This window comes from Primulina huaijiensis, chromosome 6 (assembly GCF_012295235.1).
Source record: "Primulina huaijiensis isolate GDHJ02 chromosome 6, ASM1229523v2, whole genome shotgun sequence".
NCBI lineage: Eukaryota > Viridiplantae > Streptophyta > Magnoliopsida > Lamiales > Gesneriaceae > Primulina > Primulina huaijiensis.
In genome coordinates this window covers 7,501-62,258 of record NC_133311.1, presented here as the reverse complement: position 1 = coordinate 62,258, position 54,758 = coordinate 7,501, and the positions used below count along the sequence as shown (strand labels likewise).

Sequence of the window (54,758 nt, the reverse complement as noted above, 5' to 3'; positions counted from 1 at the left end):
TTTTTTTTTTTTTTTTTTTTAAGACGATAGCAAGTGGTATGTAGTTCGTGCAAGTTTCTCATGATTTAGTGGACGAATTATTTTTCACGGGCTTGGCGTACACCATTATTTTCTTTATTTAATTTTTTATTTTAAATATTAAAGTAAATAATATATATTTTGTATACTTTATTTTTCCACCCCAAAGTGCGAAACGACGAATATCCATGCAGATGTCTACACTGTGAAAAACTAAATAATTATCTTTCAGTCCTGTTATTATCTTTTAAATAAAATTAAATTCTTTTTATATGTATTTTTTTTTCTATATTATTGCAGACACATTGTATGCTCAAGTACTAGTTATTATATTAAGATTATTGCTAAGAATTGAATATAATCAACATTTGGGTCTAATATATGATGTGAATTTCTGATTTTAAATATGTTGATTAATATTTGTCTTCATCATTTTGATATATCTCGAACGAAGGGGACAAACATTGATATTAAAATGTATATCTCTACTTTACACAATGTAATTTTTTTAATGAATTCGGTAATTAATTTAATTTATAATTTTTTTTATTAGAAGGTACTAAACATTAATCATCTACCTTTTACGAAGTAAGATTTATCAATTTGAAGTAAATTATTGGGTTCCGCTGTATTTTTTGTGAATGAGAACCCATATATATATATAAATTGGTACATATGAAAAACTAATTTTTCTTGTAATCCGTAAATTTGAATATAATGAATATTAAAATCTAGCGTATTGTGATTTTCCAATAATTATTAACTAATGCATTTCAGGTGCATTTTACTGACACCTTATTCGATATTGAACTAAAAATTATTATTATTATTATTACTATATATTTTTATTTTCATATAATAAAAAAAACTAAGAGAAAAAGAAGAGATTATTCATACCTTAAAAAAAATTAAAACATACCGTTGAATCACAAGTTTAGCATCACATGAATTTTCTTTTCTTACTCTTGAATTTTGGCCAATTAATTTGAGATAAGAATGGATCTGGTTCATGACTAAATCATTGCAGTAAATCAATAAGTTCACCTTCACTTGTAGCAGAAACTAATATTCTTCGCGAAACTAATGAAATAAATCCCTGTTCCACAACATTATCAAGAAACGATAACAGTTTATCATAATAATTGTTAACATTTAACAAACCAATTGGCTTATTGTGGATATTTAATGGTGTCCAACAAACAGTATGAAATATTTCCTTCAAAGTACCGAAACCTCCTTGCAAAGCAATGAAAGCATCTGAATGTTCGATCATTTGAGTAATTCGTTCATACATGTTGTCCACTTTCATTTCTTTTCCTACTGTTGGTCTAGTACGACTGGGTAAGGTAATCGGAATAATGCCTAAGACTTCACTTCCACCTGCATGCGCAGCTTTTGCAACTTTTCCCATGAGGCCAACTTCACCACCACCATATACCAAATAAATCTTTTTTTAACAAGTGTTATTCCAAGCTTTTCTGCTACTTCTTCATAAATTGAATCTTTTCCTGCACTAGATCCACAAAATACACAAATATTTTTGATTTTACTTACCGTGGACGTTGACATGTTGAGAAATATGTTTTCTATAATTGTTAGATCACAGCATATGAATTTATAAGCGTAACATGTCAAAAGTCAATATTTGAACAGAAAATTATTATTATTAAAAGAAAATTAAAATGACAAAATTAAAACACATATATACAGCGTAGTTGTGATTGTGGCTTTCATCTTCCTCTGATTTTACGTTCAGTAACAACTTCAACGCCTTCTATGAGTCGCGGGTATGCTTCCCATCCAATTTTCTTATAAATTGGCAAACATGGTCTTTTAACGTCAGATTCCTAAGACGAAATTGTATACATATTTACTTATCTAAACAGATATACGTTACTACAGTATGATCTTTGTAAGGCTGATTCCACCGTCCATATTGATATTCCTCATGTTGAAATTGCCACCATAGTTTAAGAAGTTCATTTTGCACGTACTCACTAGAATGCGTATCAAGAACCTCTAGAAAATTATCCAAAGGCTCTTTACTCAGGCCATTCTTAATGAATAAAATTTTATCTTCTCTATTCATTGATGTCATTCCAACATTTTTGCATTTCTCCTTACAAGTCCACCTTGCACATTTATGACATCCACCTATACGTTTAGCTCTTCGCTTTTTGGCAAATGTGCTTTTACCAAATCCTGGCATATGTCTTATTATTAATTCACTTGCTTCCCCAACCAATCGGACTTTTGCTTCAATTATCAAACGAACATCATTCGGCATGCCATATAACATCATCAACCTTAGTCGCTCATATCTAGCTTTATAAATTTTTTTCAACGCATTATTAGGTAAACAAGCAAAATATTTACGAAGATTCACAATATAAGCATCCATATTATTATTATTACTATTACTATTATTATTATTATTATTATTATTATTATTATTATTATTTCAATTATTTTGGAAAAACTGAAGAAACCGACTTAAACAGTCACGGAGTACCGTTATCCGCCACTTAACCGGAAAATGAACTAGAATCTGCAAAAACAAAATGAAAATATCAAACAACTATTGTGGATCATATAAAGGCATAAACTCATCATTAAGAATTTTATTTTCTATAAAATGCTTAAGTCTTTGCCCATTAACTTTAAACACATCATTATTTTTAGGATTTTCAATATCAACTGCACTATGAGGATAAACAAATTTAACTATAAATGGTCATGACCATCTCGATATTAGTTTTCCTGGAAATAAATGCAAACGAGAATTATAAAGTAAAATTTTTGTCCAATTTCAAATGACTTTCTCATAATATTTTTTATCATGAAATGCTTTAGTTTTATCTTTATAATCTTTGAATTTTCATATGCATCATTTCTTAATTCTTCAAGTTCATTCAATTGCAATTTTCTTAATTTAGATGCATCATCTAAATTAATATTAAATGCTTTAATTGCCCAATAAGCTTTATATTCAAGTTCAACTAGTAAATGATAATGATTACCAAAAACTAACCTATATGGTGACATCCTTAATGATGTTTTAAATGCAGTTCTATATGCCCATAATGCATCAGTTAATCTTAAAAACCAATCTTTTCGATTTGGATTAACTGTTTTTTCTAAAATTTGTTTTATTTCTCTATTTGCAAGTTCAACTTGACCATTACTTTGAGGATGATATGGGATAGAAATTTTATGTGTAATGCCATATTTTCTTAACAAAGAAGAAAATGATTTCTTTATAAAATGATTTCTCTCATCACTAATTATTGCTCTAGGTATTCCAAATCGACTAAAAATATTTTCTTTTAAAAATTTTATAACAACTTTATGATCATTAGTTCTTTATGCAATTGCTTCAATCCATTTTGAAACATAATCAACAACGACTAAAATCTACGTATATCCAAAAGATAATGGAAATGGACCCGTAAAATCTATCCCCAACTATTAAATATTTCAATAATTATGATTGGATTTAAAGGCATGATGTTTCGTTTTGAAATTGATCCCATCTTTTGACAGTTTTCACAAGATTGCAAAATAAATGCGTATCTTTGAATAAAGACGGCCAATAAAATCCACATTGTAAGATTTTTGTAGCTGTTTTATTGGATGAAAAATGACCTCCACATGCTTCAAAATGACAAAATTTAATAACATTACTTACTTCAATATCGAATATGCATCGTCGAAAAATTTGATCAGGACAATACTTAAACAAGTAAGGATCATCCCAATAAAATTTTTTAACTTCTATCAAGAATTTATTCTTATCCTGTGAATTCCAATGAGAAGGCATTTTATTTGTCACAATAGAATTTACAATGTTAGCAAACCATGACATAATAGTAACATAAAACAACTGATCATCTAGAAAATTTTCATTTATTGGTATTTTATTATGAGATGATTCTGTAGAGGCCTCTAAACTCGTACTTGAAAATTTGCGGAAAAATTTAAAAATTTTCTTTTTCATTAATTAAATTGCCTCATTCATAAATAAACTGATAAAATAAAGTTTGATGTTCAAACTTAGCAGCGGAAGTAAATAATGTTTCAAACGACAGCTTAAAATAATTCATTGTAATAAAATGAGTTTTCGCAAAAATAATAAATAAACTGATAAATGAGGTCCTCGGGTCCCACTACTGCCGACTCGAGCTGACTCACTGGTCCTCGCCCTCGATCCCGACATCATCAGTACCTACAACAATCAAGTCTAGTGAGTCTAAAGACTCAACATGCATATATCGTAAATAACAAGTAAATAGATAATAATAAAATTGCATGCGGAGTGAAAATATCATGTCATGAGGAATTATAGTACTTGCATAACTGAACTGTAAATATCTTATCATGGATAATTATAAATACGTGCATAACTGAACTGAAAATCATAAGTGAACTGTTAGCTCAATAGAGCTCTGTAATAAAATAGCCTGGATGATAATTTTGTTGAGATTATGTTCTACGCAAGTGGCCCCATGAACTGCACTGAACTGAACTGAATTGACCGATAACTGACGACCGGGTGAAATACTAATCGTCTGATCAGACTAATGCCACAGTATACTGGGTGGTACAAAACTGAACTGACCGGTAACTGGCGACCGGGTGAAGTAATAATCCCACAATAACGTAATTGCCACAAGCAATGTCACATAAATATCAAAAATGAATAATTTCTATTTTTATGCACGTAATATAATTAAATAACGTAATTAAATGTCCTGTATTAATTTTACCAAATGGGTTGGATCGTTCCCAGGCTCGCTGCGACTTAAATCTAACATGAAAATTATGCAAATGATTTTCTTGACCAAACTTTGTAATTGGATCCAAAACGAGACAATTACGCCCAACGACTTCGTATTTAATCATGACTCCGTGCCAACCCAAACCAACACCGAACCATCATTTAGTCATGATTAAAATACACCTAAAATGACTAAATAATGCTCCAAAAATGATGCAAGTTGAAATTTTGGTGAATGGAGGCCAAAACATGAAACGATCTTTCGAGAGTCAATTTGGAACATCGCACCGTAAATTCTCGTACGACCTCTAAAATGATCCAAATCACGAACGGCCAAAAACATGACCTTCCCAACTCAATGAAGCACTGTCCAGTTCAAGGTCATAGGCTAAAAGCCAACCAAGAACTCAAACGAGCCACTGAACCGAAGCAACAGGTTGCTGCCCAGAAATTCCAGCAACCGCACTAGTGCTTACATTGCTTCGTTTGCGAGACTATTGGCCATTGGGGCTTGAACCACCGACCAGAGCCTCTTCCCAACATCCTAAGGTGTGGCTTGAACCATGGCTAAGGGCCCTAGGCCAACCACAATCCAATCCAACACCTAGGACAACACCAAGCTTCAACCGAGACACAAAAATCAATACGGTGATGTTTTCTGAAATTTCGTTTTGTTGCTGTCATGCATCATAACAGTGGCCATATGGTTGACCATGGCTTGATCTAGACATCATGGGGTTTGGTATGAATCGTGGCTAAGGGCTAAAAAGCCAACCAAGATCCACAACACAACACGAACTCGACACCCCACCTACTGTAAAATGAAGGGGGCCGACGGGAAAGGGGCTGTTCTTGTTCTTTTGATTTAAAACCGATTCCACCATGGACCAAGCCTCAAAAGGGTGACTTGGTCATGTCTTAGACATAATAAAGAGATGTTCTAACCATGGCTATAGCCCCTAGGGCAGCCAAGATCAGAAACATCAACCTTTGACAGCAACCAAGAAAATCGAATGCAAAAGGGACACGCTTGGGGAGTTGCCGTCATTTCTGAATTTCAGCGTGTATGGGGCTTGAACCGATGGACCAACATGATCCTAATACACCCTAACACATGTCTAGGTGCAGCCTTGGGAGCCTAGGACCGAGCCCAACCCTGCAACAACAGAAACAACAAGAAACGTGAAGTACAAGTGGGAAGAGCCGAAAATTCCTGTGCAGATTTTTCTTTGAAAGTTGCAGTCCAAATTCGGTTTTGCCATGGAAATCATGATCATGTAATGTTTAAAAATGTTAATATGAATTGATTGAAGAGTCAAAGAAAGATATAAACATGCCTTGGATTTTTGTTTTGAAAGAAAACAAACGATTACGACGGCGCGGCGCGGAAGAGACGGAGTGCTTTGCTTTTTGTTTCAACTTTTCTCTCTTGTTTCTCTCGGTGTTTTTTTTTCCTTTTCCTCACGATTTACACTCTGAAAGATGCTCTGAATTTTGAAATAATGGAGAGAAGAAATGAGTCTAGGAGATGGAGGAAAGGTTGCAAGATAAAGGAAGGAAAATATTCTTTCTATCTTCTAGTTTGTGAGATAAGGAATGATGGTGATAATAAAAGATTTGAGGGCAATTCTAGAATGCACTTGGTCGATCTTCTAGTCTAGGAGCAAGGGAGAAATTGCTTAAATAATTTATTGGTTGGAGATTTAAAGGTGGGGAGAATCTCTATTTAAAACAGATTAATGAGATAATAGAGAATGAGTTGTCAACTCATTTAAATCTTTTAAAAGAAAGGAGAGGGGTGATCGATTTTTATTTATTAAAATAGGGTAGGGAATTGTTTAATTAATAATTATTGGAGAATTAAAAAGTGAGAGATTTATCTCCTAAAAACGGATAAGGAAGAAAATCAATTAAATTGTGAGTTGACAAGTTTTAAATCCTACAAAGATAAGAGGGCCGAATTTTGATGATTAAAAGAGGCAAAAATATTGCTTAATGATCAATTATTGAAGATTTAGTGTGGTGGAATTATCTCTCAAGAAAAATAATTAAAAAAATGGATAAGGAATTGAATCAAGGATAAGAGTTGTAAATCAAAAAGACTAAATCTTTTAAAAATGAGAAGGGGTGGCCGAAAATCTTAAGAAAATAAAGGAAAAATATTTCTTAAATATTAAATTTTAAATCGCTAGTGTTTTATCTACCCATTAAATATTTTAAGGAATTAAAGAATTAATTATTGAACTTTATTTATTACTTAACTCAACTTATTTAGATATTCCTTAAACCTTCTTTTACATTAAATTAACTTATTATTTAACTTAAATAAAATCTAGGGATATTTCTTAACATTAAAATTTATCTCTTTAATCCAACTCCAGTCCGGCCTCACTTAATTTACTGAAAGCTAATAATTAAACTACTGCATGAAATAAATAAATTTAAAGAAAAGAGAATTTAAATACTCATGCAATAAAATCATTTTAATTTAAATATTAGGAATTATGCATGACTTATACGTAGTCTAATTTACGGGTTCTACAGATTCAATCATTATTCTAGATAAATGGTTAGCTACGACATTTTCTTTTCCTTTTTTTATCTTTGATTATAAAATCAAATTCTTGTAACAATAAAATCCACCGTATTAATCTTGGCTTAGCATCTTGTTTATTTGATAAATATTTTATGGTAGAATGATCAGTGTAAACAATAGTAGTAGAACCAATTAAATAAGATCGAAACTTATCTAATGCAAATACTACTGAAAGTAATTCTTTTCCAGTAGTTGAATAATTTATTTGGGCACTATTTAAGGTTCTACTAGCATAATAAATTGCGTAAGGTTTTCCTTCTTTTCTTTGTCCTAACACAGCTCCTATAGCATAATCACTTGCATCACACATTAATTCAAATGGTAAAGACCAATATGGATGTTGTAAAATATGTGATGTAATTAAAAGATTAATTATTTTTTTAAAAGCATTTTCACATTTCTGAGTCCATTCAAATTGTGTATCTTTTGTTAAAAGATTTGAAATTGGTTTAGATATTATGCTGAAATTTTTTATAAACCTTCTATAAAATCCTGCATGACCCAAGAATGATCGAACTTCTTTGACCGTTTTTGGTGACGTTAAATTAGCAATAACATCAACTTTGGCTTTATCAACTTCAATTCCTTTTTCAGATATCACATGTCCTAAAACAATTCCAGATTTAACCATATAATGACATTTTTCTCAATTTAAAACAAGATTTTTTTCTTCACAACTTTTTAATACTTCTTCTAGGTTTTAAGACAATTTTCAAATGAATTTCCAAAAACAGTTATATCATCTATAAAAAACTTCAACGAATTCTTCAATCATATCACTGAAAATACTTAACATGCATCTGTGAAAAGTAGCCGGAGCATTACATAAACCAAATGACATTCTTTTAAATGCAAAAGTTCCGAAAGGACAAGTGAAAGTAGTTTTTTCCTGATCTTCTAATGATATAGGTATTTGATAATACCCCGAATACCATCAAGAAAACAGTAATAAGAATTTCCTGCTACTTTTTCTAGAATTTGATCTGAAAATGATAGTGGGGAATAATCTTTTCTAGTTGTATCATTTAATTTTCTAAAATCAATACACATACGCTAACTAGATGGAATCCTAGCTTGTAATAACTCTCCCTTTTCATTTTTTATTACAGTGATGCCTGAATTTTTAGGTACTACTTGTGTTGGACTTACGCATTTACTATCTGAGATTGGATAGATAATTCCAGCGTCTAATAGCTTTAATAATTCATTCTTAACAACTTCTTTCATATGTGGATTTAACATTCTTTGTGGTTGTTGATATGTTTTAGCATTTTCTTCCAAGTGAATTTTATGTGTACAAATTAAAGGATTCATTCCTTTTATATCTTTCAAAGTCCATCCAATTGCATTTTTATATTTTTTAAGTAATTTAATTAAATCTTCTTCTTGATTTGGTAAAATATTGGAAGGAATTACAATATGAAATGTTTTATTTTCACAAAGAAATACATATTTCAATTCTAATGGTAAAACTTTTAATTCAAGTTTTGTATTATCATCTTCTTTTAAATTATTTTCAAACTCAAAACTTTCTATTGAAAAAACTTCAGATTGTTGATTTAAGTTTTCTTCTTGTATATTTTCTTCCACAATTGTTTCAATTTCATTATCATATTCATTTTCATTAATACTTGTGTTGAAAAATTATTATTCCCAAGCATTTTGTTGTATGGTAAAAACTAACAAGCTCGAAATCAGCTGCGGTTCGTTTATAAGATATGCATCAGTTCGACCAATTCAAAGCTCAAAGGAGTTTCAACCGCTTACTTCAAGACCGATAGCAGATTCAACTTGAAACTTAATGTATCTCAGACCGGCCTAATACATTCAAAGTATTACACCGCCTTGGAGTCAACGCATACTTTCATCAGTTCCAAGATTGATCTACATTCAATTATTTTTTCCAGAAAGAGGAAGACCAAGCATAGACATAAAGCTCTGTTGCCCAAAACAGTTTCCTTAAAAGGAACTCCTCAAGAAAAGCGACTCAGAACAATGTTGTGCAAAAAAAACATTAAATGCGTTTATCAAAGATCATTTAATGCTCAACATATCGACAGCAACACGTCTGTACAGAGTATCATGTTAACGTTGTTATGTCCTTTCCGATCGTTAAGGAAATCGTGTATATTAACGGAAGAGTATGCTGGAAGAAACTCTCTCGATTCCCAGCTGCAATATTACAACTCGCTTGCATATTTAAAAAGATCTTAGAGCGCTCTTAAAAGTTCATATACTCCATCGCTCAATCAGCACGCACAGAAAGAGAAATTTATCTGATCCTCTAAGGATCATTTACGTGCTACTAAATCAAAATTATTTATTCATATCATTAACCCTTTGGTTATTTGATTCAACTTTGATATTCGGTGAAATAAGTGTTCTTAAATATCCAGAAGTGTAAAGTGATCACTAAGAGTTCCAAAATAGGCAGTGTGATAAGTCCTGATTGGAGCGGGCTCTTGCAAGAAGTTTGTAAAGCCAAAGTCTTTTGGTGGCATCCTTCTTAAGGAGGAAGAAGGGGTGACGTAGGAGTATTCATTCTCCGAACATCCATAACAAACCTGTGTCACTTTACTTTCCGCAATCATTTATCTGTCTAGTCTCTATTCATTGTTTTAGCTTGATATTGTGTTTTAAGTTGCATTGAATATTGTGAACCGTTTTCCGCACTTAATAGTGGTTCACATTCTCAACCGTTTGAGAAGACGTTTTCAACCGCCTAAAAAACGGTTGAAATCACACTCGTACACGAGAAAATTTGAAAGAGTTCATTCACCCCCCTCTAAACTCTTTCCCGATCCTAACAAGTGGTATTAGAGCGGGGTTTTCTCAAACACTGATATATTTTGAATACATATGGCATCTTTCAATAAAATTCCTATGTTCTCTAAAGAAGATTATGATGATTGGAAAATTCGCATGCAGGCACACTTAGCAGCCCAAGATGACGACATGGTGTATGTCATCACTGACGGGCCAATGAGAATTCTGAAGGTGAATACAGCTGCAACAACAACTGAAGGTGCTCCTCAGATGGTTGAAAAGCACATATCTGAATGGACAGCTGAGGAGAAAAAGAAGGCAAATTTGGATAACGTTGCGAAATGTATCTTCTATAAGATTCTGGACAAGAATATGTTCGCTAAAATCAAGACCTGCACTATTGCGAAGGAAATATAGGAAAAACTTACTCAACTATGCGAAGGCAATGATCAGACTAAGGAAAACAAGTTGACAGTGGCTATCCAGAAGTTTGACAACGCAAAGATTAAGCCAGGAGAAACTCTTGCAGAATTTGACGAACGATCAGCAGTATCATCATCGAACTCACCTCACTCGGAAAAGAATATTCCAACAGAAAAATTGCGTTGAAGGTTATGCGAGCTCTTCCCAGAGAATGGGATGTAAAGACTATAGCAATGCGAGAATCAAAAGATCCTGAACAAACTAGAACTTCATGATCTCTTCGCCGACCTTAAAGCGTATGAGTTCGAGCTAGTAATACGAACTGAAGAGGATCCATCCACATCGCAACAAACAAAGGCACTGCCAGCTACCATAGTGACTCTTCCGGTCGAAGAGTCCTCAAGTAAGAAATCGGCTGAGCAATTAAGTAATGAAGCCATGTCTTTATTCGTTAAAAAATTCAGTAAATTCATGCGTAAGAATCAATCTCAAATGAATAAACCTTACTTCAACAAGGACCATACTGATGATGGTCAAGCTTGCTTTAACTTTGGAAAGAGAGGACACTTTATTGCAGAATGCAACAAGCCAAGAAAAGATGAAAAGAAATCAGGTGACAGAAGACAAGTTAAAGACAACAAAAGATTCATCAAAAAGAAAAGTCAACGAGTCCTAGTTGCAGAAGAAGACTAAGGCAAATGGGCTGAATCAGAATCTGAAAAATCTATTTCCGAAGAATCTTCAAGTGAAAGCGCAGATGAGAAAGTAGAGTGTCTCATGGCCAAAGAAGATCAAGAATCTACTGATGAAATGGTATTTGACTTTAACTCTGATGAATTCACTCGAGTAGATCTTGTCACCGCACTTCACGACATGGTAGATGAGTTTAAGAGGCTATCACAGCAGTTCAATGAAGCCAAAACAGAAAAACAAAACTTGGAAAACAAGTTAACTCTCTCTAGCTGTTCGCAGCAAAAAGAGGTTAATTGTTTGAGAGTAAAGTCAAGTCTGCTAACGGCTGAGAATGATGATCTGCGAAGATTGTTCCATGCTACTTTGAAAGAAAACAAAATGTTGATTAATACAGTCAACACTTGGAACAAGTCCTCTATTTCTCTGAATAGGATGCAGGAAATGCAAAAGCCAGCGGGAGACAGAACCGGGCTAGGTTATAGCATTAATGAATGCAGCACCTCAGGAGCACAAACTCAACCGCTACTAGAAAAAGGCAATTGAAAACCAATTAAATTTGTCAGATCTAATACGGTATATGAACATGATAAACCTGAAGATCAAGGCACTCAGAATGTAAATCTAGAAAATAACAGAAGGCGATGTGGCTTAGGATACGTCGAAATTGAGAATGCTAAAACCAACAGATCATGGCTCAGATGCAGGCCTATTACAACCGCTCATAACGGTTCAAATTGGGCCAGCAGAAAGCCAGGGTCAACTGGAAATCATTCAAAAACTAGACCTAACCATTACCACAACAGTCGACTTGTTCAAAAGAGGTATCAATTGAGTGACAATGAAAAACGGTTGAAACAGCATACTACACAAGGACTGCATACATCACTTGATTATGCACACAACATCAACTACTTTAGGACACATCATGAAAAATCCTTCAGGATAATTCAAGTATGGATCCCTAAAGGACTGATAAACTCAGGACCCAAATAGAAAAGGGTACCAATTTCTATTTTCAATAATGTCAGGTGTCAAAGAAAAGGAACCTGGAAGAATCCATCTGGTTCTTGGATAGTGGATGCTCTAGACACATGACTGGAAACAAAGATCTCTTATCAGAAGTAGTTAACTGCAAATGTCCAATAATCACCTTCGGCGACAATTCTAAAGGTAAAGATGTGGGTAAGGGTAACATTATCCACGACAAAATTATCATTAGAGATGTACTTCTAGTAGAAAATCTTTGTTATAACCTGATAAGTATAAGCAAACTATGTGACAGTGGTTACATCGTAGAATTTCAAAAACTCTTATGCACTGTGAGAATCAAAGCTGGTAATATCATGATAACTGGACATAGAAAGCAAAATACATACAAAGTCAAATGGAATGATGATTGTCTCAGCGTACCTACTTGTTTTGTTGCTTTAAATGGAAATAAAAATTGGCTTTGGCATAAGCGTCTTAATCATCTCAATTTTAAATCCATTGCTACTATCAGTAAACTTAATCTTGTATCTAGATTGCCTAACGTTGATTTTGCCAAAGATAAAGTTTGCAATGCATGTCAATTAGGAAAACAGTTTCGTTCAACATTCAAAAATAAAGGAAGAAACTCATCAACTAGATTCCTGGAATCCTTCATATGGACTTGTTCGGACCAATACCGGTAATAAGCTTAGGGGGAAGGAAATATACTCTTGTCGTAACTGATGACTTCTCCAGATTTACATGGGTGATAATCTTGAGCTCCAAAGATCAAACCGCTGATCAACTAATCAAGCTGCTCAAAAGGCTTCAGAATGAGAAAAGCAAAGCAATTGACAGAATCAGGAGTGACAGAGGAACTGAATTTCTAAACCAATTCCTATCATCCTATCTTGAAGATCATGGCATAAAACATGAACTGTCAGCAGCAAGATCTCCACAACAGAATGGAGTAGCTGAAAGGAGAAACCGCACTTTGAAAGAGGCAGCTAGAACCATGCTAGCTGAATCTGGTATTTCACAAAGGTTATGGGCTGAAGCTATAAACACAACCTGTTACACTCAAAACCGGTCCATGATTAATAAAAATCATGAGAAGACTCCATATGAAATATGGACCGGTAAACATCCTGATGTTGGGTACTTTCGCATATTCGGTTGTAAGTGTTTCATTCATATTAATGGTAAAACACATCTTACTGTCTTTGATGTAAAAGCTGATAATGGTATATTTTTAGGCTATTCAGCAGTAAGCAAAGCATATAGAGCTTACAACCAAAGAACTCTCACTGTCGAAGAATCCATACATATTGTCTTTGATGAATCATCTATATGTCATGACAATAACATTAGCAGCATACATGATTTCATAAATAATTTTGATGCTACTAACTTTGAAGCAAGCAGTGAGGATGAGGTAGATCTGAGAAAAACATGTGGAAGCATACCAAAAGAAAATCCAACCGCTCAAGAACAAACTCAACAAGTGAACGAACCAGAAGACAACCAGCAACCGCAAAATGTACAAAATGAAGAAGGAGCTTTGGATCAAGAAGAAGAAATCATTCAACCAACCGAGCTAAATCCATATGGACCATGTCTTTAGTGGAAAAAAGATCATCCACTTGAGCTGGTCATCGGTAACCCTGCTGCTCCTCTTAGAACTAGAAATCAAATGATAAATGAATTTATGCATGGTGCATTCGTCTCTCATATAGAACCTAAGAAAATAGATGATGCACTACTTGACACAAATTGGATAGAAGCCATGCAAGAAGAACTGAATCAGTTTGAAAGAAGTAAAGTTTGACATCTAGTTCCTCGGCCCAATAACACTCATGTAATTGGAACTAGATGGGTTTTCAGAAACAAGATGGATGAAAATGGCTTGATTATAAGAAACAAGGCTAGGCTAGTAGCTCAGGGCTATAGACAAGAAGAAGGCATAGATTTTGACGAATCGTTTGCCCCTGTAGCCAAGCTAGAGGCCATTATAATATTTTTAGCATTTGCAGCATTTAAAGATTTCAAAGTATATCAAATGGATGTTAAATCTGCTTTCTTGAATGGATTGTTAAATGAGGAAGTTCATGTAAAACAACCACCTGGCTTTGTTAATCACACTTTCCCTGAGTATGTTTACAAACTTTGACAAAGCTCTATATGGACTAAAGCAGGCCCCGAGAGCATGATATGACACATTAACCAAGTTCTTGCTTGAGCATGGTTTTTCAATTGGAACGGTAGATAAAACATTGTTTACGTTCTCAAAAAATGATCATTCATTGTTTGTACAAGTATATGTGGACGATATTATTTTTGGATCAACTAACCCCAAGCTATGTAAGAGATTCTCTAAGATGATGCAGGAGCAATTTGATATGAGCATGATGAGCGAATTAAATATTTATCAATCAAGTCAAATATACTCGAGACATGCTAAAGAAATTCGGCATGGACAATTGCTCTCCAGCTTCCACCCCAATGAGCTCATCAATCAAGTTGGATAAAGGCGAATGGGGAATCTCTGTTGACACAAAAATATACAGAGGGTTAATTGGTTCTCTGCTATATCTGACTGCCAGCCGACCGGACATTATGTTTGCGGTTTGTTTATGTGCACAGTTTCAAGCTAAACCAATGCAATCTCACTTTATTGCAGCTAAACGTATTCTTAAATATCTTAAAGAAACTGCTAATGTAGGTCTTTGGTATCCCAAAGATTCAAGTCTTGGTCTTGTAGGTTACTCAAATGCAGATTATGCGGGGTGCAAATTCGATAGAAAGAGTACAAGCGGTTCGTGTCAATTTTTAGGCGAGCGGTTGATATCATGGCTTAGTAAGAAGCAAACGTCAATTGCTACATCAACCGCTGAAGCAGAATATCTTGCGGTTGGAAGTTGTTGTGCTCAGATGTTGTCGATACAACAACAATTAAAATATTACGGCATCCAAGCCACAGAATCACCTATTTTTTGCGACAATACCAGTGCAATAGCCATCACATATAATCCAGTCATGCACTCTCGGACCAAACATATTGACATTAGACACCATTTCATCCGAGAACACGTCATGAAGAAAGAAATACGGCTCAAATATGTTCATACAGATCAACAAACAGCCGATATCTTCAAAAATCATTGCCATAGGCTAAGTTCTCTCATTTCCGTAATATGCTTGGCTTAATTGATATATCTTGATATGATTAATTCTTGCGGTTTGTTTAGTTTGTATTGCAGGAAATAAACAAAAATGTAAAGATAGAGAAAGTAATTCAAAAATAGAAATATTTTATTGAACAAACAGTCGGCGTTGTACATCCCCAACTTCATCATCAACCGCCATCGACCAGCTGCACAACCAAACTGTCAGCCTACCAGTGGTGGTGCGTAAAAAGTTATCTGAGGAAGCAATCTTCCTCAGAGTCCTCTGCTCTTTTAAGAGCATGAGGAGGTAGACATCATCAGAGAAGACGTACGATGCATCAGCGACATAAAGAAGTCACTGATATTTCTTCAGAAGTGTCATCTCCTCAGCTATAACACCTACTCCTCCATCAATGGAGGACCGAAGCTCTTCGATCGTTGTCCAGACTGCCAGCGTCTTCTCAAAAATGCTATCTTTAAGAGCAGCCTTGCGGGAAGCTAACACCGATTCAATAAATTCTTTCACCAGATCTGGCTCACTTGAACTGCCTGCATTTGCCATCTTGATATATGTTGTTTGCAAAACTAACCCCTCTACTGATATTTATAGATGGAAGGGTCTCTCGCAAATTGACAGACACTAGAAGTCAAAGAGGCTTTCTATCTAAAGCCATCGACGGTTTATCATCCTGGATTAGTATTTAATCCACATGTTTAGGGGGAAAACGGTTCAGTCATTAATCAAATAGACGTCTCAACTGTTTCCTCCTAACTACATTACTGATACGGTTCATTTTACTTGGGCAGAATACCTCCACGTCATTGCGTAATTACTCAAACCTTTCAACTGCTTTTGACTGACGTGACAGCTGTTATTTTTGAAATTACAAAATTACTTATTTTACCGCCGCCCAAGATTTTCAAAATTTTCAAAAATTCTCTCCACTAACAGTCCTCCACGTGGACTGACTAGTGAGTGATTGAACTGCACATACATACTCTACATTTGCAACCGTGCTGAGCTTATTTTGTTTTTGCAACTCGATCGCACTCTCATCTAACTTGCAGGTGTTGAATTCAAACTCTCTCAGTAAATCAAGACAATGGCTGCCTCTATCAATCAGAACACTGTCGAGGTTAACTTCGCAACCATCTTTGCCATGCCCAACAAATCAATGCAAGCAATGTTTCGAGATATAGAACACTCTGGGCTTCGCTCATTTCTGGGCTGCGACTATAAATATTCCGACACACTGCTGAAGGAGATCTTCGAGTCAGCACACATGAAGAACGGCGAAATTATATGTGCCGTACAAAACAAAAAACTTCTGTGCACACAGAAGATGTTTGCTGAATTGTTCAGCCTACCCACTGAAGGAGTGACTGCTTTCTCCACACTGTCAAATGAAAATATTGATATCTGTCGCAGTACCTTCTCAGACACAGACTCTCCAATCTCTCATCCAACTTGTCAAAAGCGGGACTTAAAGATTGAATCCAGACTTCTGGCAGATATCGTTGAAAAAAGATTGCTCGCCAAAGCTGGAGCTTATGATAAAATCACCCTGGAAAAATTTATTGTTATGGCTACTATCTCCTCCAAATTATGAGTAAACTGGTCTGAAGTTTTTTTTAAGATATTGGTGGCCATGATTAACAAAGAAAATCAATCGCAAGGTTTTGCGGTTCAGATATGTCATATGCTGACTGATGCCGGGGTTCAACCGGTTGATATGATAGATGTTGTCAAAACTAAACTCTTCATCTGGGTGTCGGTTGAAAAGTTCATCAAAAAGAATCGGCCGACAGATGAAGTGTTGGTCTCAATCAAGACGGAAGCCGGGGAAGAGTTTGTGAAACAAAAGAAATCAGCAAAAATCGGTTCGACCGCCAAGGCAACTAAAAGGAAGCTGGTTCTAAAGACCAGCTCTGATGAAGAATCCACAAATAACGTTCCAGTTGCTCTGGTCTTTAAGAAAAAGATAACTGCACAACCAGCTAAGATCAAGCTGGTCAAGCATCTTTCGGCACCATTAGTTCATACCCCAATTCCAGCAATCGCAATCACTAAGCTGAAGGGAATTCAAATTGCAGAACCAGAAATTCAGTCATCTTATTCTGGAATTCCAATCATTCTATCCTCAGATAAGGGCAAACATGTCATGTTTGAAAATCCACCGCAAAACAATGCAGTTAATACAGCCATAGTACTCGCAAGCGAGCGTGTAAATGAGGCTGTCCAGAAAAAGATCAAGATGTTTGATAAATGGGTTCAATATCGGACGGCTGTAACTTTTGATTCGCTACTTAAATCCGGAAAAATAAAAGCAGTCGCCAAGCTTGAACGGTCCATTTTGGAATGGGCAGAAACGGCTGATATTCAAACCGCCCTTCGTCGACGAGACTTTCTGGAACTTCAAATGAAGGAAAGCACTCTCCGAATCATTATTCAGCTAAAAAGGCAAAATTTTGATCCTGTAAGTCCTACTGCCATGGATGATTCTGCAGTAATTTCTCAACTTGAGATGGACGCTTTGGGACTTGCTATGTGCGTCGCTCAAATGCGTCAGGATCTCAACCTTCCAGCCACTGCAGAACAGGGCAAGTTTGATTTTCTTATGGAAATTAATGAAGATCTGGATTCAGCACAGCTTCAAAACATCCCTACCAAAAAGGATTCTTCATCTCTTTCTCCTGGTACAAGCACTAAACCTTCTTCACCAGTATTTTCTGTGCCAGCTCAATCAGGTGATGAAGAAACTACTATGCCTCATTCTGAAGAAATCACGCCTGAAGCATTTCCAAATGCTGAAACACAGAGTCATCAGATTGCCACCGATATTCCATCCGAGTCTCCTACGATCTCTGCCATGGAAAAGTCTACTCAACTGCCTCCACTTGATCTTTCAGTAGATCAAACTGTCTCGGTTGATGAGGCAGAAAAGTTTTTATCTGATTTTGATAAAGCTGTGACTTTTCAAGATCAAACAGTCTCTCCACCGGTCTCTCCCACTAACAATGATCCAACAGCTCATTCAGAACAGCTGTTGTCCTCTACCAAGAAAGTACAGGAAACCGAGCCGATCATGTCTTCACTGCTTGCCCACTCTCATCCATCTAGTCTTTCAGCAACAAAACCTGAGGAACAAATTTTAACTGGCACCAAAACCTCTGACTCCACGGATGATATTGATAAAATCATTGCGAGCTTTACCGCTGAACTCCATGAGCCTGATTACTCAAAATATGCTGGTAAGCTCTCCTTCTCTCAATTGGTTACGTTCACAGACAAGTCTTTATCCGAAGAAGGACAACATGCAGAAGAAGTATCTCTAGAAGAGAGTCGTCAACAACAGATTTTGACTCAGTTGATCACCATGGATAAATCCATTTTGGCTTTCACTCAAAAACAATTTGATCTCAAGGAAGATTTTCGATCACTCAAGACTGCTCTCCGAAATGATCTTTCCACCATGGAATCAATTTTTTCTCTCAAGCAAGCAAAATATAATTATGCACATCTTGAACTATGCCTTGGTCTATCAGGGCAAATAGCCCGTCTTCAAACAAATTTTGAACAACGCCGCGATGCTCAAGGTGCTCAGCTTGCAGAAATCATGGAATTTATTGTTCATGGTGATGTCAAAAGGGGGGAAAGAGAGCGTCAAAAGGCAATACAAGAAGCAGAAATATCTGTTATGAAGAAATTACATAAATTAAAAGAAATGGGAGATGAGGCGAAAAGCAGTGGATCAAAGTAAAAGGTTCATAGAAACTTTTCTTGCATATTTTCAAAATACAGCTAGTTACTATGTTCATTGTAATTTCATTCACTTAATGAAATACAATATTTTTTCGATCATTTATATCTTCGTATAGCCATACAGCTAGGTTTTGTCATCACCAAAAAGGGGAAAATTGTTGAAAAATTATTATTCCCAAGAATTTTGGTGTATGGTAAAAACTAACAAGCTCGAAATCAGCTGCGGTTCGTTTATAAGATATGCATCAGTTCGACCGCTTCAAAGCTCAAAGGAGTTTCAACCGCTTAATTCAAGACCGATAGCAGATTCAACTTGAAACTTAATGTATCTCAGACCGGCCTAATACATTCAAAGTATTACACCGCCTTGAAGTCAATGCATACTTTCATCAGTTCCAAGATTGATCTACATTCAATTATTTTTTCCAGAAAGAAGAAGACCGAGCATAGACTTAAAGCTCTGTTGCCCAAAACAGTTTCCTTGAAAGGAAATCCTCAAGAAAAGCAACTCCGAACGGTGTTGTGCAAAAGGAACATTAAATGCGTTTATCAAAGATCATTTAATGCTCAACATATCGACAGAAACACGTCTGTACAAAGTATCAGGTTAACGTTGTTATGTCCTTTCCAACGTTAAGAAAATCGTGTATATTAATGGGAGAGTATGCTGGCAGAAACTCTCTCGATTCTCAGCTGCAATGCTACAACTCGCTTGCACATTCAAAAAGATCTTAGAACGCTCTTAAAAGTTCATATACTCCATCGCTCAATCAGTACGCACAGAAAGAGAAATTTATCTGATCATCTAAGGATCATTTACGTGCTACTGAATCAAAACTATTTATTCATATCATTTACCCTTTGGTTATTTGATTCAACTTTGATATCTGGTGAAATAAGTGTTCTTAAATATCCAGAAATGTAAATTGAACACTAAGAGTTCCAAAATAGGCAGTGCGATAAGTCCTGATTGGAGCGGGCTGTTGCAAGAAGTTTGTAAAGCCAAAGTCTTTTAGTGGAATCTTTTCTAAGGAGGAAGAAGGGGTGACGTAGGAGTATTCATTCTCCGAACATCTATAACAAACCTGTGTCACTTTACTTTCCCCAATCATTTATATGTCTTGTAACGCCCCAAATTCGACGACTGTCCTCACTGTACCAAGACGAGTCTTTCCAGCGTGCTTATGTCCTCATTCACACGCACCCTAAGAAACTTCCCTAGAGGTCACCAATCCCAGAATTTCCCCAAGTCAAGCACGCTTAACTTTAGAGTTCTTATGTGATGAGCTACCGAAAAGAAGATGCACCTTCGTGGTATGAGTAGTACATATCAGATCTTTTTAAACCCTCTTCAACTGTACAGTCCATTACATTGAACAATCTCGGAATCTCTCTCCTTCCGGTGTAAGATCGGTTCATTAATGTTCCCTCCGCCTAGAAGCCTGCCAGGAGCCGCTCATTGTCCGTGCAATCTCATGACACCGACGATCACCCCCTAAATTTAATGGACCTATTTTTATGTTTATTGAGCTTAAACTCTTTTTTCTTTTAAATTTAAAATAAAGTCCCATTAACCTAATTGTTAAATATTTAAATAATTCTTAATTGACCCTACACCCATTATTACTTTCCCCAACAGCCTACACCCCATTCACAATTCATTATCTTCGGTTTCAGCACCTCCATGGCATCCATCCATCGGCCAAGCTCATTTCTCCTTCAAGAAAAATTCCCCAGCTTGATTCCCGACGCTCGTTCTTCGGTTTTCTTGCGAATTAATTACCAGGCACACATTGTATCATTATTTCTGCATCATTCACGTTGTTATATGCTGTCATGTGTGTATTATTTATTCTTGGCTAGTTATTTTCATGACAAATTCTCATGGCTTCAGTTTTCATGATTTAAGCTTGCATCTTCTTGGCATCTCACGTTTTTTTAATGTTTGCAAGGGGACTGCCGATCTGTGGTTTTGTGGCCGATCTTGCTGTGTTTAAGGTGAAATGGTGAAGGAAGTCTATGGAACACTCAGCTATGGGTGAAGGCCGATGGCTTCATGCGTGTGGCTAGGGTCTTGCGTGATTTGTGTGTATGGTTGGGGAGAGATCGGTTGAGCATGGACTGAACCATTCCGTGGCTCGATCCCAGCCAAGGAGCCAACCCTTGTGGATCTGTGACGGGGCTGGGTGAAGGCTGGAAGTTGCTGGTCTTGACCCTTAGGTGGTTCGACGAGGTTAGTGCACGGTTGGACGCGGGCGGTTCGAAGGTGGAGTGGTTTGAGTTGTGGGCACGTCCGTGAGTTTGGGGGTTTAGGGCATGGTTGGGTCGGTCCAAGGGGAGGTCCGTGAGCTGGTCTTGCTCCTAGGATGGTTTAGTTCAAGCTGGTCCATCCCGTAGTCGAGCTAGGAAGGAAATAATCGAGCCTTGTTGGGTTAATGTTGGATGCAAGTGTGCTGGAAATTTCCAGCAACATTTGAGTTTGTTTCCATGGGTCATAAGTGGTCTGGAACGGAGGATTTAGCGGCTGGTCAAGTGGGTTTAAGTCACGATTTAAGTTTGGGAAATTTTGGTTAAGTTTCGAGTCGGTTCGGGTTAAAACCGGGACCTCGGTCCAATATTTAAAAATAATTCGGTTAAGTTATGAAATGGGCTCGAGTTTATGTCTAGGGATGCTTTTAAATATGTTTTTGGACATTTTTAAGAGTTTGGTAAGTTTCGGATCAAAATAATGAGTTTTTGATTTATCTGGGATTTAGTCGCAGCACGAAACGTTAATCAAAGAATTAATTGAAACGCCTAGATTTCAGCTTAATAAAATTATGGAAAATTATAATTAAACTCAAATAATTATTAGAAGTCTAAATTTTTAATTTGGGAATTTTATGCTAAGGTTTTGTTTAATTTGGGATTAAAACGCATTAATATGTTATATTTAAAGATTAATTTAAAAGTCATCGATTTAAGCCAAATAAAAATATGAGAAAATTCATGTAGGGTTAAATAATTATTTGGGGACATGTTAGAGTCAATGGAATTAAGAAAATATCAAAAACGTGAAATTTTACGTCTAGAGATGAAAAGATAATTTTCGGGTTTCCAAGGGCAAAATGGTCATTTTGCACCCTGGGTGAGATTTTGGACCTGGCAGCGCCCTGAGCACAAATTTATGATATTTTAAATATTTGTGCATCATGTTTACGATTTTTACTCTATTACGATAATTATGATGCATGCTTGGTTTAAAGGAAAAATTACGTAGATGCATGCTTTTATTAAGTGATGAATATGATGACACGTTTTGAAGAAAGTGATTTAGTTGTGACTAACACGATGACACGATGATATGATTGGAGATATCGTGAGGGAAAAGGCCCCAGAGAGAGCCCGTTTACGGGAGAAGGCCCCAGAGGGAGCCCGACGATCGTATTTCCATTGACATGATATGATGATATGATAGGCCCGGACTCAGTTGACGGGTGAGAGTGTCACTGATGTCCCCCGCCGTCCGGTACCGTGGTTACACGTAGATGGATCCATTGATAGAGCTGATACGATAGAGCTGATACAAAAGTCACAACTAATGAACTGAATTCAATTAAAAAGAAAATGTATACGTATATGATGACATGCTTTAATACGATATGATTTTACACGACACGTTTACGTATATGATGACATGAGATGACATGCTTTGACACGATATGATTTTACACAACACGTTTACGTTATGCTTTTAAGTTCATGAAAGATATGTTGAGTATGATATTTTTCATTGTTGTGTGCTATGTATATGTACTTGTTATTCCTGGTACAGGTGTGTTGAGTCTTTAAACTCACTAGGCTTGTGTGATGTAGGTGAGTTTGATGCTGAGGAGACTGGAGGTGCTGAACTCTGAGTAGGCAGACCTGGTGCGGTAACACAACCCAAGGACCACATGTTTTCCGCATTGCGATTTATGAGATTGAGAGGAGATGAATATTTTCATACGTTGATGATTTTAAGATTTTTATTAGTTTATGTTTTCGTATGATTATGGATGAGTTTGGTTATTTTTACTGTCAAATATTTAAGGTCAGTCTTAAATGTTATATTTTCTATAGGTAAATGCGAGTTTAAAAAAAAATATTTCCGCACTTTCAAAAATGAGCGAGACATTATAGTTGGTATCAGAACCGACCTCTCTTAGTATGGTGTGGGTTCGGGGACGAACCAAGCCGAAGCTGGTGGGCATGTGAGGCCCGGGGCCGAAGAGGGCGGGGGGTGATCGCCGGTGCCATGAGGTTGCACGGAAATTGAGCGGCTCCTGGCAGGCTTCTAGGCGGAGGGAACATGAATGAACCGATCTTACACCGGAAAGAGAAGGATTTCGAGACTGTTCAATGTAATGGACTGTACAGTTAAAAAAGGTTTAAAAAGATTTGATATGTCAACTCATACCACGAAGGTGCATCTTCTTTTCGGGAGCTCATCACATAAGAACTCCAAAGTTAAGCGTGCTTGACTTGTGGCAATTCTAGGATGGGTGACCTCCTGGGAAGTTTCCTATGGTGCGTGTGAGTGAGGACATAAGCACGCTGGAAAAACTCGTCTTGGTACAGTGAGGACAGTCGTCGAATCTGGGGCGTTACAGTCTACCCCTCTTAAATTGAATTTCGTCCCCGAAATTCGCTTATCCTCGATAATAAAAAAATTTAGATTTTTAATTCTAGTATTCCAGTAATCCAAGCTTCCACCGCGCTACTCTAATAAAGCAATTGTTAAACTGTCCCTATGTCTTCTCAATCCTAATTATTTTGCGTACTGAAATCTTCATTTCCGAATCGCAACTTAAGACGACTCATGGTGAATTAGTTCTATTCCTCTATAACCTGAATTTGACTTATCTCACAATTCCTCATACTAGATATGGATGTCCAAACTTATCGCACCTTAATTTTCTTATACTATACCCGTAATGTTCCTCGACCTATTACGTCAGCATTTATGAAGTTCAACATAATAAATCTTAGCAACAAAGTTACTGATCAACTTCTATCATCGATAAAACACTTAAAAGTTAAACCTTATATCAACCCCATAATATTGTTAGCCTAAGACCCTTGAATCAAATCTTTACCTTATGGCATCAAACTTACGTAACTTAGCTATTTACAAGTACATCCCAAATATAAAATTGTTGCAAATCTTAAATTCAAGTAGTGTTAATCCATAAAACCCAAAATATACATTTTATACTTCTAAAGATCGTAGTAGCCTTCGATTCATTATTCCTTATATGAATTTCTCGAAAATTAATTCAACTAGTAACCACGAACCATCAGTATTTTCTTATAAAATCTACAAGTCCCAAAAGCATTCATAATATTCATGACTAATTTATGACCCAAAGAGTAGAACATCAGTACTTACTAACCAAATTTAAAATAGTCAAATCATTTCCAACCTTTCTTAATGCCCAATAGCAAAATTCTTATTCATGTCCAATTACACCTCAAAGCCAACATGCATGAAAATCATATAATTTCTCATTTCATGTCGTAACATGCATAAAAAATTTTTTTAAAGCATCTAATCTTAAAACATAATGCCCAGATTCGACGACTGTCCTCACTGTACCAAGACGAGTCTTTCCAGCGTGCTTATGTCCTCCCTCACACGCACCTTAGGAAACTTCCCAGGAGGTCACCTATCCCAGGATTGCCCCAAGTCAAGCACGCTTAACTTTGGAGTTCTTATGTGATGAGCTACCGAAAAAAAGATTCACCTTCACGGTATGAGTAGTACATATCAAATCTTTTTAAACCCTCTTCAACTGTACAGTCCATTACATTGAACAGTCTTGGAATCCCTCTCCTTCCGGTGTAAGATCGGTTCATTCATGTTCCCTCCGCCTAGAAGTCTGCCAGGAGCCGCTCATTGTCCGTGCAACCTCATGACACCGGCGATCACCCCCCGCCCTCTTCGGCCCCGGGCCTCACAAATTGTATTAACATCATTCTACTACGAAATCATCATATATATTGATTTGTTGTCTTATTTGTTCTTTTCAATCTATTAATTAATTTTTCGTTGTATATGATGAATTATATACATAAAAAACAATTTTTCCTCTTTTCTACATATTAATTAATTTCTCATTATATTTGATGAATTTATATACATACAAAACTATTTTTCACATTTCAAAACAACAAAATTGTTATTTAATATTACTCACTTACTAAGTTAATTAAGTTATGCTTATTAATTCATTGTGCATTATTATTATGATTGCAACTTAATGGAGCATAGGTGAGGGCATAGAGTTGTCACCCACAACAATTAATATTTGTGTTTAATTTATTATTATTAATTAAAATTACTTTGTGTTTGGTGAAATTAATTGATTAGTGTGCATATATTTTATTTAGAGAAATGATTTCTTAAATGTAAATAACATCCATATCGGATTTGTTAGGTGCAATAATTATCTATGCTATGTAGAACAATTGAAACATGACATTTGAGTTGCTTTACGATTTAAAAGATTTTAGTTAATGTTGCACAATTATCATCGGTTACAACTTTTTGGTAAAATGACAAGTGCATGATCATACAATTGGTATATATCAGAGCCAAAATCATGAGATCAATTCTCATAGATTGCAAGGAATGTAATATTAGGAGTGAGATTGTTGGAGTGCAATAATTGTCCTTGATGGATACATCGATCGAAGCATGACGATTGGGCTACTATACCGTTTAAAATATTAGAGTTACACAGTTATCATCAGCTATAGTTTTGGTAAAGCGACAAAATGTATGGTCTTGCAATTGGTATCATAGCTAATGTCACGAGTTCGATTAATATTGATTGTAAAGAGTGCAATTGTTGTGGTACAATAATTGTTTCTGCTGGGTAGAGCAATCGAAATGTGACGCTTGAGCTATTATACGATTTTAAAGATTTGAGCTAATGTTTAAACATTGTTACCACAAGTTATAACTTTTAGTAAAACGACAAACGTTCTATCTTACAAGATTTATTTCTATCATGATTCAACTAATATTACATTAATTTAAGTAAATAATAAACTTTAGATTTGAAATTTTCCTTAAATTCATTAAGTCAAACAATTGATAGATATTATCCGAGAAAATTTTCATTGACAAAATGTTTCAGTAAACAAAATAAATTATTTAATTTAATTTTTATTTTTTTCAAACCCTAAATCATAAATTCTAAATTATAATTGAAAATATGTAAATATCTCGTCATTTTTCTCTACCAATTCTTAATTATTTTTGTAATATTTGAGATTATTCACTAATAAAATATCTATCTGCATCCTTTACCTAGTGAGAGTTTTTTTATTAATATATTATCTGCTCTTGAATTTTCATGTATTTCTCCTAATTTTTATATCAAATAATTATATCAATAATTTTAAAATTATGATATACATCTATTTTAATCACTCTATTTTGTTCAAATTTTTTCTATTCATTATACTTCAAAATTCAGACGTACATTCTTTCTCGTTAAAAAATAATTCATACACTTAATTATTATTATTATTATTATTATTATTATTATTATTATTNAATTAGCTATAATGATATGATTACTGAATTTAATCGAAGAAAAAGCAGGAAAAATAAAATAAAAAGATGAAAAAGATGCTGAAATATTCGAAAATCATACAAGAAAAAAATTAAAGAAATTAACCATGGTTGTTTAAAATTATAGATAAGCTGTGAAACAATATTTGTTATTGGATAATTTGTGAAAAAATTATGTGTCTACATTCATTTACAAATTTAGGATAAATATTCATAGTATATTTAAGTTCGTTACCTTACCCACGTGCAACGCACGTGCTTTACTACTAGTTAAAAAAAATTATCAACTTGAGCTTGTGTGACTTGTATCACCTAATGTCCAACTAATAAGTATGTGTATTTCTGGGATGTTACATCTTCATGTTTTCAGTGTACATGTGGGGATGTATTAAATTACAAAGCTTTTGAGAAAAAAAATTGATTTTTAACCATGATTACTTGACCACAAAGGCAAACTGCATAGGTTTACGATATTGAGAAAAAAAGGTTCCATTATAACTAAAATATAAAATATAGACAGTTGTATGTGATATTAGCAGTCATATTTACTCGATTACCATGATAACATTACAATAAAGCGAGATACACTAGATGTAGCATTAACAAACAAGATCATTGCTTGCATACAACTCTGATTTTGTAAAGAGAAGTATCGGGCTTATTGACTTAAGGATAATATACTAGTCAGAGTTACGAGCAGCAATGCAACGCTGGTATGGCTTTATGAGCACCTTGGCTAGAGGTGTGCTTGGAACTGGAATAAACTTCCCAGCAGCAGCTAGTGGCCAACTGTAGAAATCATCGGTGTGAGGATATGATGACAAAGAATTCCGAAATGCTCAATTTAATGTCCATGTACAACTTAATATCACTGCTTTCAGTATATTTCTTTTTCCATTTTAATTTTATTGATAGTTATTAACTAATTTTCACCTCTAAACCCGACAGTTTAAGGATTACCACCAAAACAGAAAGGCCGGATACCTATATAGGGCAATTAATAGTTCAAACCATATGGATATTGAACCGGTGAACATAAATGACAAAACGATTGCACAAACCTTATAATGCCAACAACAAGGCAAATTACCCATTGACCAAAATTTAGCTTCACAGTTGACGTGAATTTCCCAAGGAAATTAATGATGATTATCTATTGAAAAAAGGAGCTTGTTAGTCCCCCAGCAAATGGAGAGATTTGAAGTCCAAACCACAGGAATCTATTAACGTTATATCCCTCACCTGTAGTATAAATGTGCTTCCCACTATTCCAGTGAATAGGTTATTTTTAGTCATGCCTTTGAAGACATTTATCTCCTCCGGTTTACGAGCATTGACCTCGTTAAAAATCTGTTTATTTACATGTGAATTTGAATGAAAATTCTGGTTAAGATATCAACTCACTATAATTAACAATTCTTATCAAGTTATTTTGATTTTTTTTTAAAGTTGGAATTAGACTTTACTTACTTGACAGAGGACAAATGTATTGAATATCATAGTATTCTTCACCATGTTAGCATGTTCTGTCGAGTAGTTCTTCAAGTTGAGAACAGTTATGCCACAGAAATTAAAAAGTAATAGGATGGCCACTTGATATAAAGCCTGTCATAACAACAATATAACATGATACATTGCCCAAAGTTCTTGCAATATGAAGCAGGGTAGACTAAATCCTTTAATAACACAATGCCATACCTGTATAAGCAAGTTCCTCCACATGATATTTGTCACAAGCGGTTCCCTAGGGAATTTAAAAAAACTGAAGGTCATATATTCATAGCACAAACTTTTACACTCGGAAAGAAGTTCTAGCTTAGCATGCCATTTCATATGGTTGTCCCAGTTGATATGCGATAAAAAATGCCATATTTGTCATTCAAACTCAACACTAACAAACCAATAAAGTTTCACAAATTGCTTGCAGCTAATACTCATAATGGCTGGCAAAGTCGAACGTAACTATGGGTTGTAAAAGGCCTAAAAATTAATCCTCACTGGAAAATCAAACACAGTACAAATTAATCAGGATAAATCTTAGGCATGCCTCATGGTTAAATCCATGGCATTTGGATGATCTTTGATTTCGCTTCATCAGCAATGCAGCTCTCTTTAACATATATTCAAAGTGCAAGGCGACCAAGATGATTGTAGAAATTGACCGTCAAATTATGTATATATATTTTAAATCACTTCTCATTCAATTACAAAATAGATTAACAATATAAATCTACCAATTGACATATTTGCAAACTCTAACCTTCGACCAACAGGAGTTCTACGCATAAGATGGTCTGTTGGTGGTTCAGTAGCCAGCGCAAGAGCCCCAAGAGTATCCATGATAAGGTTAACCCAAAGAAGCTGTGCCAAAAAGAAAATCAACGGGAAGAACTAAGACATTAAAATTTCAAAAATCTAAGTAAACAACGCTCACAAAGATACAAATGACACATTTGCTTACATATATTTTTTATTTTTGGTCAACACAAACTATTCTCCACTAAGCAATGGAAAATATGTAGTTTCATAATTTTGTTCATATCTATCATTTGTATGATCAACAGAATGGGCAGCAGTTCAAATAAAACAGGGGATACTTAATTCAGCTAGACTCAATACAAGGGGAAAGAGGTAGTGGTTACGTGGTAGATAGAGGGAAGGGGAAGGGAAAGTTAAACTGTACCTGCACTGTATTTAGTGGAACATCACCAGAAGAAACTGCTGCAACAACATTTATAACAAGGGCAGCCACATTAACAGTGAGTTGAAACTGGATAAATTTTTGAATATTTGCGTACACAGACCGCCCCCAGCGGACAACCTACAACAAGCAAATGAGCAAATGATAGACGTAGGAAATTTCCCAGAAGCCTTTCAAACAAAGACTGTAAAAGAAACTACTGCAACAACATTTATAAGAAGTGTAGCAACATTAAAAGTGAGTTTGAACCGGAGAAATCTATACAATTATCAATTTAAGGTTAATAGAATAGGATAAAGTGAGTGTTGCTCAACGATATTAAGAGTTGTGATAAATCATGAGTAAACCTTTACATCATCGCTGACATATTTACTGGAAACTTGAAGTTCATGTACACCTACCTTCACAACTGAAGCAAAATTGTCATCCAAGATGATGATGTCTGAGCTTTCTTTTGCTACTTCTGTTCCTTGTATACCCATGGAAAGACCTATATCGGCCTAAAATTGATAAAATGAAGGTTGTGATTAACAGATATGAAATCTCACCAGTATGAGATGGCGATTGGGGTGAATTAATTCAACTTGAATCACAAACACATTATTGAGACAAAACTTAAGGCAAATCTCCGAGAAGTTTGAAAATGAACATATGTAATAGCCTGCACAAAATGAGTAGAATAACCAATATCTTACTCAAACTGGACAAAGATCTCAAACCATTGGGGAGAGAGAAGACAATGTCTTTTCAAGTTGTCTCAAGCTTTTGAGTTACAGTGCTCAACTGGTCATAAAACTTCTCTTAAAGATGAAAGAAACAAAATTTTCCAAGGGATAGACACGTGTCCCTTTGTAAGGAAGTTTTTGACACTATTCCAGTCAAAAACATTAAGAAATAAGTGCGACAGGCACACTCTTCAAACACGTTTTTATCTGCGGTGGTTTCCCATAAACTACAGTATCAAATTTACGCAGGAATTTTGCTGACAGTTAATGCTAAACCATTCAAGTATGCAAATAAACTGTCAAGAGGTCTTGGAAACAAGTTTCTGTTTATTAGAATCTGCAAATGGTTTTACACCCTGTGAAAGTTTAGTTATGTAATTTTTTATAGTTTATGTGACTAATCAATACGATATGGAGGTAGATTAAGTTTCAGTAGCAAACAATATAAATGATAGTATGAACCTCATGAGCTTGACAAGTGTGCAGATATAATAGGTTGACAGGCGCATCGTGAACGGAGATATGTAGCTTTTAAGAATAGCAATAATAGATTGTGATCAAAATAAATTGAACCTCATGCAACGCCGGAGCATCATTGGTTCCATCTCCAGTTACGGCGACTACTTCACCTAGTTTACGGAGTGTTTGAACTAGCAAAAGCTTATCAGTTGGAGATGATCGTCCCATAACCTTCGCATGACAATGTTCAAGGTTCACCACTAGATCACCCGTATTGAAGAAATGATCAATAAATAGTCTCTCAAATAACATACCAAAATCTTCTTTGCAACTTGTTCTCTCTCAGAGTCAGACAACTCTCTGAATTTCTTCCCTTCTATGATATTTGGTTCACTTGTGTCTGCATCAGAAGAAAGTATACCGCATTCTAGAGCAATTGCTTTGGCTGTCTGAAGATTATCTCCAGTTACCATGCGCACCTATTGGTTGACAATTGGAGTCACAGTCATCAATTTTTATTCAAAATTTTAATCGGAAAATACAACCAAAATATTAGAGCATTTAGATGGATGGATTTAAGTGAAGAGATTTGATTTGAAAATAGAATTTGATGGTGAATTTGAAATCCATCACAATCATTAATATATGTGCCTAAATTAAATGAAATTTAATTCATCCAAACAAGTCCATGAATTAGGTTGATTGACCGGACCATTTAAAAATTGCATGTGCATTTTCAACTTTACTTTTATTAATTATACTCATTAAAAAACTATGAAAAATCATTAAAAACCAGACTAACAATGGGTATTGTGTAATGAGTCAGAGCAAGTTCATTATTTATTATAGTGTAATCCAAGTTTTATATGTTTGGTTTTTGAAAAATGATTTTAGATATCTCAATCCGAATACAATATTAGATCATGCTAGTTGTGGGTGCTAAAGTTAGTGATAACTTGTTCTATTTGTTTCCTCAATCAACACAAATACTCAATGATTAATTAAAGTGAAAATAAATATATGTGGTAGGCTGAAAATCATATTGAAAAACTTGAACCACAAATCACTATATATCGCCATAAGTTTGAAACATAAAAACAAGATAAGTACTGTTAAGAATTGGACATATCTCAACCCTAAAAGCTAGCTGAAGGGTGGAGGATTGTCCAAGTCTATTTATACAACTCCCAAAGACTTATTTTAGCCGATGTGGTAAATTTAACAGACCCTCCTCACGCTCAGGAATGAACAACTGGAGCGTGAATTTTACAAGACATTATCAGGTGGGCACTCTAACACATAACGGTGGGCCTAAGTTCTGATACTATGTTAAGATTAAGACTTGCACCTAACTCAATCCCAAAAGCTAGCTCTAAGGGAAGGATTGTCCAAGTCCATATATACAACTCCCTAAGATTTAATCCAACCGATGTGGGACAATTAACAAGTACCTTAACACCAGCATCTGTGCACAATTTCACGGCATCTTTGACACCTGGACGGCAAGGATCCTGTGGAACATCAATTTGTTATTTGTACGGCTTTGCACTTGAAATTGAATTTGCTGAGTAATGCTACAAATAATAGTTACTACACGTTGAAACAAAATGTGAGAGAACCAGAAATGTTACTAGTGGTGAAAGTAAAAGATACAACACATGCATGAGTACTAATCGACAAGGACAGAAGCAAGGCATAACTATTATCAGTAATAGAATATGTTAGCTTAGCATTCAGGGAAACAGGAACTAAGAGTGGCGACAAATGATCTTCACTGTACGGACCTTTATACCAACAATACCCAGTAAAACAAGATCATCTTCAGGTAAGGTCCACTGTGACAGCTCTTCTTCATTAGTTGGAACCTTTTCGGTTTGGTATGTTCTGTATGCTAAGGCAACACACCTCAAACTTCTTGCAGCCATATTATCAATAGCATCTTTAAAGAAATCCTGAAATTAAGTTCAAAACATCAATAAACATGTTCATCTGGAATTCTTAATAGAAGTCCCCAGATATTTCCATGTCAAATAAAATTATAACTGAGTAACTTCTTCAGTTTCTCAAGCATTCAGTTAATTTTATCTCTATTCTATGTCCATCCATTTTAAGCTCCATTATAGAAAACGAGTTTTTTTATGTATCTCATGTCGGTTTTATCTTTTCACACACACATGAGAGGTGAATTCTTTTGAACTAAAAGTTTGCCTTATTACCTTAGCTTCATCAATGGGCTGCAAGGAACCATTTACATCAATGTACTGTGAACACAAGGCTAAAATCATTTCAGCAGCTCCCTTCCAATGAATATGAACTTTTGAGCTAGTCTGCCAAAGCAAACAAGATAAAATTTAATGTTCCAAAAATGAATTTAAAGAGATTCAAGAGCACTATCAAATCTGGTAAACGATTTGGATAGTTAATGCATTTTGGGTAATAAACGAGACTCAGCAGGTGGTTAGCAGCCCAAATTTTAATTAACTAATCAAGCTGTTAAGTTCACAAAAATAACATAAGATTCCAAGATGATTTCCATCCAAAAGGTGAAGGCAAACACCTCCATATGCTAGCTCAAATTTCCCTTATGTTGAAAATCCCAACTTCCTGATATATTCCCTAGTTGCAATTATCAGCCGTAATTAGTTTTCTTTCTTCACTTAGCTGATTGTAATTTGATTAGCCAAGGAATTAGTTATTCCTATGCTAAGCTTAAGGGAAAAGATATTCAGCCTCTGGTATTCCTCAGTAGCAAGAGAATATTTCATATGATTGTTTACTTGACTTTGCTACAACTCTAAATTAGTTAAATGAGTAATTTCAATTATCCAATTTACTTATTTGATATTAAGAAAAGTTAAAAAAATACTATACAAGTAAAATTTAGTGTCATAATTTTCTATTTATTTTAATTTTTTTAATTAAAATTATCTTATTTATTAAGTTGTGCCAGGTAATGCATGATTTGATGTGCGAAGCACATGCAATATGCTAATTGTTAAAAAGAAATACTTCCAAAACTCAAGAAAATGTAATGATAAACAAAATGAATCAATTACCCGCCCCCTTAAAGCAACACCACCTCGCTTCTTGGTAGAATTAAAAGGAGAGACATGAAGAATTATTGACTCTGATCTCACAACATCAAACTTCATTCCCAACTGCAAAATTTGGATAATGATAATGATTAATTCAAAAGTATTTGTTCTAGATGAAATATAGATGCAGTGAGAAAATTTTATCATACTTTGACACCCCAGTAAAGAATAGCTTTTTCAGTTGGAGACCCAGAAACCTCCACATCACCATCCTGAAAAAAAATAAACAAACAATGCCAAAAACAAGATAAACGTGTGTCAATATACTAAATTTAGCTCCAAACAATATAATGTTTCCCTTTTGAAGAGCAATTTTGAGGAAAAAATAAAGGGGTGGCAAGAATTTCTAGCTCAAATGTTAAACTTCATGAACCTAGTTATTTATAACACAAGTGAGAAAGACTATGCTGTGTGTTTATCAGGCTCTACTCATGTGCAATCAAGGACTCTTAAAATTCTGTCTGAGTGGCGGGCCCAATTGGCAGAAGAAAGAGTACCTTCGACAAAAATACACTCCCAGAAGTATTTTGTGCCAATCCCTCATCTAGCAGAGAGGAAACTGTTGCGTTCAACTGTGAACTGTTCTCCAGAGGATGGATTTTCTGTCTCCCAATATAGGTCTCAACTACTGTCATCTGTGCCAATGTGTGTTTTCCGAGGTTAAATGACTCAAAGAAGAAATGAAAACTGATTAATGCACCAATCTACTTAAATTCAAACAAACTCAAGAGCAGAAGGCAAATAACTTGGTTTAGGGTCAAAGTTCCGGTCTTATCACTGCAAATGGTAGTTGCGGATCCCATAGTTTCACAAGCTGAAAGCCTACGCACCTATAGATCAATTTGTATTAGCAATTTCTTGAAATAGCATAGATTGAAGAATACAATATCATCATTGAACAAAGCAAAAATTCTGACAGAGAACCATAATATATCACATACCAAAGCCTTGTCAGCCATCATTTTCTTCATCGAGTATGCTAGACTGTAGGAAATTAAAGAGAAATCAAGCTCAAAATAACTAGATTGGAGGTGGGAAAAGGTAGGTGACTGATAACAGACACGTTAATGAGACTTACGTCAAAGTTACTGCCAATGGAAGCCCTTCAGGAACCGCAACAACAACAATCGTGACCTATACCAAACATCAGTCAGTGAAGAGAAATGGCACCAAATGAAGTATTTATTCAGAAATGAAAACTCACAGCAGCAGTTATGATGTGTATGACTCCATCGACTGTATGACCAATGCTGGTCTTACCACGCACAAACTGAATGGATCCGTCTGGGTTTTTGGAATTACCGGAGAAAAATCTGATGAAATTAATTTACACGGTAATCGACTTTTAAAAAGTGTAGATAGCAAGATTCTATAAGAACTACTCATCTTACCTAGCCAATAGAATAATAAGGACAAAAAGGGCCACGGATAGCCCAACAATCCCTATAAAAGTTGCAACTCCATTCAGGCGCACCTGTAATGTATCATTAGGATCTAGACAAATATTTGGTTCAGTTAAGATAATAGATAATTCAGAAAAACTGGTATGATAACTACCTGCAATGGAGTTTCTTCCCCAGTGTCTTCTGAAATACTAGCCATCAACAATCCCCATTCAGTATTGATTCCCACGCCAGTTACCTATATAGAATTGCATACTAAATGATTCCCAAAAGACTAGATTGGTTGTACAACCTTTCTAACATCGGTAAACAATTACAGATTACCAAAAAAACTCATTTATTCTGCAGGCATACAAGAAGTCTTCATATCAAGATACTAGCCATGTAATAAACTTGAGGCAACATGAGCTCCTCGCTCTAATCGCACAGTATTTATGCTTGGATAAGATTGTGTGTTCACATCGTGGACGAATCAAACTAATTCTTCAGAAAAAATAAATGAAAAACAGTTGGATTACCCTGAATAAAAACTTAATAAAACTACTTATCAAAAAAATCTATTTAACTTATTTGTATCACCTATCCCAGTACAAGAACAAAACAATTGGTGCTACAGTAATCAAACTGGCTTGTATTTAACAGGGTAAAAAACTACACAAATTAATTTATTCGAATAGTAGTGGCAAAAAGCTCCAAATGTACCAGCATATTTCCAGCACCATCTGCTACCTTGCAACCCGACATGAAAAATGGAGCTTTGTGGTCTTTGTGAACCTACATATTGGCATCTTACATGAGCATGACAAGATCAATAAGCGTAATATATTCAGCGAAAAAAGATCCAACCAGCTTACAATCTTGCTTTCGCCGGTCATGCTAGATTCATCAATGGCAAGAGAATGACCACTTATTAAAATTCCATCCGCGGGAACCTGTGTGGAATACACCATGAGCCGATTCACCGAACAATTTATATTGCCAAAAAAAATTTACCAGAAACCAACTAAAATCTAAACAATCATTACCTGGTCACCTATCTTAAGGGGTATGACATCACCAACCACGATCTCATATATTGAAACCTTCTCTCTTCTTCCACCTCTGATGACCTATATGAACATTTTTTATGAGACTGAGAGCACTTTAGATATCGATTAATCAAGAAAGAGAAAAAACATCAGTTTTCCATTCAAAATGTGCATGAGTTCATGGATGAAATTACCTCCACTTGGATATTTCGCTTTTCCTCATTTAAATTTTGAAACTGGAGGGACTGCCGGTAATCGCTAGTTGCTAAAAAATAGATGCAAAATGTAGTGAATGTAAAAAAATCAACCATGTACTTCAGAAAAATAATGTATTTACTTGTTTGGTTAGCATCACATTCAAAAGTCACAATAGTAAAGGAAATATAAACGATAATAGGTAAAAAAATGAGAGATGGTTAGAAGTTTACATTTTCCGAACTGTTCCATTACTCTTTTAATTATCCAAAACAATTTTGTTGTTTGAAAATTTCAATGCATTAAAAACATCGGAATTGAGTGCCCCGGTGATCTAAAATTCGTAAACACATGTGCATGGTAATAATGTGATACAAAAAAGAATACAGAGCAGTTAAAAGATACACGGACGTCTTAAATAGAGGATCATGAAATTGGTTTCCCCATGAAGAAATAAAAACTGAATGATGGATACTAAACAAGACTATTATCCGGGCGATACCTTATCAACCATCGATCCATTAGGTAATGTAATTTTTTTAGTCAAATTTTATTAAAGTTTAATCTTTAGTATGATGTTCTCTCAGAAAACACGGAGTAACAACAACTGTGACGATTCATACCTGTAACAAATATAACAAGCAAAACAGCAAAGCTGATGCTGCCTCCATCATACCATCCTTCTTCCAGGCCCTAGAAGGCAGCATCAAAAATTAGACCTTAAGGAAAATTTGAATCAATTCCTTCCATCAAATGGGTCCAAGAACATAATACACGTACACGTTGGAATCTACTTGTATATAATTGAGTAATTTCTGCTTTACAAAATCAAGTTTCGATTCCGAGAAAACCATCTCCATGATCATCGGAAAGAATTTTTGCAAGGCAATTTAGATGCTAATGATCACAATGACGATGTTTATAGATAATATAATTTTTGTATCGTATCATACAACTCAAAATCAAATAGAAATGAAAAAAGCATCTTTTCACTAAAATGAATTTGGAAACTATATTTGATCAAAGTGGTGGCAATTTTAAATAGCCTTCTCACTTGAAACCACAATTTATCAAATGGTGTAATGAAAACTACGGCAGAAACACAAGGAAGAAAAAAAGTTTGTATTGAATATCAAATCAGAAACTTGTATAGTTTCTTTCCGAGCCCAACTCTGGTACTAAACCAATTTGTAATAAGTAGGACGGCTGTTCAATCTCAGACACTTGTTAGGGAGTCATGATCCTAATAACAGAAAACTATGAAATTTTACATAAGGAATCCATATACCAAAGCAAGCTGAATATAAAACATGTTTCAGTTATAAAACTTAAGTTTTGTGAAGGAATGAAAATGTTGCTAATTTTTTCCAACATCACCTCAGTTTTTATTCCAAGAGCCAATGATGCCACAGCAGCTACTATTAATATAATAAGCGTCAAATCTTGCCAAGCCTCCCACAGGAACCTCTGTGAAGATTGAAAATCAAAGAAGTTAGAAGAGATATATTGTTTAAAAAATGATATTTATAAGGACATATAGGCATACAACAATGTTACTCTTAATAAACTGTTACCAAATAACTCCGTCCCTTTTTCACAGGATACGTATTTGATCCAAAGGAAATCTTTCTTTGTGACAAATCATTTTCATCGCCAGAAACCCCGGTTTCAAGATTTGTTTTTAGCGAATTGCATAGACCTTGAACCTGAAGAGACCATGATTAAGATTAGCACTTCCATATCATGCACATGAAAGTCTGAAAAGGGATGTAAAAAAACAGTTAATATTGACTTGCCCCTCCATATTCTCGCACTGCAGAAAGATTATGATCCCTGGTCATTGCAGCAAGTTGTTCAAGTCCAATTGCATAACCCCCATGAGGAGATGGAGGAGCTACAGCGGTGCCCAGTACTGAATGAACCATAATCAGATCAGATTTTTTGAAGAGATTGAACAATCAAGAATATAAACCAGAAGTAGATATTTTCAAATTTTTAATATAGGAACTCTAATTTCTCAAACTTTCTGACTGTCAGTATCAAAATCGAGTTAATTATCAAAATGGTGCACTTTAATCATCTTGTTCCAACCAAGAAAACCTAAATCATCCCCATCTACCCACACCTCATGTGATTGCATGATCCAAGGAACAAGTGTGAACTGTTACGTGGACCCATTGTGTAGAGTCTCACAGGGATGCATGGGCCGAAAACTTGACATAGATAACCAAGAGTGATAGTATAATATGATGGACCTTATCATGACCACCACCTGATTGCACACATGCGGTCATTGAAAAGTGAAAAAGCGTGTCAACTGAAGGTATTAGGCGTGAACCAAATTAGAATCAACCCATCACAACATCCACTTGATATGAAACATGCAACAAGTTGACTGTGCATCATTGTTCATTTTGCAAATATTGGATCACTAGATCAAAACTTTAAAAAAATTGAGTACACAATGTTGTTAAATACTTTAGATAGATTATAAATACTTAATTCTAGAAACTCTGCTCCAAGAAGAAAAAAATGTTCTTTCCACATGAAATTTTCCAAAGATCATCAGTCAAGTTCTTTTTCAAGGTTTTTAGCAGATTGGATTTACTGTGCTCAGGAGAGTCACATATTACATCTATTGTACCAAAAATTTTGAAACACGAGTGCAAGAGCAGAGCTAGACTATCAAATACCAATTGCTCGTTGTCCAGCCAATTTGAAGAGCAATGCAGCCTACAAAAGAAGATTGTCTACACATCAGTAATCAAAGAATCGACACCGATTAACTTTGATGTATCTCAGTTTTACCCTTATGACTTGAGCGTGTGCTCTAATCATCCTTCTTCTTTTTTCTTGTTCGTCCTCTTTTTTCAAGTCTAATGTATATCGAAATCGGCGGGATGCATTGAGCACAAGCGCGGCTTGCTGTAAAGGATAGCAAGTCCAGAAATTAGACATATATGCTAGTGTATTGATCAATAGAAGTATCATTTCAATAACTCCTCATAGCATTCACGAGCACATAAATTCATAAAGATATACATTATCGTTCAAAATTTTGAATCCCCAAGGGGAGTTTTTTGTTATTCATCATTAAATAAAAAACATATTATATTTACCCATAGTATACCGCGCAATAACAATGATCAAAAGCAAACCAAATTAGCTCCCTTGTGTTGTTTTGTTGTTACTAAAATCTTTTCAGATTTGTCTCCGTTCAATGATGCCCGATGTCATTGTTTGAAGTTGAATTTGCATAAGGTTCCCCCATGAATGTGTGGTTCTTGTTCCGTGTTTTTTCTCATAGAAGCCTCATAATGCAGATAGAGTTCCATAAAACAGCATTGCGTTGATATTAATCCATGTTAGCTGGTCCGTTAACCCAATGATAACAGATCCATTTTTTAAAAAAATTACGTACAATAATTCCAACTTATCGCTAAAATCAAATTAAAAAATAAACCAAGAAATTGATCAGCCAAAGATGAAACTTTAGAGAAGATTAAAACTACCATGCACTTATCACCACACATTGCATCAGCATCCACATTGCAGGTACAAACGCAAATCAATAGAAATATCAAAATAGTAGTTTCTTACCCTCCAACGCCGGAGCGATTCATGAGATGCGTTCTTTGTATTGGCTATGTCAAAAGGATCAGAGAACTCCTCGTCGCCTGCCCAGCCAGCTGCGGACTCGAGGTCGTTCTGCATGGCTTCGGGATTAGTAGTAGTCATATCGGCAGCGGCGGTCTCGGAATGTACCCGCCGCTTCAATGAAGCCACCACTCCGGCACAAAGAGAAACGGAACGATGAAAGAATTATGGACAGAAAATAAAAAAAAATGAAGGAAAATGGGGCATGCAAGAAACGTAGGAGACTCGTTTCGCATTGATATTGATTGATGTTGTCTGAAAGGCAAAGTTTCTTTGTTGCAGTGGTTCCAAATTTGAGGGAGGCCCGACTTATTAGCATTACCGCGAACAAGAACCAAAACTCAGCTCCGCTTATGAAGGAAATTCAACAATAAGACTTCAGACACAGATAGAGAGACAAGATAGGATCTTGATTTCGATTTTGATTCCCATTTTCCAAATTGAATAAGTAAAAAAAAAAAAAAAGAAATTCATAAGGCATGTAATTACACAACCAATTACTTTCATTGACAAAATTAATTTTACACAACCAATGACCAACATTAATAAAATGAGGCTATCCACGTATATTAGTATGTGGTGTTATTTGCACGCGATAAATGTGTGTGTATATATATATATATATTTAAATGTTAAATAAGATATTATTTTTAAATCTATGATTTTTAAAATTTTAAGTCAAGAGTGATATCAGATAAAAATAAACGGTGTTTATTTAACAGTCGCTAATAGCGACGGTTTACGATATTATCGTTGCCACCAAAAACTGTCGCAAACTGTCTATAAATATCCGCGTTTTCGGTCCATTTTCCTCCACACCACTTCACAACTCTTAAAATTTTTCTCTCTTACACGATTTTAGTTTCGATTTAGGGTAAATTTTTTCTCTTTAATTTTTGGTAAATTTTTATATGTAGTTAAGATCAGGAATATTGTTAGCATAGTAAGATTGTAAGTTTTTTTTTATATTTATTAAATTATCAAAAGTAATTTTTTTTATTTTACCGAAAAAATTAGCGACAGAAATCATGCCAAACCGTCGCTAAAATTAGCGACTCATGAGTTTCGTCGCTAATTAATTTGCGACGATTTTTCAAAAACCGTCGCAAATTGTAGCTACGACAACGGTTTTTCATCGTTGTCTTTGAGCACACCCTTTAATCACATGGCCTTTAGCGACGGTTTTATTTGACCTACGACAACGGTGAAAAACCGTTGTCTTTTGCCTTTTTTTTTTGTAGTGCGTAGACCTGACACAATCAAATTACCTGATTCGTTCCTTAAGTGAAACTGGGATCTTAATTTACCAAAAATAAGAAATTTTTCTTCAATTCTCTCGGCCAATTGATCTGCACAAACAAATAGCTGTTATTTTGGTTTGATTCGTCTTTAATTCTCGTGGAATCCCAATCCAATTTTGGAAAGAAAACGGAACAAGAAGTGGGATTAATTTATACTGATATTTTAAACGATCATTTCTATAGCACATATAATATTCCAGGTAGGGCTGTAATCGAGTTGAGCCAAACTCTTGAATGTTCGAGCGTGACTCATTTATAAATAACTCGAGCTCGAGCTTTATTCAACTAATATATTCATGACTGAGCTTATTCAAGTTTTTATCAAGCTTAAATGAGTTTAATAAATATAAATTATAAATTTAAATCTTCATTAAATTCATTAAAAAGTAAATTATATATTCAAAGAAAAATATAACATTTTTATTAAAAAATTAATTTAATTTAATAAATAAATTTAATTGATTTTTCTATATATTTCATAAGTAATGTGCAAAATCAATAAATCAAATATCAAAAGTACTATTTTTCATCTAAGAGATGACTCCTTAACTTACCAACAACATGTTCACGAGCTAACGAGTCGAATATTGTAAAGTTTGAGCTTGATTCGTTTATCTTAACGGGACTCATTAAACGAGCTCAAACGAGCTTTTATCGGATCAAGTTTCGAATAGCTCACCAATAGTTTGGTTCATTAGCATCCATAATTCAAGCCTTACGTTTAGAATTAATTTTCCACTTTTAATGCCTTTTTTTGTGAAAATTTGACGATAGTTTGAACATTTTTTAAATTAAATTGTTCTTGTTGATTTTGCAGCATCTATTTTATATGTGACTGAACCTCAGCAGAGAATTATATCTGATGTAAGTGTAGTGTAATCATTAAATTTTAGATATTTTTATACTTTATTTATTATTTCAAACATATATTTACATATGAAAGCTATATGCAAAGTTTAGTAAATTGTTTGGGCTGGATTCCAGATTTCGTGGGCAGATGCAATGGGGAAGATGGAATGCATGGAAAGCTCCCTATGACCCCAGATTGTGAAGGGGTTTAAAGATCATTTCAGCCATCTCAAGGTACTTGAACTGTGGTCTTGATTTATCTTGAATATGAAATTAGTTTCGTAAAGTAATGTTATGACCGAGAGGGTACATTTAGTGATCTGGCTCACAGGCCTGAATGGAAAGCTCGAACTCAATCGAAGTTGAAATTTTTTGACCTTGAACTTAGTTATAGTTGCTCACAAGTTATTTAGTTTAAATAATAAGTATTATATGTGAAGTCAACCAGGCGAATCGGTTTGAGCGTAGTGGACAATTACATCAGATTGAGTAGATTCAGGCTCGAGCACACTTGAATTTAGATGAGAAGTACCCGAGTACATTTCGGCTCGGGCAGACTTGAATCTGCACACTTAAGAAAGCAAAGACCGTTAGTGGGGCACCAGAAGATTTTCTGGCGTGGCTACTCTGACGCTCAAGTTAGTCCAGTGTTTATGCGAAGAAAAGTATAATGATATTGTATGTTCTTTTGTGTAACAATATCTGAATGCATTAACGTCAAACGAACCTTGTATTTATAAGAGAAAAATTAATGATGACCATGTTTTCAGTGCTCAATTGTTAATTAAGGTGAGATGGTCGCTCATGCCGTGTTCCCTAATACTACCAAATCTGACAGCCCATGCTACTTCTAGCCAAGTCATATCACTCATACGTGCGTTGAAACGACCTACCAATGATTATCGAGACATGGCGTCCCATACCTATGGACTCTGAAGTGACACCTGTCCCGGGGTGCTCAGGTGGATGATTGTAACGTGGAGCGATGCCTACCAATTTTACTAATCGAGATCACACTACCTTGGTTCAGCTGAGATCCCGGTCTCTCTCGAGCATTGGAAGGTTCACTCAACTTCTATGGTCCTTGTGATATCAGTACCCAGAGATGACCTGGATATCTCCGGGAGGTATCATAGCTCCCCCATTAGACAGTTCGGCTAGAATCCTACTCGCTGTCCCGAATAATCCAAATGGTTTTAGGCGGGGAATCCACTGCTATTTTGAATCCACGTGATGTAGGGTTGATGCTAGCATGATGTAAGCCCTAGCAGCTGAAATGTTAGATGTTGCTTTGTATTCCGAGCCTGTCTTTTCGCATTCCCTGAACAATTTCCGATGTGCACCTCGCCCGCCTATTTGTTTAGAGATCAATGGTCCAAATCAACCATCTTTTACCTATATACAGTGATCGATTTTCCCTGTTTCACACTTTTATGTCTTTATGCTCCTACTCCTAAATTCTCAAGATATCGGCGTCATTTTTTCCTTCTCTAGTGATTTTCAAGTTTTCCGATCAATCCCTCTCTCTAATCAACCATAAGTTCTCATTTTCTATTTAAGATGTTGAATTCCACTTCTTCCACCTTCGGAGCGAATACGTGTGGCTCATCTGGGTATGAATCTACAGCGACACACTCTGATTTTTCCTTTATTTCCAAAAGAGCAATTATCCCCCTTCCACTCAAAAAGTCCAAAAAAATAAATCAATCCCTAGGCTGCCAGGACCTCCTGAGCTCTGAAAAAAGGTAAGGGCAAGGCCTGTGCCCCCCAACCCATCCCAGCCTTATTTCCCTGATACCCCATGGTTCTCTACCATGGAGAGTACCCTACGCCCGGAGGCCGATGAGGACATCAAGGTCCTTGAGTCTATCCTTTCTTCTTATCCAATTCTGATTTGGGGCCTCTCGGATAGGGCTGACCAACTCCCGGATGGTTTCTTTACCTTTTTCCGGGATCAAGTCTGTAGTATGGTCTTAGATTTCTCATCCCCCCTTTCTACATTGAGGTGGCCCGCTTCTTCGGGGTTCCTATCAATCTGCTTCACCCTAATTCTTCCCTGATAATGGTCTCAGCCTATATTTTTTTCAAAATACACAACATCCTCATCAATCCCCTCATCTTTCACTATTTCTTCGCTTGTTGGTTTGGCGAATTTTCTCTGTCTGCTTGCTTGAATAGTCGATTCTTTATGACATTCTTTCTTTTTTGAAGGGATGGAAAGGGCGCTACTTATTTATTTAACTCTCCACTCCTCCCAAATGTTTGATCGGCTTCCTTCCCAAGCTGCCCATCCAACCTGAGCTCCCTAATAACTATAAATCCCAGGAACCCTACCTCCGAAGTTTGGAGCTGGTGGAAGGGCAAAAATTCTCTTCCTCCTTGCTAATTTCTTCGGACAACCTAACGGCCTATGGGCTCAGTGCCCGGGCTGAGGACCCTGTAGACAAAGCGATCGATGAATTAGTTGGCTCAGGCGCTCAACCCAGTTCTTCCTCTCTTCTTTCTTATACTTCCAACTATTTGCTTCTTTCTTACACCGTTGTTTAACACTTACCCATTTTACTCTCTTTTTTACAGATAACTCAAAGATGCAGGAGGCCTTTCTAGAAGATGAGCTGCTAAGAAAGCGACTGAAGAGAAATAGCAGGTTGCTAGGAAAAATGCGGCCTAAAGGAAAAAATTGGCCCAACAAGAAGCAAAGAGATCCCGGGCGCCTACTGAGGCCCGAGAAAATGAGAAAAAGGCACTTTATGAGGCCCGGACTGAGGCCGACATTGGGAATGTGTCGAGGCCATACTCGAGACCACGCCTGCAGTACCCCCAACTAAAGAGAGGGAGCCCGAGGACTCCGAGGATCATATTCACATTGTTCCCTGGAAAAGGAAGGTCGTGATAGCTTCTCACCGAGCCGCAGATCCTACCCACTCTTCCTCCTCCCAAGTTCCCGCGGGTCAATGTTCACTCAGCCCACCAGAGACTTGGAGCAACCTTTTTCTGGATGGCGTTTCTTCAGCAGAGGTTAGGCTTGTGAAGAGTCTGACTTCCCCTGTGGAAGAGGCACATCTCAAGGGTCTAAGACCCAAACACAAGCTACTTTGAGGACTACGACGACATCAATATCGTCAATACGTCGCTCCCCGACTACTGCGACAAACAACATGAACGATACGTCGCATCTCAACTCCAGCGACAACAATATCATCAAAACGTCGCTCCCCTACTACAGCGACAACAACAATAAATCGTTGTCCAATCACCGACAGCCAACAACATCAACAATAATAAACAACAACAAATATAATATCAAATCAATTTTTTCCGGTGATTTATCATCATTCAACACAATAGTATTTATCAATACTAAACAATAACAACATATACTCGTACGTCAACACGCACTTGGTAATCGAATATATATAAAATTTGGCTCTTTCTTTGATCCTGAGGCTTGGTATGTATCTAAATAATTCAACAACAATTATCAGATCATTGTCACCGTATCAACACAATTATAACAGCCTCAATATATAACATCAAATAGCCCAACAACAATTCATTCCACAAAAATATAAAACTCGATTATACATCTTCATCGTTCAACAATTAATTTTCTAGTGTATTTAGTTATCAATACTAACATCAAATACACCACAATAAATTAACTTCAATTAATATGCTGTATAAAAACACCCCTAAACTACAAAAATTTCTTATCAACAGATAGATTATATTTCATAGACTCTGAATAGATAATCAGAATTAATAACAACTGATAAACATATCCTCAATTTCAATCCAATGATTAAAATCCTTAATTATAATAAATAGGGAATAATTCAAAATAACACCACTATAATCTTTTCTTCTTCGTTAAAATCATACAATATTCAACAATCTTCAATTTTTGTATGATTTAACAATTTATCGGATTTATTCCAGAAATCGAAGAATTTCAAACACCTCCAAAAATATAATACCTCAAACCGAAGATCTCATGTCAACGATCCCTAAACTGAATTCAGTTCGTCAATTGGATAAACCGATAAATCGCAAGATCGAAAAAAAATTCAAAACATTGTTTCTCTCCCTTTGGCTCCTCTGTTGTAAATGTTCTGTTCATATAAATCAATTCAATTTATGAATTGAATTCAACCGGCTTAATTTTTTAAATAATTTTTTAAATATTATAATATAATATAATATATAATATTTAACAGTTTTAATACCAATATATCTCTTTGGACCAGCAAACGATCAAATATTTAAAAACCCAAAACATGAAACTTCTATATCTTTGAGTTTTCAACGTCATCTCCAAATTTCAAATCATTTGGACTTTTTATGACCAATATATGTCATATTTCATTCTTTAAAAATTGTTAATTATTTAGTGATCTCACATTACTAAATCAACATATTGTGATATTTACTTCATGCATCACAAGACCTCTGGCCCGACCCGAAACAACTAGAGGATGTCACCCCGAGCTTCAACATGATTTCAGGAGGACCTACTGATGATGACTCCAAAAGAGCAAGAAATCCAAACTGTCAAAAGATGGATAATTTTGAAATAAATGACAGAAAGACCCGAGCTAAGCCGATTATATCATTCATGCCTAATGATATGCAGGGGGGGTGTCTGATCTGCATAACGAGATTTTGGTTATATGAGCTATGATACCCAGTTATGAAGTAGCTCGAGTATTTTTTGATTCAAGCAGTTCGGTAAATGTCTTATTTAAAAAAACACATTGGATCGAATGGAGTTTGGCGAATAGAAAGTACAAAGGCAGAAGAGGAAAATTTTAGAACTCATCCTTATGCCAGAAGTGAAAGAAGTTCTTGAAAACCAAGAACAATTTGGTCCAGAAAAAAGGCCAGATCTTACAAATCTGGGCAAAAAAATGGACCAACAAGAAGTAGGACATCATTCCAAGCATTGAGTATATCTCGAATCACAAGAAGAACACCTACAAAGAAAAATTTCAGAAGAGCTCAGACCCGAGCTAATGAAAGTTTTAAATATTGTAATTGCTAAACCTGTGGAGCAAGAGGTCATATTTCAACCAATTGTCCAGAATATGAAAGAAAAGGAATAAAATGCTTCGATCCAACCCCGGATATTAAAGAAGCAGTTTATTATAAAGATCTTATTCAAGTATACCAGTTTGAGGATACTGCATCAGACGAAAGTATATATGAAGAAGAAAAATTCAAGTCAGGAAGAATTTGATGGAACTGAGTCAGAATCTGACTGAAGATGAGGTGTTTTGGCATGAAACATACAAAGATTTGTCTGGTTTCTTTAGCCAGACAACTATATCCCATAAAATGGTACAAAGGATCATGAGAGAAAATCCTAGTCTTCAGAGATATCAAAGATTCTTTGCAAGACAGGTAGAAAATTTCTTAAGAAGTCTTGGCCTAAGAAACAAAAATCATCATCTAATCTATAAAGTTTCCAGAAGAGAAATGTCAATTCCTATGAAACTTACAGGAAATTGAATGGAGATGCAGTTAATTTCTTCCGAAGAGATTAAGGTGGAATTAAAAAAACTCAAGATAGAAGTAGCACGCACAATGTCCTGGATTCACATCGGAGCAATCCAAATTATGATAAAAGCTACTTTTGAAGAAGGAATAGATTCACCAATTGATATCGCTATATACGATAAATGAATTGGTAACCTTCAAGATTCAATACTGGGAAAAATCTTAGGAAATTTCTGTAAAAAAAATTGTAGTAGTAATTTATCTAAGAATTGCCTACAATCTGGCAGATCGAGATTTCAGCCGAGCTTTAACGCTGCATCAGAACTTCAAAGAAAAAGGGCTGATGAAAGAGGATATAGACCGTATCCTATTACTTATCAGATTTAATACACATCATTCAGAATTGTGTATTAGAAATGAGTTCATTGAAATACCTGAGAAATTTGGAAAAGTTGCCGAGGCAATTTATCCAAAAAAAGTTGAGTTTCGTTTAATATAAGAAACATATATCTAAATACAAGACAAATCGATTCTACAGAGGAACCAAAGTCTCATATTGGAATCAAGAATACTATCTTTCCAGGGAGATAGAATTACAAGCTACAGGCGTAGAAAAACACATGTCCAAGAAACCCAACAGGCACAAAAGAGCTTTTTGACAATAGGAAAGCTTAGATATCTAGAAGAGTGGAAAGAAATAGAAATAGTATTTGATATTACGAAACAAAGGAATCAATTTCCTTGTAATATCATATACTATTTAGAACAACCTATGATAGGAACTTACCAAAGAATGATCAATATTGGAGAATTTGAAGTTCATATCAAAGGAATTCCAGGAAAATAACTAGATCGATTGGTTCTTGAGCTAGAGTTTCTCGAGAAACATAAACCTTGGAAACTTCTAGAACATGGAATGAAGTTTATAGCTGAAGATAGGATGTGGAAAATCCAATTACTACAAGCACTCGATATACATTCCAGTAGGGATGTTATACGAACGATATAAAGAAAAATTTTTTGCTGCTTGTATTGATTCAGGGGCTGGAATCTGTACAGCTAAAAGAAGAGTTTTTCCAAATGATTTGGAAGAAGAATTACTTAAGATTGCTAGAAGAGATTTCTCCAAAAGGATTATAATCTTATGTGAAGGGATTAAGATGACAAAAATTGTGATCGAGGGTGCTGGACAAACACCTTGGTATAAGGTAAAAACACAATTGATTTATTTTCATGATACAAGAGATGACATTTTGCTAGGGAATAATTTCCTATAAATGTTTAAGTCCTACACACAAGAAAATAAGACTAGACGATTATTGTTCACAACACCTTGCGGCCACATAATCATGGTCCAGCGATTACGAGAGGCATTTTACAGAAAATTTCTAATTCAGTTTCGCAGCAAGCGTGGTGATGAAGGAAAACTTATGAACCCAAAAATGAAGCATTCTAGACGGTTTGGAGAAACAATACTCCAATCGAGAGCAGATAAGAAGGTTTAACCTGAAGAAATAGAATTACTCAAGATAGCTCTACAACAGAATGACGTAGAGTTTGAATTAAAGGTTTCATTAGAAGATCTCAAAAATAGGATCAAAGAAAATTAAAATGAAGATCCCTTGGCATTGTGGGATAAAAATCAACTCAAAGCTTGTCTTAAAATTAAGGAAGGAAAATATTATGAATTTGTCTGATGTAAGCCTATCCCAGTGAACATAGTTGATCAAAGAGATATGCAGATTATAATCGAGGAACATTTGAACCTTGGTTTGATCAAAGCAAGAATTCACCATACAACAGTCCCAGATTTCTTGTAAGAAATCATGGTGAGATAAAAAGGAACAAACTCATACTAGTTATCGATTACCAAGAAATTAATAAGATTCTGGAGTTTTATGAGTATTTTATGCCTAACAGAGAACATCTAATTAGTTGTATACGAAATGCGAATATATTCTCTAAGTTTGATTGTAAGTCTGGATTCTATCAGATTCGGATGCAAGAAGAAAACAAGAAGTTTACAGCTTTCCCCACATCACAAGGATATTATATTTTGAAAGTATTACTAATAAGATTGTCTAATTCACCCCAGATATTTCAAAAGAAAATTGATAATTTATTTAAAGAGTATTTCAAATTCACGTTTGTCTATATTGATGATGTTTTAATAGCATCTAAAAATATAGAAAAACATATTAAGTATTTAGAGATTTTCTCTAAAGTTTGTAAAAAAGAAGAATCGGTTCTATCTGAAAAGAAAACAGTCATTGCCACAAGAAATATTGAATTCCTCGGAATGGAAATCGATGAATCCCGAATAATTTTGCAGGAACACATAGTCGAAAAGGTACAAAATTTTCCAAACATACTAAAAGAAAATAAACGAATTCAAAGTTTTCTAGGAGTTGTTAATTTTGCTGGAATATTTATTAAAAACCTAAAAAAACACAGGAAAGTGTTCAGTCCATTACTGAAAAAAGATACATGGTTTATATGGACAGAAGAACACACACATGGACTTAGCCAACTCAAGGAGATTTGTAAAAATCTTCTGAAAATGGTTATTTCTTAGGATGAAGATGATTTGGTATTATATACAGATGTCAGTGATCATTGGTGGGTACCAGTTTTAATAAGGCTCACACGAGAAGGAGAACAACTATGCAGATATTGCAGTGGACTTTTCTCAGATGCAGAAGCCATAAGATGGCAAATCAACGAGAAGGAATATTATGCAGTAAAAATGGTTTTTGGAAAATTACCATTATTTTTACTAGCAAATAAATTTACTTTAAAAGTTGGTAACACACAAGTAAGAGCTTTCTTGAGAAATAGAATAGAATTAAACCAGAGAAAGCTAAATTATTAAGATGACAAGCTCTATGTCAAAATTATATTTTTGATATTGTGATTATAAAATCCCATGAAAATATTTTTGTAGATTTTTTAACAAGAGATAGACGGCGGTGATATCGATGCTATCATAAAAATGCAGAGGCATTTGAGAGAACACCTTGAAATGCTGCAAAACGAGTTCAATAAATTTTCCCTAAATCCAAAAGTTGTGGGTAGGCTACAACAAGCCGATAAGAGAATTGTGTCTGATTGAATGACATGATGTTTACAGGCTTATACTCAGCTATGGTCTGTAATGCAACGGCCTATCCTCGAAGACATTGAGAAGCCACTGGTTTCCCAAATGGAGAGTTTTCGAATACAGGACTCTATACATGGAGCAGGAGATTCAAATACCCCTAGCACAAGTATTAAGTCGAGATCAGCTCCAGATGAGTCGGCTGAAACAAAAATTGAACCTCCAGATCTCTATCTCGAGTCTTCAAGTCAACCTTTTATCTCGTGGATTGAAGAGGGAAATATCAACCTTAGAACAATACAGACAAGGGTAAATCTAAAGTTGGTATTAACAAAGCTACAATTTCTCTATAACAGGCATATCAACAAAATTGGAAGAAATTAAAAACAAGAATAAGCATCAACTCTATCACAATTAGGGTTGATGTTTCAGGAAAATATCCTCGGGTATTGATGAAACCAAAATCATATCCAAATGAAGTAAAAGCTTGGTATGAATTCGAGGCTCTTGTCTCGGTTTATACTACATCACCCAGCTTTCCAAAAATTTCAGGATTACCTAAATGGATTCAAGAAGTTGTTCATGAAACATGGGCAAACAATGACTATTTATCCAGATGAGACATTCTGGAGCTATACTTTTTCATTACAGCACCAGAAACAGCAGGAAAAGGCTCTCACGAAGCCTTTCATTTTATCAAGTTAAGGAGGCAATATATAATGTTCAAAGATTTATCAAGGGTCCTTCGACAGAAAAAATGCCCCTTGTTGCTTCAATAACTGAAGATGACATTTCCACTAGAAGAGCACGGGGTTTATGGGTCTGTATAACCGAAATGGACAAAGTCAAGTTTCCATTTAAGTTCTATCTGAACTCTATAAATGGATCATTCATGTTAAATACTATGACAGGAAAAACAATAAGTTTTGCAAAAGATCTATTAGAAAAGAAAAGAAATCTTCTGTGAAATAGCAAGCTGCCGAGACTAAAGAAACTCGCAAAAAAATTTTGTAACATGGCTCATGTAGGAATATGGTCAGAAAGAATCTGCCCTGAATGTCCAAATCAAAAGGAGCCAGAGTTTGGTAAGGGCTTCAGACCTAGAGCAGATAGGAAGCATCTGGCAGAGACAAGACCTAGTGGTGAAGGACCACAATCCAAATTTCCTTGGGGACACCAAAAGTTTAAGATTCCTCGACAAAAGTAAAAGGACATGTGACCACAATCACGTTTTTCTTGGGGTAATAAAAAGCGGAAGATTCCTCGAAATAAATAAGTGGACATGTGATTTTTCCACTACCAAAAAGACTTGGACCCCAATTACACCTATAAATAAAATGTAAACAGGCACAAGAAAATTACACAAGACTAAAACATAATTTGGAACCAACATAAATGTATTTTACATATTTTAAGGTTTTCAAACGACGTATCAAGGCAATAAGAATGCAACGGAAGATTTTCAAAGATCTCTATAAACAATTAAAAGAAGCAGGGAATAAGATCTCAGCTGATATAATCCAAACACTTATCTACTGGTTATACCAGGAGATAAAGATGGAAGAAAAAGTTGTTTCTAGATTAACGATCTAGAAAAAGACAACTCAAGAAAAGTGGAGGGACCGAACCACTCAACCATCCACTCAAGAGATAATGTCAACCATAGCTGGAAGGCAATAAAGAAAGGTTATCAATAGTTTGAAGTCCAGATTTCAAATCCGCAAAGGAATTCTATAAATACCAAGGCAGAAGGAAGATGAAGACATTGTTTAACCTCTTCATTTTCTTTCAAAACATTGTAATATTTTCTCTTTCTAGTTTATGTGTGTTTTAACTTCGACTAGTATAAGTAGATAAACAAGTTCTTTCTCCTCTACATGAGGTTACTATGTAATAATAATTTGTTATGTTTGAATAAAATACCAAGGCTTTTGCCCCTCTCATGTATTATTTTAAAATTTAACAACTTTACTGTACACCATGAGGTAAGAAACGAAACAAGATTGTGCTAGGTGCTGTTGATGGAATTCACGACAGGACCCATTTGTTGCGACTGTGTGGTTAGACTATGAGGAGCAGTCTGTAAAACTCGGTGAATATAACCGATGGCACTTCGGTCAAAGAGGTAAACTGTTCAATTTATTATACGGAAATATGATTGGCCATTTATTAAATAATAATAATAATAATAATAATAATAATCGATCATTTAAAAAATATATATAGGCTGAAAACCTTGTGTAGTTGCATGTCTTTAGGCTATATGTCTTTAAGAACAAGCTCGATAGGTAAAACAATGTCACGTACCATAATTTAAAGATTAAGGATATTTTTGGAATTTTTAAAAACTTGAGGAGTTAAGACAAAGATTTGAGGGGATGAGGAGTAAAAAGAAAGTTAAGTATGGAGATGAGGATTTATTGAAAAGCTGCCCATAATTTAATAACTATAATATTAGTATTATCTTATTCTTTATTTTATCAAATTATTATTGCTATTATTTTATTGTATTGTTTTGTCAAAATTGTTATTTTTCTTATTTAAAGTTTATTCCTCAGTTGTCGGATCAGCTTTCGTCTCCTTCAATTCGGCCTGAATTTTTTACCGTAGAATCGTTTCTTTCCACCAGGAATCCATCCCTATGAAACTCCCAGGATCATTTCACGTGCAAATCAGACCCCTCAGCTCGTTTTCGTCCACAGGTATTTTACCTCATAAAAATAAGAGGTCATTCTCCCTCCGCATTCCGCAATATTGTGTTAGGTATGCGGGTCTGCGTATTTCTACATTTTTTCTGCGAATTAGGAGGATGGTTTGGGAAATTTTCGGAAGCATAGATTTTATGGGGAAAAAATTTAATCTTTGGGCCTTGATGTCGTCTACTGAAGAATACAGTTGATTGCCCATTTTTCTTTCTAGTTGCCACTGTATAATTCTAGAAGTTTTTGGGTTAGTGTCATGAGGAGCACTGTAATATTGGAAAGAACACCGATGTAAGGTTGAGGCAAATAAAGATTTAATTTTTGTTAAACTGAATCAGAGTACAACACATTGGAAACTGAGGTTAAATGTGCTGATGGAATATAATCGATGGTTTTATAATTTTGATTTCTAAGACTCATGGTTAGCAAGAATAGAGATGATGGTTACCGCTGCTTGAGTACCGACTCCAGTTCCATGGCCATTTTGTGGAATGGTCAATGCGGTATTGTAAAAGATAACTCTAATATAAAAAATTATATATTAATAAATACCAAAATAGAACATATTTATATGATAGCTACGAAAATTAAAGAATCATTTTCTAATCCCCAAAGATGGCGCTGGCAATCCTTCCAGTAGATTCATAATCACATTCATTCATGATGTCTATCACCCTCTGCTCTATTTTTTGTCATCATTATTACCTCAATCAACTATATTTATTTTTTATGTTGAGTTTAGATCCATAATCAAATACACAATATCAAAATTCCAGTTGTTGTGGATGAAAAAGTTATTTTCGTGAATTCTACCAGTTCCATACTGAATCTAACGTCCACTCCATTGGTTATATGACCTTCCATGTCAAATAACAGCAGTTCTGCTGTCTGCCACACTCTGTTTTGTACATAAGCCTTTATGAGCATGGACTATGGAAGAGAAAGATCCTGTCCCATTATCCATTCTATGACCGCTATCTCGAACCATGGTAAGGCTCAGATATTGAGCATTATCCGTAAATCTAGAGAAAAAAAACGCATTATCTAATTAGTAGACTATTTTATTGTATGTGATTCATCTATGATAGTTGCACATTCGATTTTTTTGTCCTGATCATTATGATTCATCTTTCATCAGCGCACAGTTTTAATTCCTCTGTCCTGATCAGTCAATGTGTATGTCGGTATAAAGCACATGTTGCAGCTGTTGAACAAGCAAGTACTGAAGCGACACAAAGTGTTGACGCTCTAGGGGAATTGGAAAATTGTTGCCTT

At 35.2% G+C, this 54,758-nt stretch overlaps 2 protein-coding genes and 2 long non-coding RNA genes across 4 annotated transcripts in view; 3 read left to right on the top strand and 1 right to left on the bottom strand.

The window, feature by feature from the left end:
- The first annotated feature begins 14,714 nt into the window (after nucleotides 1–14,714).
- Nucleotides 14,715–15,656, top strand: LOC140978899 (secreted RxLR effector protein 161-like). Its single transcript, XM_073444138.1, has 2 exons — nucleotides 14,715–15,152; nucleotides 15,570–15,656. The coding sequence occupies exons 1-2, from the start codon at nucleotides 14,715–14,717 to the stop codon at nucleotides 15,654–15,656; spliced, it is 525 nt and encodes a 174-aa protein (XP_073300239.1).
- Nucleotides 15,657–20,806: 5,150 nt separating this feature from the next.
- On the top strand, nucleotides 20,807–23,249 carry LOC140978795 (uncharacterized). The gene is made up of 2 exons (XR_012175623.1): nucleotides 20,807–20,958; nucleotides 23,028–23,249. It is a non-coding gene; the product is annotated as an uncharacterized lncRNA (long non-coding RNA).
- Nucleotides 23,250–27,239: 3,990 nt separating this feature from the next.
- On the bottom strand, nucleotides 27,240–40,203 carry LOC140979023 (calcium-transporting ATPase 9, plasma membrane-type-like). Its single transcript, XM_073444379.1, has 33 exons — nucleotides 39,982–40,203; nucleotides 39,190–39,306; nucleotides 39,075–39,114; nucleotides 38,178–38,293; nucleotides 37,956–38,087; nucleotides 37,759–37,848; nucleotides 37,005–37,074; nucleotides 36,381–36,451; nucleotides 36,184–36,267; nucleotides 36,013–36,090; nucleotides 35,861–35,932; nucleotides 35,313–35,396; nucleotides 35,147–35,229; nucleotides 34,960–35,068; nucleotides 34,834–34,889; nucleotides 34,697–34,739; nucleotides 34,502–34,585; nucleotides 34,253–34,390; nucleotides 33,905–33,967; nucleotides 33,717–33,818; nucleotides 32,877–32,987; nucleotides 32,445–32,612; nucleotides 32,112–32,171; nucleotides 30,975–31,139; nucleotides 30,775–30,891; nucleotides 29,878–29,976; nucleotides 29,459–29,596; nucleotides 29,036–29,136; nucleotides 28,474–28,519; nucleotides 28,246–28,380; nucleotides 28,018–28,125; nucleotides 27,837–27,928; nucleotides 27,240–27,564 (listed from the first exon to the last, which is right to left on the bottom strand). The coding sequence occupies exons 1-33, from the start codon at nucleotides 40,117–40,119 to the stop codon at nucleotides 27,456–27,458; spliced, it is 3,219 nt and encodes a 1,072-aa protein (XP_073300480.1). The 5' UTR covers nucleotides 40,120–40,203; the 3' UTR covers nucleotides 27,240–27,455.
- Nucleotides 40,204–53,333: 13,130 nt separating this feature from the next.
- Nucleotides 53,334–54,758, top strand: part of LOC140978605 (uncharacterized) — a 1,605-nt gene continuing 180 nt past the window's right edge. Inside the window, exons 1-3 of the long non-coding RNA XR_012175584.1 lie at nucleotides 53,334–53,483; nucleotides 54,360–54,472; nucleotides 54,622–54,758. The exon at nucleotides 54,622–54,758 is cut by the window's right edge and continues 180 nt beyond it. This is a non-coding gene — a long non-coding RNA (uncharacterized lncRNA). The remainder of the gene's footprint in view (nucleotides 53,484–54,359; nucleotides 54,473–54,621) is intronic.

What these genes read in the sequence shown, in the direction of transcription:
- LOC140978899 (XM_073444138.1), top strand. Translation starts at nt 14,715, where the DNA reads ATGGACAATTGCTCTCCAGCTTCCACCCCAATGAGCTCATCAATCAAG. An exon ending in CTGAAGCAGAATATCTTGCG is followed by an intron (nt 15,153 to 15,569) that starts GTTGGAAGTTGT and finishes TTGAACAAACAG; the next exon opens with TCGGCGTTGTACATCCCCAA.
- LOC140979023 (XM_073444379.1), bottom strand. Translation starts at nt 40,119, where the DNA reads ATGACTACTACTAATCCCGAAGCCATGCAGAACGACCTCGAGTCCGCA. An exon ending in TGATGGCTGACAAGGCTTTG is followed by an intron (nt 34,586 to 34,696) that starts GTATGTGATATA and finishes ATTGATCTATAG; the next exon opens with GTGCGTAGGCTTTCAGCTTG. An exon ending in ATTTTGCTTCAGTTGTGAAG is followed by an intron (nt 29,597 to 29,877) that starts GTAGGTGTACAT and finishes TGCTTGTTGTAG; the next exon opens with GTTGTCCGCTGGGGGCGGTC.